The sequence below is a fragment of the Pithys albifrons genome, chromosome 24, assembly GCF_047495875.1.
Source record: "Pithys albifrons albifrons isolate INPA30051 chromosome 24, PitAlb_v1, whole genome shotgun sequence".
NCBI lineage: Eukaryota > Metazoa > Chordata > Aves > Passeriformes > Thamnophilidae > Pithys > Pithys albifrons.
The window spans coordinates 1,946,608-2,015,450 of NC_092481.1; the positions used below are offsets into that span (position 1 = coordinate 1,946,608).

The 68,843-nt window shown below is 57.6% G+C and overlaps 3 protein-coding genes across 3 annotated transcripts in view; 1 reads left to right on the forward strand and 2 right to left on the reverse strand.

Moving 5' to 3' along the window:
- Positions 1 to 33,932: 33,932 nt before the first annotated feature.
- LOC139682277 (putative proline-rich protein 21) lies at positions 33,933 to 37,239 on the reverse strand. Its single transcript, XM_071576458.1, has 3 exons — positions 37,198 to 37,239; positions 36,093 to 36,568; positions 33,933 to 35,076 (listed from the first exon to the last, which is right to left on the reverse strand). Exons 1-3 carry the CDS (start codon positions 37,237 to 37,239, stop codon positions 33,933 to 33,935), a joined length of 1,662 nt encoding a protein of 553 aa, XP_071432559.1.
- A 322-nt stretch (positions 37,240 to 37,561) lies between these two features.
- On the reverse strand, positions 37,562 to 50,256 carry SERINC2 (serine incorporator 2). Its single transcript, XM_071576902.1, has 10 exons — positions 50,123 to 50,256; positions 44,666 to 44,827; positions 43,689 to 43,876; positions 43,509 to 43,588; positions 43,257 to 43,394; positions 41,690 to 41,859; positions 41,518 to 41,608; positions 41,283 to 41,418; positions 39,827 to 40,039; positions 37,562 to 38,337 (listed from the first exon to the last, which is right to left on the reverse strand). Exons 1-10 carry the CDS (start codon positions 50,159 to 50,161, stop codon positions 38,199 to 38,201), a joined length of 1,356 nt encoding a protein of 451 aa, XP_071433003.1. The 5' UTR covers positions 50,162 to 50,256; the 3' UTR covers positions 37,562 to 38,198.
- A 13,994-nt stretch (positions 50,257 to 64,250) lies between these two features.
- LOC139682278 (putative per-hexamer repeat protein 5) overlaps positions 64,251 to 68,843 on the forward strand; it is a 17,066-nt gene continuing 12,473 nt past the window's right edge. Inside the window, exon 1 of the mRNA XM_071576459.1 lies at positions 64,251 to 64,927. Coding sequence (XP_071432560.1) covers positions 64,251 to 64,927 — 677 coding nt within the window. The remainder of the gene's footprint in view (positions 64,928 to 68,843) is intronic.

Sequence of the window (68,843 nt, forward strand, 5' to 3'; positions counted from 1 at the left end):
ACACCCTCAGCTTTCCTGGCCTTCTTCCCAGCTTATTTTCCCCTCCTAAACCGGCAGACACATGACAGTCAAAGTGCCCCAGCACAATTCTGGTCCTTGCCAAGTTCTGTGCAGCCCCCCTGGCCCCTGGCAGGGCTGAAAACACCCCAGAGCTGCTGGGACAGCACCAGGTGCTGCCTGGGCAGTGCCCACATTCCACAGAATCCCAGAGTGTGTTGAGCTGGGAGGGACCCACAAGGACCATCCAGCCCAACCCTCAGCCCTGCACAGGAACATCCCCTGTGCCCCAGAGCATCATCCAAACCCTCCTGCAGCTCTGGCAGCCTTGGGGCTGTGCCCACTGCCCTGGGGAGCCTGGTCAGTGCCCACCACCCTCTGGGGGAAGAGCCTTTTGCTGAGATCCAACCTGTCCCTGCCCTGGCACAGCTCCAGCCCTTCCCTGGGTGCTGTCCCTGCCCTGGCACAGCTCCAGCCATTCCCTGGGTGCTGCCCCTGCCCCCCTAGAGCAGAGCTCAGTGATTTAATGGGGAAACCCCAAAAAACTGCTCCAGGCCACGCATTTCTCAGTGCAACCCCTTTTTCCACTCTCTCCTTTGTCTGATATTCACTATCTCTGTGTGTGGGGGGGGTGTTCAGGATGATCTCTTGGGTTTTAAATATAATTTATAGGAAAACTAAACAGAGGAATCTCCAGCAGCTGTGCCTGATAAAGCCCCTGCTCCTGCTGCTCCCAGCACCTCTGAGATGGGAGGAGGAAACACTTGCCTTGCAGACAAACAGCACCCAAAAATGCTGGTGGCATCCAGGGGGGAGGATTTCCAGACTGAGTTTGCCCCTCACTGTCTCCACGTGGCTTTCAGGTCCTTTCCAAACCAGCGGGATCTGCACAGGAATTGCTCCCCAAATGGCAGCAGGACCATGACCAAGTGGAACTCCTGAGGTTTGTTCCCCCCTTGCAGCACAAGGGAGAGGCACAGCCAGAGGTGGAACACAAGGCACATGTTTTGGCGTGCAAAGGCACAACAGTAATTTTTTTTTTCCCAGGGGCTTTTTTTTATATTTCCCTGGACATTAATTAGGAGGCTCCACAGCAAGTTTTTTGGGACTGTAAATCTCACTTGAGAGGGCAAAGCATCTCACACACGTCTGGAAAAGGGGAGGTTGGAGTTTTCCTTCCCTGTGTGTCCAGAGACACCTCATTTCTGAGCCCCACAGGGTGTTCTGGCCATGCTGGGGCTTGGGCCTCCTTCCTCACCTCTAGGAAGCAGGTGATGATGTGAGAACCTCAGACTTTGATGAAAAAGGCAATTATTTGTTTGGGAGAAAGGGTGGAAAACTTGAGCCTTCCAGACTCAAACCCCAAGGGGCAAACAAAAGGAGAGAAGCAAAGCAGAGGGTTGTTTTTGCCAGATTTTCTTGCACAATCCCTGTTTTCTCCCAGACTGTGCTTTCCAAACTTGGGTGCTGCCCACGGGGGTGTCACTTCCCAACTTCCCAAGGAGCTGAGGCTTGGCTGTGGCTCACAGGGCAGAGGCAGCCTCAGAGCAAAGCCTGGCACTTCATCACCTATTTTTAACAACAAGAAGGATCCTGAGTTTTAAATTGGCTCTGCAACATTTCAGGAGGAGGGGAGGGCACGTCACTCATTACTTCTGATTTTTGGCATTAAAACATAAAGTTTTGCTTCTTTCTCCCCCAAAAAGGCAAGAGGGGGGTAATTTTTGTAACTTCTCTCCTGGTGTGAATTTACTAAAGGGTTGAAATCTGTGCTGGTTTAGAGGTAAACAGGGAGGAGAAACAAACCCAACACAAGAGAGATTATAAATCAGAGTTACAATTTAATAACAATATTACAATCAATGCAATGGCACAAAGAGAAATTGGGTTTAACCCCCAACCCCAGCAGTCTAACCCAGCCCCCTGGGGCACAAACACAGGGGGGTTTGGTGGCCCCTGTGCTGAGCCCCACGTGGTTCTCCCGAGTCCAAAGGAAAAGGAAGGGACAAACCTGTTGGTGCAGATGATGGCACAGTCTGGGCCAGAGTGGTGGCTCCTCCTGGCCAGGGGCTGCTCCTCCTCTGCATCCAATGAGTGGTCCCAGAAGTCCCCAAAGGCCAAGATTGTCTCCCCTGAGGTTTGGGTGGGAGCCCCCAGTGCCTCCCCCAGGGCAGGGAGTTCCACCCTGGGGGATCTGACTCTGGCAGTCAGGGGGGATTTTGGAATGGTTGCTGGCCCATGGGCAGAGCTGAGCCCTCAGGTGGGTGTGGAGGTGCCAAGGACTCCCTGCAGGGCAGTTCTCCCAGCTCCTCTGCCAGGCTTCTTTCCCAGCCAGCTCCCAGCCTGAGGGCTCAGCTGTGCCCTGGGCAGCTGCTGCCAATGGGCCCTTGGGAACAGTTGCTGGGCAATGAATGGAGGGTTTGGAATGCACAGCTTTGGGCACCCACACAGAGGGACAAACTGGGCCCACCTGCTGAACTGGGACAAGGTCTTTCAGGGGGTCAGCAAGAGAGCCAAGCCTGATGTTTCACTGCATTTCAGAGTGTCTTGTGCTTTATGGAAAGGAGGGGACGATTCCTGGTTTGTGATTCCCAGCCATGCCATGGACATGGGCAGAGACTGGCACTGCTGGGCTGCAGCTCTGCAGCAACTTTGCACATGCTAAACACATGCAGTGACCCTGCAGTGGGACACAGCCACACTGCCCTCCTCACACATCCTGTGGCTTCTTCCCAAACCAGGTCACTCCTCATCTCACAAGGTGCCTAAAAGATGAGTTGAGCTCTTCCCATTCCCATTTTAAACTGCCAGAGGGCAGAGGCAGATGGGGAGGCCCCGGCACAGGTTGCTCAGGGACACCTGAGAGCCTCTTCCAAAACCTAAAGGGACTTTAGAAGAGAGGGAGCTGGCACAAGGAATGTGGGGACAGGACACAGGGAATGACTTCCCACTGCCAGAGGGCAGGGATAGATGGGATATTGGGAAGGAATTGTTGGCTGGGAGGGTGGGCAGGCCCTGGCACAGGTTGGGCAGAGAAGCTGTGGCTGCCCCATCCCTGGGAGTGTCCAAGGCCAGGCTGGACAGGGCTTGGAGTACCTGGGCTGGTGGGAGGTGTCCCTGCCCATGGCAGGGGGTGGAATGAGGTGAACTTTGAAGTCTCTTCCAACCCAAACCATTTTGTGATTCCATGATTCATTCCCCCTGGAAAAGGCCAACTCAGCAGGACTGGCAAACCTGCTGTTGAATCTTTTCTCTGGCTGGTTTGAAGCCTGCACTGCTCTGACCTCTTTCTCTCAGCAGCACAGCGAGGTCTGTCCCATCAAACCCCCCACCCCTCCCAGCTCCCAGGCCCCTCAGCCACCCCTGCCCTGGGGGTTGTGTAACAGTGCTGAAAACTCGGCCTCAATTCAGATTTAATCACTTACACAACAAGGAAATAAAACCCCAAGGAGCCTGTAAGAACATTTGGCATTTCCTTCCAACTGTGCATGGAATGAGGACCTGCACAGCCAGGTCCAGGAGGCAGCTGTGGTGCCCTCGTGCTGCTGTGAGTCCCTGTGGCTCCTCCATGGTGGATCCAGCTGGGTCCATGGGCTGCAGAACTCTGCTCCCATCCTTCTCCTCACTGCACTGCCCCCAGGAGCAGCTCCAGAGGGGGGGACAGGCACAGGACATGTGGCTTTGTGGGGTGGCAGTGGCACTGTCCCTGCAGGAGTCAGGGGTGGAAAAGGCTGAGCTCATGGGGATGTGTGTCCCTTGCTGCCATTCCCTCCTCGAGGATGTTGCCCAGGATTTCTTCCCCTCCTCACTGAGTTCTCAAGATATTTTCAGGGGTTAAATCCCTCAGCCCTCCCTGGGGTCCCACCCTGGGGAGTTTTGGGGAGCAGAAGGAACCCAGATGGTGGTCCCTTGTTTTGTTCATTTTCCTCTTGGAGTTGGTGAGATTCTATCTGGCCAGTTTCCCTCCTTTTTAAAGGTTTTGATTGTATTTTGTCTGTTTTGTGTTTGGGGATTTTTTGTCCCTCCTTGTTCCCATCTCCCTTTCCCTTTTCCCTTTTTCCCCTGGGGGCCCTTAATTGTAGCTACAAATTGCAAGTGTAGTGCTGAATGTTAGAAAATATATTTATGTTTAATTCAGTTCAGTTTCTTTTGAGTTCTCACTTTCTTTTCAGCTTTTTTCCTTTGCTGGGAAGAGTTTGGGAAGGACGAGAGAAGCAGCCCAGGCTTGGCAAAAGGGCTGGGCTAAACCAAGATGGTCAGAGGGCAGAGCTCTTGTCCTTTGGTCACAGGTCAAAAGGGGGTTATTCCCAACCCCACCAAAGCAGGGAGGAGGCAAAGAGCAGCTTGGAAGCCTCTTGCTGACTGGCACCAGTGAACATCCCAGCTGTGGTGACAGCACAGCAAAGCTTTCCTGCTGCTCCATGTCCCTGCTTTGCCCAGTTCCAGCCCTGTGAGCACCTCTGGCTCCTGCCTCTGCCCCCTCAGCCAAGCCAGAGCCATCCCACCAGGATGCAGAGCTGCTGGTCCTCAACCTCTCCCTGGCAGGTCATAACCCCCTGAGAGTCTGCAACGAGCACATGAGGTTCAGAGGGTTCCTCTCCCTCACAGAGGGGCCCACCAGGCTTTCCACACTCGTAATTCACTCACTAAATAATCAAAATTAATGACTGTACACGTGGATTATTATCTGACAGTGCTGGAGGGTGCTTGGAGAGGTGTTTCCCCAAGGACAACCCTCTGGAGGTGTTTGCAAGATGGGGAGAGCTCATTGCAACCTCCTTGGGAAGGGCAGAGGAGGGGCAGGCACTGAGCTCTGCTCTGTGGGGATCAGAGACAGCACCCAGGGAATGGCTGGAGCTGTGCCAGGGCAGGGTCAGCACCCAGGGAATGGCTGGAGCTGTGCCAGGGCAGGGACAGCACCCAGGGAATGGCTGGAGCTGTGCCAGGGCAGGGACAGCACCCAGGGAATGGCTGGAGCTGTGCCAGGGCAGGGGCAGCACCCAGGGAATGGCTGGAGCTGTGCCAGGAAGGGGACAGCACCCAGGGAATGGCTGGAGCTGTGCCAGGGCAGGGACAGCACCCAGGGAATGGCTGGAGCTGTGCCAGGAAGGGGACAGCACCCAGGGAATGGCTGGAGCTGTGCCAGGGCAGGGACAGCACCCAGGGAATGGCTGGAGCTGTGCCAGGAAGGGGACAGCACCCAGGGAATGGCTGGAGCTGTGCCAGGGCAGGGACAGCACCCAGGGAATGGCTGGAGCTGTGCCAGGAAGGGGACAGCACCCAGGGAATGGCTGGAGCTGTGCCAGGGCAGGGACAGCACCCAGGGAAGGGCTGGAGCTGTGCCAGGGCAGGCTCAGGTTGGATCTCAGCCAAAGGTTCTTCCCCCAGAGGGTGGTGGGCACTGACCAGGCTCCCCAGGGCAGTGGGCACGGCCCCAAGGCTGCCAGAGCTGCAGGAGGGTTTGGACGATGCTCTGGGGCACAGGGGGTGACTCTTGGGGATGTTCCTGTGCAGGGCTGAGGGTTGGGCTGGATGGTCCTTGGGGGTCCCTCCCAGCTCAGCACATTCTGGGGTTCTGGGATGAGCTTCACTGCAGCGTTTTGGTGGCTCTCCAAGGCAGAGCATGTTTGCAAACCCCACCAGGCACTTCAGCTTCAGTTCCAGCCCCTCTGCCCAGTTCTCTGCTCTCTGAGATGATGCCCCATCCCTGGGAGTGTCCAAGGCCAGGCTGGACAGGGCTTGGAGCACCCTGGGCTGGTGGGAGGTGTCCCTGCCCAGGTCAGGGATGGAATGGGATGAGCCTCAAGGTCCTTTCCAAGCCCAACCATTCCATGATTCTGTGAGGCCACAGCAGTTCCTGCCCCAATTCTCCAGGTGTTGGCCCAGCTGGTGGCTTTCCTTGGGTAAATGGACCCAAGTTCCTCCAAATCCAGATGTCACCACCAGGATCTGCACTTCAGAACCCTCCTCCTCCCCTTCATCTCCCCAGTGCTGTTTGTCACCTTCTCTGGAGGATGGAAAACAGGCTGATGTTTCTGTCTATCCAGTTTTGATGGAAAGGAGTGACTTTCCTGTGGCACTTCAGGGCTTGTTGAGCTGCCCAGTTGCTGAGGCTGCCACAGAACTTTGCTGCTCACTTGACCTGGTTACCCAACACCTGCTCAGAAAGTGGCACAGAGCAGGAAAAACACCTCCAGAAGAAAGTCCCAAACTGTCTTCAGGTAATGGATTGAATTCAGATGTAGATTCTGGACCCAAAGAAAGGAAAGGAGAGGAAAACCAGCCATATCTGCTCCTTTTTTTGCTCTTCTTTCTGCTCATTTATGCCCAGGGAATGGTTTAGAGAGAAATATTTATAACACACAGTGAGAAATTCACTTTTTGATAGGACACTTCCCTTCTCTCTGAAAGAGGAGCTTCCCAGAGGTAAAAGGATTTCAGCCAGGACATTATCCTTGTTCTGTACAAAAATGTCACATTAAAACTACCCCATAATATCTTCTTTTGCTTCATCAAAAGCTACAGGTGAAAGAAAAGGTCCTGGAGGATGCTGATAACTGTAACTCTTAAAATTATTTATAAAAATATAAAATACATCATTAAAAAACCACCATTCCAAACTGGAAGAAATCAGCAATTATCCCAAGGCTGCCTTATTTTTCTTTTTCAGGGGGGAAGAATTCCCTCTGTTTTTAGGATTAAATTGATTTTCCCCTTGGCTTTTCAGGAGGGAAAAGAAGAGAGAAATGCAAGTGGAGGGTGGCAGGAGATCACAAAGCCCTGGGGGCAGCCCTGAATTCTGCTCAGCTCTGGTGGATTCTGTGCTGCCCCAATTGCTGCTGGCTCAGGATCCGGCCCAGAGTTTCTACCCCCCCCTGATTTTTCCCTTAATTGCTGTTTCTGGCTCTAATTGTGCAGAGAGGCCCATTAATATTGCCCAGTAAAAGCAGTGAATCACTGGCCCCATCTGCAGAGTCTTTGCCTATTAAGGATCACTGAGACTCCCCTGGAAGACTCTGCTTGGAGTTGTAATTTTAATTTAAATCATTTGTGCTGAAATTTTCTGTAATGGAGCAGCCACCTCAGGCTGAATTTCTTTTTAAGGAGCAAAGAGTTGAGGGGGGGGGAGAATGAACTTCAGCCAAACCAATTCAGCAGTTTCTAAGAACAAAGTTAGAGGGGGAAAAACCACCTTGTGGTGGGATTAACCTGCTAATTCTGGCCAAGAAGTTGTGGCCTTCCTGGGCCCTGCAGGGTGATTTCTGGGGGAAGTTTGTGGTATTTGGTACCACCTGGAAAATCCAGGGAGTGACTGTGTGGGAAAAAAGTTGCTGTGAGTGTTGGGTGGTGGAGAGTTTTTAATGATGGGACTGGGTGGATGCTGCTGGCAAAGGAAGGACTTTCCTCTCTGCCACGTGTCCCTGGCACCTCCCTGGGCTCCCTGTGCCCCAGATCCCACCACACCTTCCCAGGATCGGGCTGGGCTCAGTTCCCATGGCCAGAGAACATGAGGAGGGGCACAGGGGGCTGCCAGGGTGTGGAGGGGGCACAGGATGCCAACAGGATGTGAGCTCTGGCCAGTGGGACCTCCAGAGCATAGATGGGAAAGTGAGACCTGGAGATAAGGAGCTTCCCACAGTCCATTATCCCAGAAATTTCCAGCATTCCTGAGTAAAACCACCCAGTAGAGGTGAGCACTGCCTTTACTCTTCCATCAGATGCCAAATGTGCCCTTTGTGTGCAGATCAGCACCTCACCAAACCCATTACCTGCTCTCATTCCACTCAAAACTTATGGGAATTCTCACTGATCTCGGAGGAAATTGCTTTTCCTTTTTTGAGGAATAATTAGGAATGCAATTTATCTCCCCTTAATTATGAGTGCAGGAGGCTAAATCTGCCCTGTTGAATATTTATTGCTCCAAACCAGGTGGGAAGAAGCAAAGCTCTGGGAAATAAACACATCCCCTGGTTTCCAGTGGAACAACCTGATCTGCTCTTCTGCTCCTCAGACCACTCTGGTTCAATGTGCAGCTCCAACTCACCAGGGGGGAGAGAAACCTTTCCTGCCACTTTGGGGCTGTGACAAACTGCAGTTTGAGGCTCTTGGTGTGGAGGTCAACACTGGCACTGAAGGGGTGTGCTGGTTTAAAGGGAAACAGGGAGGAGAAAGGAACCCAACACAAGAGAGATTATAAGTCAGAGTTACAATTTAATAACAATATTACAATAAATGCAATGGCACAAAGAGAAATTGGGTTTAACCCCCAACCCCAGCAGTCTAACCCAGCCCCCTGGGGCACAAACACAGGGGGGTTTGGTGGCCCCTGTGCTGAGCCCCCACGTGGTTCCCCCAAGTCCAAAGGAAAAGGAAGGGACAAACCTGTTGGTGCAGATGATGGCACAGTCTGGGCCAGAGTGGTGGGCTCCTCCTGGCCAGGGGCTGCTCCTCCTCTGCATCCAAGGAGTGGTCCCAGAAGTCCCCAAAGGCCAAGATTGTCTCCCCTCAGGTTTGGGTGGGAGCCCCCAGTGCCTCCCCCAGGGCAGGGAGTTCCACCCTGGGGGATCTGACTCTGGCAGTCAGGGGGGATTTTGGAATGGTTGCTGGCCCATGGGCAGAGCTGAGCCCTCAGGTGGGTGTGGAGGTGCCAAGGACTCCCTGCAGGGCAGTTCTCCCAGCTCCTCTGCCAGGCTTCTTTCCCAGCCAGCTCCCAGCCTGAGGGCTCAGCTGTGCCCTGGGCAGCTGCTGCCAATGGGCCATTGGGAACAGTTGCTGGGCAATGAATGGAGGGTTTGGAATGCACAGCTTTGGTCACCCCCACACGGGGACAAACTGGGCCCACCTGCTGAAGTAGAACAAGTGGTGAACATCCCCATACAAGGCTAGAATTTATTTTTTATGCCTCTCTATAAATCAGTGACAGTATCATGTCCATTCTGTCTGTAGTTTCTGCTGAGGAGCCATCCAGAATTTGACTCATATGTGGAACTATTTGTGTCCATCTGGTCCAACAGGCCATGTCAGGGAAGGGTAACTCTTCCAAGAGCTGCCTTTGTTCGTCATAAATCTCCAATTAAAACCAAACAGATGTGGAGGGTGGAGGTTTCACTCAGACCTTCAGTCACGTCCTGCACTGTCAGCCCAGGACTGAGACGTCAGACTGGACTCTGTGGAGGATTCCCAGCATTCTTGGATTGCTCCAGGTCAAAGCCTACTGAGAAAACATCTCCACTTTTGGGCCATTGGGTCATGAAAATAAATATTTGAAGGAAAGGCATATTTGTGTTTAATTCATATTTAACAAGCCCAGGGCTCGTGTGTTGCTCTCACTCATCAGGTGGGAGGTGTCCATGGGATGGTCCATCCTGTGGCAGGGACACCAATCTGGTGAGAGGAACACTGTGGGGTTTGGGAATTGCAAGAGGAGCTCCAGGGGAGAGAGATGGAGCCAGGTCACCCCAGGGGGGTCTTCAGGAGTGAGGAGAAGGAGGGAGTTGCTGAAGTAAAACATTTATTGCTGCTGCTGCAGGACCTCCCAGGGGTGTGACCCTACAAAAACAACAGTTTCTGTGGGGTTGTTTGGGGTTACAGGGATAGATCCTGCTGGCAGGGACTGGAGAGATCCCCATGGCCACCCTGAGGGCATCCAAGGGATCTCTGCTTGGTGGTCAAACACCAAGTGTAAAGAATGAAGATCATTTCCAAATTCCCCTTCTCCTCATTCCTCATCTCTGGCAGTGGCAGGTCATTGCCAATGAAATTAAAGTCTCAGGAAATAATTCTGCACACAGGCTGGAATGTCACTGCCAGAGGAAACCAGGGACAAACATGGCTGATGGAGAAGGTGCTGGCCAAGGCTGTGGCCAGAGCTGCTCTCCCTGGTTGCACTGGAAGGAAAAAGCAGCTTTTCCTCTGGACACACAACATGGGATGGTCATGTCCAAACAGGGCACAAACTGCACAGCTGCTGCCTGGCTCTCCACCCGCTGTGGTGGTCAGGGTTGGATGCTGTGCATGGCACCACCCTGGAGGTGTGAACTTCAGGGCCAGAGACAACCATCTCATCTGGGCTTGGCCAGAAAGGTGATAAAATTCAACCCTGTTACCTCTGATTGACTAAAACTTGTGGAGTAAAAAAATATCCACACTTGGAGACTGTGAGGAGCAAGGACTCAGCTCCATGTGCACTGTTGGTCAGTGTGGGTGTCAGAGGCAGGACCTGTGTGCCCAAGACAGCAAAGTCTGGCCTCAAGGTCTGCTCCTGCCTGGGGAGGGCTGGGGAGCCTTTGCAGGATGGTGATTCTCCACTCCCTTACTGGTCCCACCCCATGAACACACACCACTCTGGGGCTTCCTCAGAGCTGCTTTAACCACTGCTGAAGGCCCCAGTAAGGGTGGGAGATCTGTCTTGATGGACTCTGAGAGCCCAGAGTGAGAAACATTCCATCCTGATGGATTTACAGCTCTGTGGGTGAGGGATCCAAGGGTGGGAGAAGGACAAGAGAAAACCCGTTCTCTGAGGGTGACACACCAGAGCAGAGCACAGGTTGAGGTCACCCTTGGGCTGGGGCAGGCACAGGTGGGAATCTGGGAACTGCCAGAGGATGCTCTGAAACACAGGAGTGTGGGAGTCACTGGGAATCTGCTCTTTCCATGGACAGCACGAGCCAGGACAGCAGGACTTGCTTACAAACCACCTGGAGCTCAGGGCTCAGAGCATCCAGCCCTTGGCACAGGGCAGAGCTGTGCCTTCCCCTGGGCACTGCCCCAGAATCCAGGAGCAGGGAGCCATGCCTTGCACACCTCTGGAAGGAAAAGTCCTCTCCTTGCTCCATTTCCTCTGGCAGCAAGCAGAGAACCTGCCCAAACCTGAAACTCTTTTCCATGTGGGATGTTCTCCTGGGGTTGCCTTTGCTCTTGGCAGGTGTGATGGATAGAAAAAGGGAAAGGAAACCACTTGTCTCTTGACAGTCTTGAGTTTAGTTTTTCCAAGATTTCCTTTCCAAATCTGTGCTCTGCAAACAACACTCACATTTATTCCATCAATCTCCCAACACTTGAGCAAGCTGGGACCAGACACCCCAAGCTGGGGCCATTGTGGGCCTCCACTCCTTCAGTTCTGGCAGAATTTGGAGTTCCAGGTAAGATCAGCATCGTGTGGCCTGGGGGACCCTGTTGTGGGCAGGCTCAGACACTGTTCCCTCATCCACACAAAGCCAGAGCATCCTTCATGGCACTGCAGCACTGATGGGCCACAATGGCAGGTGGCATTTGCTCTCTCCTGTCCTTGCCTTGTTGAGCTGAAGGTTTACAACAGAAACTAAAAACTGCTCTGAGCTCTGCTGGCTCCCAGCAATCTGTGCACGTGGAAGGTTCCCTGCCAGCTCCTCTAACTGCTGCTCTGCAGCTCTTTGGCCAAGGCTGAGGCTGAGAATCACTGGGGAGGGTGGTTGTCTTCAGATTGCTCTGACAGCCTGTTTGGGGCTGCCTGGGAAAGGGAAAGAGCAAGTTTATCTTTCTGAATCCATTTCAGAAAAAAAGGGAAATGACCCTGTCTGGGTCTGTTGTGGCCTTTCCCTTTGGACAGGCAGGAATTCAGCATGGCAGGGCTGAGGGTTTCACAGAATCCCAGAATGGGTTGGGTTGGAAAGGACCTCAAAGCTCATCTCATCCCACCCCTGCCATGGGCAGGGACACCTCCCATCAGCACAGGGTGTTCCAAGCCCTGTCCAACCTGGCCTTGGACACTCCCAGGGATGGGGCAGCCACAGCTTCTCTGCCCAACCTGTGCCAGGGCCTGCCCACCCTCACAGCCAACAATTCCTTCTCAATATCCCATCTATCCCTGCCCTCTGGCAGTGGGAAGCCATTCCCTGTGTCCTGTCCCTCCATCCCTTGTCCCCAGTCCCTCTCCAGCTCTCCTGGAGCCCCTTTAGGCCCTGGAAGGGGCTCTCAGGTGTCCCTGGTCCCTTCTCTTCTCCAGATGATCCCCCAGCTCTCCCAGAGGGGCTCCAGCCCTGCAGCATCTCCGGGGCCTCCTCTGGACTCTCCAGCAGCTCCAGATCCTTGTGCTGTTGTTCCCAGGGCTGGGGCAGCTCTGCAGGTGGGGGCTCACCTGGGGGGGCAGAGGGAGGCAATCCCCTCTCAGCTGCTGCCCACACTGTGGGATGAGCCCAGTGCAGAGCAGAATTTCCTGCTGTTCTCCAGCCACTCCAAAGAAACCATGTGGGTTTATTTTTTTGGCATGTGTGTGCACAGTTTCTTGCTGTGCCCACCTGGTTTGACTGGGATGGGGTCCCAGCAGAGCCTGTCCAAGCACTGAGGCTTCCCCAGAGCCCCTTTCCCTCTCCCTGAGCTGACAGACGTGACCCAAACTCCTGAGCCAGGAGCAAAGGGTTAAAGGGAGGCACAAGTGGGAGTGTAGCTGTGAGCACATGCCTTGGAAACACACATCAAAGGCCTGGCAAGACCTCCTGAAACCTGCCCCTGCCCTCCCATGTCTCCAGGGGCCTCTTCCTTCTCCCTGGCCAGGTGACAATTCACCTCTGGGACCTGTTGCTGGGTGAAACAAGGAGATCTTATCAGCTCCTTCATGGCCTCAGTTCACACTTTGCTCCCCAGGTGTTGCAGCTCCAGCTGGTTTGTTCTGCACCTCCAGAACACTTTCTAAGCAGCTTCATTCCACTTTTCCACGGTTGTTATCTCTCATCAACCAACACCTCCCGTTTGACACATTATATCCTCTGGGTGCTGGTGAGCAGCAGTGAAATCAGCACTGCTAAAGTGAAAGTTTCCTGCTAGACCTGCAAATGAAGCAGCCTCTGGAGCCGGGGCTGCTGTCCTGGGGTGACTCCCAGGGACTGAACCCTTCTGCCAACTTGCAGGAGTGCTCAGAGCACTAAATGGGAAGAGATCTTCCTCCTCCAGGTGGCTGTTTCCAGCTGTGGGATCCGAGCCCCCCCTGCCTGCAGGTTTTGCAGCTTTTGCCTGTGATGGGCAACAGTTCACTGAGTTCTTTCACATCTTCATCTTCAACATCCCTAGAAGTGTCCAAGGCCCGATTGGATGAGGCTTGGAGCAACCTGGGCTAGTGGAAGGTGTCCCTGCCCTGTCTCCTGGGTGGGCTTTAAGGTCCTTCCAACCCAAACCATTTAGTGATTCCATGATTGCTGGGGGTCTCTTTCAGCTCACACTGCTGGAATTTGCTCATTTGCTGTAATTTTCTTAGCAGGGTTTTGCTCTGCTGACCTGGTCCAGCCCTGTTCCACCTCCCTCCTGCTGTCCCCTCCACGTTGCCTTCTGCTGCACAGACATTGCTGTGTGCATTGGTTTGGGCCATGAAGAGGATCCTGACCTGACACCTTCAGCCTGGTTTCACTGAGGCTTTTGTTCCAGGCACTTGTGCCTCTGACTCTCCAGGAGTTTCCTCCAGGCTCTCCCACTGAGCTTCACATTCCCTGTGTCTCTTCCAGGGAAATTTCCTCAAGAAACCACTGTCCCCTCCCTCCCAGCTCTCCTGCATCTCTCCACATCTGGTGGATGCCCTGGCACTGCTTTTCCATAATCATCAAAAGATTCAGGAATCAGCTCATCAGCTCCTCTTTAGAGCCATTTTTTGCTCCCTGACATGGATATTTCTCAGGATACTCTGGCAAGGACATGGGAGGAACTGCCAGCTCTCTACTCCTCCTTCCCATTCCTTTGGGTCACTGAGACAAGGGAGGCTGGAAAATGCAGGATTCTTGTGAAAAATCCTGTAAACTGAGTCCTCTCCCCTGAGTTTGGCTTGAACTGTCACCCTAAACTCTTGTGAGAGCCTTCAGAGCTGTGAGGAGTCACCTGCCCTGCATCAGAAAGCACCCAAGGACATGAATTGCTCTTCAGAGGAGCTCCACTGCCTTCAGAGGAAGCCAAGGGGGCTGGTTTGGATTTGGACATCCAGTTTTTATGTCCTAAATTAGGGCCAATGAATACCATGGGATGTGGGAATCCCTGTCACTCCCTTAAAGAAAGGAGATGGATTCAGTCCAAGGCCATCCCAGGCAGCAATCAGTGGTGGTGGGAGGGTGTGCTGGTTTGAAAGTGAAACCAGCAGGAGAAATGAACCCAACACAAAAGAGATGATAAGTCAGAGTTACAATTTAATAACAATATTACAATCAATGCAATGGCACAAAGAGAAATTGGGTTTAACCCCCAACCCCAGCAGTCTAACCCAGCCCCCTGGGGCACAAACACAGGGGGGTTTGGTGGCCCCTGTGCTGAGCCCCACGTGGTTCCTTCGAGTCCAAAGGAAAAGGAAGGGACAAACCTGTTGGTGCAGATGATGGCACAGTCTGGGCCAGAGTGGTGGCTCCTCCTGGCCAGGGGCTGCTCCTCCTCTGCATCCAAGGAGTGGTCCCAGAAGTCCCCAAAGGCCAAGATTGTCTCCCCTCAGGTTTGGGTGGGAGCCCCCAGTGCCTCCCCCAGGGCAGGGAGTTCCACACTGGGGGATCTGCCTCTGGCAGTCAGGGGGGATTTTGGAATGGTTGCTGGCCCATGGGCAGAGCTGAGCCCTCAGGTGGGTGTGGAGGTGCCAAGGACTCCCTGCAGGGCAGTTCTCCCAGCTCCTCTGCCAGGCTTCTTTCCCAGCCAGCTCCCAGCCTGAGGGCTCAGCTGTGCCCTGGGCAGCTGCTGCCAATGGGCCCTTGGGAACAGTTGCTGGGCAATGAATGGAGGGTTTGGAATGCACAGCTTTGGTCACCCCCACACAGGGAGAAACTGGGCCCACCCGCTCAACTGGGACAGAGGGTTGGGCACAGCTGGAGACAGAATGTGGGGCCTGGTTTGCTGTTGGGCTCTTCCTCAGCAGCACAGAGAGAACATGAGACAAGTCCCCCCTGGCACAGCAGGGAGAGCTGTGAGACAGACTGGGCTTTGCTGCCTTCCCTGGCACAGCCTTTGAGAGGCAGATCCTGCTGGGAATGAGCTTCTCACATCCCCAGATCCATCTGATGGGAGATCCAAGCGAGTTGACACTTCAGCTGGAAATAACAGCAGCAGAGACATCAACAAACCGCAGGCCTTGGAGGCTGTTCCTGCAGCTCCATCACATCCAGCAGATTCATCCCAAACTGTCTGCAGCAGTTATTTTTTCTTATCCTGGAAGATCCCACAAACAGCTCCTGTTTCCAATTATGAAGGAATAAAACAAAACCTCACCATGCTGCTGTTTGTTACTAATTATGTTATACTTGTGTTTTTCTATCAGCAACTCCCAGCTTAAATCAACTTGCAATAATAATCAAAAAGCAATTCAGGTCAGATTTTACAACCCTTTTAAACATCTTTGTGCTTCCAATCACATCATCACTGCTGTGTTCCTGTTAGACATGGTCAGCATGTTCTGCAGATGTTCCTGAGCATGAGCCCAGATGTGTCCTCTGCTAATGAATGGACTGCTGTGACCATCTGATGACTCTCATCCCATGCCCAGGGCTGTAATTTGGGGTTTGGGATGGCAGGATGGCAGCAGAGGATGGACCCAGCAGGTTATTTGGATGAGATTCAAGAAATGGGTCACCTCACACATCAGGAGCTGTGGCAATGGATGGGTTTTAAGGAGGAGCTGCATTAGAGCCCTCAGGCTCCTGAAGTGGCATCAACAGGGGTTCACAGAGCCCAAGGCCCTGCTGGGCACTGAATGTGGGTCCAAAGGGGCAGGATCTGATGTGTTTTATAGAATTACAGAATCACAGAATCATTAAGGTTGGAAAGGTCAATAAGTCCAACTGTTCCCCCCTCACCCCCAAGCCCAGCACTAACCCATGTCCCCACATGCCACATCCACATGGCTTTTCAACCCCTTCAGGGCTGGGGAATCCACCACTTCTGGGGAATCACTTCTTCTGGTGAAGAAATTTTCCCTGCTGTCCCCCCTGCCCCTGCCCCTGCCCTGGCCCACCCTGAGGCCGTGCCCTCTCCTCCTGTCCCTGTGCCCTGGAGCAGAGCCCGACCCTCTCTGGCTCCCCCCTCCTGGCAGGGATTGCAGAGCCAGAAGGTCCCCCCTGAGCCTCCTTTTCTCCAGGTTGAGCCCCCCCAGCTCCCTCAGCCCCCCCTGCTATTCCAGCCCCTTCCCAGTTCTGTTCCATTCTCTGGACACCTCCAGCTCCTCAATGTCCTTCTTGAAGTGAAGGGCCCAAAACTGGGCACATGATTTGGGCTTGCTGGGCTTGGCAGTGCTGGGTTAACACTTGGACTTGATGATCCTGGAGGGATTTAATTATTCTAACCAGAGATGCAAAGGTTTCTGCAGGAGCATTTGGGGTTCAGGGCTTTGAGGAGCTCAGCAGGGAGTGCTGTCCCTGGTGTCACTGACCTCCTGCCAGGAGGATTTGGGTCTGCAGGACAAGGCATCTGACACCCAGCAGCCTCTGCTGGGGTGTACCAGCCAAGCCAAGGGAAGTTGGTGACAAAGAATTGGGCAAAATGTGTTAGAAATGGTCGTTGTGCCACACTGGAAAGTTTTAATAATATGGATCATCCTGAGGTATCCACAGAAAAACCCTGTGAATGCTGCCAGGGCGTGTGCTGTGGAAGCCATGGCCAGGTTTCCCACCTCAGCCATCCCTCTTGGACAGCCCCAGTTGCTACACAAGCCCCACCACAGCTCCTCAGGGCATTTTCCATTGGTACAGGAACAGTCTTCCTGGAAATCCTCCAGTCCTTGTGACTGTGGGCAAAAATGAAGCAATGCAGGCAGGCCCTGGAGGAGCAGATGTCCCTGTGCCAGGGAAACCCCTCCAGCTGCTTCCAGCCCCAGGAAGGCCCCTGCTCCAAGACCAGGGGCACAAGGGGGGGTCTAAAGGTGGGCACAGCAGGGGAAACAACTCTTCAAGTTTCCCTCTCCAGGCTGATCCCAGCAGTGATGGGAGTGATGCAACGAGACACCGTCCCCCCTTCACTTGGCCTGGAAGGCTCATTTTCCTCCAATTTGGGACTGAATCCAGGGAATCAGTCTGGGATTTGCTGCCAAACCTTGTGCAAGGACAGCTGGTCCTGCCCCCCAGGTTGAGTGCTCTGGCAGAGCACAGAGGTGGAGCATCAGTGCCCTCTGCCTCTGCCTGGAAGGGGAAGGGAACGGGATGAGACGCCACCGTGTTTGCTGTTAAACAGCCCCAGCCTCTCCAGGGATGGATCTGCAAAGGCCAGGCCAGCAGAGCTGCCAGCAGGGTCAGCAGGACTGTGTTTGACACTCAACCACCTCTGGCAGTGTACCAGTTGAGCAGGTGGGCCCAGTTTGTCCCTGTGTGGGGGTGACCAAAGCTGTGCATTCCAAACCCTCCATTCATTGCCCAGCAACTGTTCCCAAGGGCCCATTGGCAGCAGCTGCCCAGGGCACAGCTGAGCCCTCAGGCTGGGAGCTGGCTGGGAAAGAAGCCTGGCAGAGGAGCTGGGAGAACTGCCCTGCAGGGACTCCTTGGCACCTCCACACCCACCTGAGGGCTCAGCTCTGCCCATGGGCCAGCAACCATTCCAAAATCCCCCCTGACTGCCAGAGTCAGATCCCCCAGGGTGGAACTCCCTGCCCTGGGGGAGGCACGGGGGGCTCCCACCCAAACCTGAGGGGAGACAATCTTGGCCTTTGGGGACTTCTGGGACCACTCCTTGGATGCAGAGGAGGAGCAGCCCCTGGCCAGGAGGAGCCACCACTCTGGCCCAGACTGTGCCATCATCTGCACCAACAGGTTTGTCCCTTCCTTTTCCTTTGGACTCGAAGGAACCACGTGGGGCTCAGCACAGGGGCCACCAAACCCCCCTGTGTTTGTGCCCCAGGGGGCTGGGTTAGACTGCTGGGCTTGGGGGTTAAACCCAATTTCTCTTTGTGCCATTGCATTGATTGGAATATTGTTATTAAATTGTAACTCTGACTTATCATCTCTTTTGTGTTGGGTTCATTTCTCCTGCTGGTCTCCCTTTAAACCAGCACAGGCAGCCAAGTCCTGCTGGCTGGGCCTGGTGGCTTCCTTGGCTTCCCTGCTCAGTGTTGGTGGTTTGAAGAAGCTGAGCAGCTCTGCAGGGAGCTGACGTGCTGTTGGCTCCCAGCCTTCTTGGAGGGCTTGGAAACTCCGGGGATGGGCCCCTCAGGACAGATGATGGGGAATTTTTTTTGCAAAAATCTGCAGTTTGCAAAGAATTGGTTCTCAGTGAGCAGCATAAACCCCCCTCTTTTCTGGAAGCTGAGAACTGCAGGTTTTTATTTGTTGAGTGAGAAGTCATTTTCTATGGAAATAATTTTTTCTGCTGGAAAGATAAGAAGCGATTTTAGGTCAGAAAAGTGTTTAGGTGGAAAATTCCTCGCTGGCTGGAAAGGTTCCCCCAATCTCCCTGGAGACTGTGGGGAGTTGGGAAGGGAAAAGGAGCAGGGAAGGTTTTAACCAATTCCAAAAGAGGCTCTGAGCACACTCCCAAAGTGGAGCAGCTCCCTCACCATCACCCCAGGGACTCCATGGGAGCCCAGAGAGCTCCAGAGTGGCAGATTGCACGTGGGCAGCTCAGGATGGGGAGAGAAGGATAAATATGGACATGGGCTGTGTAGAGGCATGTCAAGATTTTGGTTCATCTTCTGGCAAAACAGCTTTGTGCTTTCCTCCTTGTCCTTTCCCCAGGGAAAATTTGGGCCAGGGTGACTGAAATGAGGGTCCCTCTGGCACGTGAGGGAGGGAAATCATGTTTATAGGAACCCTGTGCCCCAGAGCATCATCCAAACCCTCCTGCAGCTCTGGCAGCCTTGGGGCCGTGCCCACTGCCCTGGGGAGCCTGGTCAGTGCCCACCACCCTCTGGGGGAAGAGCCTTTTGCTGAGATCCAACCTGACCCTGCCCTGGCACAGCTCCAGCCCTTCCCTGGGTGCTGTCCCTGCCCTGGCACAGCCCCAGCCATTCCCTGGGTGCTGTCCCTGCCCTGGCACAGCCCCAGCCATTCCCTGGGTGCTGTCCCTGCCCTGGCACAGCCCCAGCCATTCCCTGGGTGCTGTCCCTGCCCTGGCACAGCTCCAGCCATTCCCTGGGTGCTGCCCCTGCCCTGGCACAGCCCCAGCCATTCCCTGGGTGCTGTCCCTGGTCCCCACAGAGCAGAGCTCAGTGCCTGCCGCTCCTCTGCCCCTCCCAAGAGAGAACTTGGGATCCAGAAAGATGGTGAAAAAGAGATTTCCTTGAGCAACTCCATATCTTGGAAGGCAGGAGAAGGCCTGGAAAGGACACACATGACCTTGAGAGGAACCTTGGCACTGGCAACACAAACATCTCTGTCTCAATGTATTTGTTCCAAGGTCAAGCACAGCATCACCTCCCTGTGTCCTGACAGCTCCTGAAAACCCACCAAACCAGGACATTGTTTGTGCCCCTTCCCTGTTGTGCTGGTTTAAAGGTGAACTGGCAGGAGAAATGAACCCAACACAAGAGAGATCATAAATCAGAGTCACAATTTAATAACAATATTACAATCAATGCAATGGCACAAAGAGAAATTGGGTTTAACCCCCAAGCCCAGCAGTCTAACCCAGCCCCCTGGGGCACAAACACAGGGGGGTTTGGTGGCCCCTGTGCTGAGCCCCACGTGGTTCCGCCGAGTCCAAAGGAAAAGGAAGGGACAAACCTGTTGGTGCAGATGATGGCACAGTCTGGGCCAGAGTGGTGGCTCCTCCTGGCCAGGGGCTGCTTCTCCTCTGCATCCAAGGAGTGGTCCCAGAAGTCCCCAAAGGCCAAGATTGTCTCCCCTCAGGTTTGGGTGGGAGCCCCCAGTGCCTCCCCCAGGGCAGGGAGTTCCACCCTGGGGGATCTGACTCTGGCACTCAGGGGGGATTTTGGAATGGTTGCTGGCCCATGGGCAGAGCTGAGCCCTCAGGTGGGTGTGGAGGTGCCAAGGACTCCCTGCAGGGCAGTTCTCCCAGCTCCTCTGCCAGGCTTCTTTCCCAGCCAGCTCCCAGCCTGAGGGCTCAGCTGTGCCCTGGGCAGCTGCTGCCAATGGGCCATTGGGAACAGTTGGTGGGCAATGAATGGAGGGTTTGGAATGCACAGCTTTGGTCACCCCCACACAGGGACAAACTGCTCCCACCGGCTGAACTGGGACAGGTGTCTGCAGGCCCTCCCCATCCCTTCCCCCTTAGTGGGGGTGGGCACAAGGGTGGGCCCCCCAGCCCCTGCCATGTGCAGCTCTGAGGCTGCTGGCACAGGTTCCTGGGGAGGTGTGGGCTCACTGGGCTGTTTGCTGTCTGGGCACAGATGACTCTGCCCAGCTCCACATGTGTGCCTGTATTTATGGCTGGGTGTTGACACAGGGACTGCACAGTCCTGGGGCACAGTTCCTCCTTCCCTCTGCCCAGGGAGAAGGTTTTCCAAGCTCCAAGAGGAGGTGCCCACCCAGAGCCAGCCCAGGCTCTTGGTCAGGAGCACCAGAGCAGCAAACATCAGCCCAGCTGTGCTGCCTGCCTGGCCCCTCGGGCCCTGCCCACCTCCCTGGCCATGCCCTCCTCTCCTGGTGCTGTCCAAGGTTGGGGGAGTTCTGCTGCTGGACAGGGTGGTGTCTCCTCAAGTACAGAAAATTTCCACTGGGGAGCATTTGCAGGAATGCTGAGAATTGCCCCTTTTTTCTCCCAGAACAACCTGATTGAGATAAAATTGAACTCCATGACCTCAGCCCAGCTCCAGTGCTGGGTTGGAGGGTGTGCTCCTGCTCCAGGCTGTGGCTTCTGCTGGATTTTGGTGGGTTTGGGTCAAACAGCCACTCTTCAAGTCTTCCATTCATGGCATGTCCATCCCTGCTCTGGAAACACAAGGCTACAGTGGATTTTGGTTCTTCCAGAGGAAAGTCAACATCCTGCAGGAGCTGGAGGAGGACTTGGAGCCACAGGACACACCCCAAGGTGGGAGCCATTCCTTTCCCTCCCCTTCCTATTCCTTCCACAGTGTGTTGTGTTGGTGTAAAGGGGGAGTCTTCACAAGGGCTCTGTCTACATCACTTCCTGTAAAGAGCTCCCCAAAATGACTGAAAGGCTTTTAAATTAGAAATAAAACATGAAAAAAATCTTTTAAAATTTGAAACCAGTGTCTTTGCTTTGACATGCAGAAAGCTCAGAGCAAAGCAGAGTTAAATGTTCATGCATGGTGGTGTCCCCAGAATGTCACTCATCACCCCACCACCCCAGCATGTCCCTCCTCAGCCCCACTGGTGGCACCTTCTGTGCCAGCCCTTGGCCTCCCCCTGCTCTCAGGGTCCAAGTGGCCTTTGCTTTCAGTGGGCACAGCTCAGGCTGGGGCACTCAGGCAACTTCTGCTGTGCTTTATGTCCTCACCCCACAGCAGGGCACACCGAGGAGTTGTCCCTTTGGCACTGCCACTGCTGCAGGTCCCTGGGTTGGGAGAGACTTTGGAGATCTCCAGTCCCTCCTCCCACAGGAGCAGGACTGTCACCCCCCTCAGAGCTGTGGGTCATCCATGGCTGTGTCTGGCCAAGCCTGGAGAACCTGCAGGGATGGAGATGCCTCAGGGATGCAGCACCCTCACCATGGAGGACCTTCTGTACCACCAATCCAGGACTGTGTCCCCTGATCCTTGTGTTACCATCCAAGAGCACCAAGAACAGTTTGGCTCCATCATCCATCACTTCTATCTGCCCTTCCAGGTGTTGCAGGTCCTGTCTTGGCTTCTTCACTCAACTAAACAAGGTGCAGAACCTTCCTCCAGCACTGGCAGGGGGAGCTGCCAAGTCCTTGTGTTTGGTGTCATTCTCTTTCCTTGGGGGGAATTTCTGTTTTCTCCAGAAGGTCCCCATGACCTCTTCTTCCAAGGAACTTCCCAAAGGCTTGCTTTGAATCTTGTCTGCCACCCCCTCCTTTGGGCAACACGGGCATCATTCACTGCTCCAGATGTTTCCAATCCATTGCTGGGTTCCCTCCATCCACATTCCTCTGGGTTTGTTTTGAACTTCTCCCAAGGGCCAGTCATGGAAAAGGGGTCTGGGACACACAGCTGGCCCCTTGTGCCATGAAGCACCTCCCATCTGTCCATCCAAGATGTCAGGGGGCCTCCAGGCTGCTCCTCCCCCAGCAGGTGTCTGTGCTCAGTCCCTGCTCTGCCAGCCCCGTTGGCCACCACAATTACACTTAATTTGTTGTTGTCATTTCAGTTTATGTTCCAGTCAGTCCTCACAGACACTTTGGTGATTTTCTTGGCTCTGCTGAGCAGCCCTGACTGTGTGTCCTCCACACTGGGCCTCAGTGATGCTGAGCCCTGAGTCCCACAGGCAGTACAGAAAGTTTTCTGGCTTCCAAGGCCAGCTCTCCAAACCTCCTTTCACTGCCTCAAAGGGCTTGGGACATTTTGGAGTGGAGAAAAGGCCACCGGAGCACAGGATGTGTGAGACACCCATTGGGCAACTGCACTGACAACCCAACACTTCCCTGGGCTCATCCCAAGCAAACAGCAGGAAAACACCCAGAGGAAGGTGGGATGTGCAGCAAGGAAAGGCAACATCTACTTTTTACCCTGTATTCCAAAAATAAGTTCACAAATTGCCCCACCTGGCAGATGAGAACATGACTTTTCTTGTCCTGCTGTGCCAGCTCTGGCTGCAGATCTGCAGGGCTGAGGCACAACCATCATTAGATTAAATATATATGGAAAAAATTGATATATTTACAACTACCCATGACCAAACTCTCATTTGTGATTAGAAGCCACCAGTCCAGAGAGTGCTGGTGAATGGAGCTGCATCCAGCTGGTCACCAGTGGTGTTCCCCAGGGGTCTGTGTTGGGTCCAGTCCTGTTTAACATCTTTATTGATGATTTAGATGAGGGGATTGAGTCCATCAGCAGCAAATTTGCTGCTGACACCAAGTTGGGAGGGAGTGTCGACCTGCTGGAAGGCAGGAGGGCTCTGCAGAGGGATCTGGAGAGACTGGAGAGATGGGCTGATTCCAGTGGGATGGAGTTCAACAAGGCCAAGTGCAGGTCCTGCCCTTTGGCCACCCCAACCCCTGCAGCGCTCCAGGCTGGGCACAGAGTGGCTGGAGAGCAGCCAGGCAGAGGGACCTGGGGGGACTGAGGGACAGGAAGCTCAACAGGAGCCACCAGTGTGCCCAGGTGGCCAAGAAGGCCAATGGGATCCTGGCCTGGATCCAAACTAGCGTGGCCAGCAGGCCCAGGGCAGTGACCCTTCCCCTGGACTCTGCCTTGGGGAGGCCACACCTTGAGTGTTGTGTTCAGTTCTGGGCCCCTCAGTTGAGGCAAGAGATTGAGGGGCTGGAGCGGGGCCAGAGAAGAGCAACGAGGCTGGAGAAGGGACTGGAGCACAAGTGCTGTGGGGAGAGGCTGAGGGAGCTGGGGGTGTTCAGCCTGGAGAAGAGGAGGCTCAGAGGTGACCTCAGCACTGTCTGGAACTGCCTGAAGGGAAGTTCTGGCCAGGTGGGGGTTGGTCTCTTCTCCCAGGCACTCAGCAATAGGACAAGGGGGCACGATGGGCTCAAGCTCTGCCAGGGGAAATTGAAGTTGGAGAGCAGAAAAAAATTCTTTGCAGAGAGAGTGCTCAGGGATTGGAATGGGCTGCCCAGAGAGGGGGTGGATTCCCCATCCCTGGAGGTTTTTCAGCTGAGCTTGGCCGTGGCACTGAGTGCCATGATCTGGTAAAGGGACTGGAGTTGGACCAAGGGTTGGACTTGATGATCTGGGAGGTCTTTTCCAACCCAATCCATTCTATGATTCTATGATTCTATTCCAGCTATAGAATTTGATTTAATAAAAACCCTTATTTCTTCCCACAAATGTTGCCCCTCTCATTACCTCTGCCTCATTAAAACTCTCCTTGGTGGAATTTTGGGATAATTATGGGCTGCTTTATTCCTTCTAACCACTGCTCGATCACAGGAGACACACAGCAGATGACAAACACATCCTTAAGTATAGAAGGGGTTTTATTTAAAGCAAAATTATGATTCACTCTCGATTTTTTTTCATTCAAAGTGCTTTGCAACATGGAAATATGTGGTGAACAAAGATCTTGTAGTCCTGTTTCCTGTAAAGCAAAAAAGGTGTAATGCTGCAATGATGTGTTGGTGACCTGAGACAGGTCTTTGAGCTGCCCAGGGGGTGTGTTGGCAGCTCCAGGGCTCACAGTGACCCACAGAGGTGGGTGCTCCTGGCAGAGGGAGTGATGTTGGGCTGAGCCACCACCCTGGGCTCACCCCCTGCCCCTCTCCGTGGTCCCTGGACACACAAACCCCCTTCACTGCCCCAGGAAGGGGTGATTTTGCTCTTACTTCAGCTCATTTAACAACATCTGCCCTTCATGAAGCTTTTCTAAGCTGTGTCTTCGTGGTCTTTTCCACCGTGTGCTGTGACAAAGCCCTTCCTTTGAGGATCCCAACCTGGCTGTGCATCCTTTAGGATTCCTTCCCCTGCATCTCATTTTCCACTCAATCTTTGCTCTCCACACCTTGCTTGTCTTCCTGCCCTGAGCTGAGGGATGCAGGGTGTCCCTGGGGAGGGGAACAGCCTTGCTGTGCCCACATCTCTACTCCTTTCAGTGTCCCAGGGCATGGCACAGGTGCCAATCAGCTCCACAATCCCACTGCCAGCTTGCAGCACTTTTCAAAGTCCTATTAAGATCCATCTCTCTCTTAGAAATCATGTCTGTCCATCAGGAGTGTTGCAGCCTGGGAAGTGACGGGCTCTGGATGATGCTCATGGCCCCAGGAGGTTGTTCCTGGAGACAGATCTCTGATGATGCTCTGGGGCACAGGGAGTGACTCCTGGGGATGTTCCTGTGCAGGGCTGAGGGTTGGACTGGATGCTCCTCGGGGGTCCCTTCCAGCTCAGCATATCCTGGGGTTCATTTCACTGACACTCTGGCTCACACCTGCTTAGGACCATGGAAGGAATCATGGAATCACAGACTGCTTTGGATTTAAGGGACCTTAAGACTCATCCCATCCCACCCCTGCCATGGGCAGGGACATCTCCCACCAGCCCAGGTGGCTCCAAGCCCTGTCCAGCCTGGCCTGGGACACTCCAAGGGATGGGGCAGCCACAGCTGCTCTGGGCACCCTCAGCACCCTCCCAGGGAAGAATTTCTCCCTGATATCCAGTCTCTGACAGAACTGCCAGCGGGACAAACCCAGCAGGGTGCAAGGGGTGCTCAGGGAGGAGCAGTGCCAGGGGGCAGAGCTGATGCCACGCTGAGTGTGACTCAGCCATGCCGAGCTGTCACCACTGACAACCAGGGCTGTGGCATGTGGAAACAGCAAAATAGCTGGAAGGCACAGGAAGGTGCCAGGCTGCTCCATGGTGGGTGGAGGGGGCACAGTCATGCAGTGCCATCTGCCCAGAGGTGCACAGAGGGCACAGGAATGGTCGCCACAGGGAGGGACTGGCAGGACACAGCTCGGTGGGATTGCCTGGGGAGGATGTGGCAGCCCCAGGGACAGAGGAATCCAGCTTTTCCCTGCGGGATTTAATGCCCAGAGAGAGAACCATCTGTCAGGAATGATGTATTTAGAGTTATCAGGGGCTCCTGAGGATTTGCAGATACACCCTGAGCCCGTGGGGAGCACCAGGTGATGTCCAGGAGAGCAGAGCATGAGCAGGAGGGACCTGCACACCCTCGGGACTCCTGTGCCTGTTGCAGCACTGGCAGCCCTGGGGAAGGATCCAGAACCATCTCCAGGCACAGAACCACCTGCCCAGGGGTGTGGGCATGCTCAGAGTTCTCCATCAGGAGCATCTGGATGCTCCCAGGTAGCTCCAGAATGGAATGTGACCATGACCACGTCCAGCCATGGAGGCTGCAGCTCCCCAGGGGAGAGCCTGAGCTGCTCATTTATTTTTGACATCCTCATGACAACCATAAGACTGTGAGAAAGGGAGAGGCTGCCTGAGCAGCTGCTGTCCCTGAGGAGATGCAGGGACAGGAACTCAGGCACCCCGTGCAGGAAAGAAGCTCCTCCAGCACATTTCTTTACCTCTCTGCAGCAACCAGTTTAATAAAGCACCTTCCCTGCCTCCTCCTCAGCCACTGGCTCCTGGGAAAGGGCATGTCTGCTCATTTGGCCAGCAGGCCCAGGGCAGTGACCCTTCCCCTGGACTCTGCCTTGGGGAGGCCACACCTTGAGTGTTGTGTTCAGTTCTGGGCCCCTCAGTTGAGGAAAGAGATTGAGGGGCTGGAGCGGGGCCAGAGAAGAGCAACGAGGCTGGAGAAGGGACTGGATGTGGCACTGAGTGTCCTCTGAAACACCTCCAGGGACAGAGAATCCAACATGTCTTGATCCAACCCCACTGTGATCACCAGCCCAGGGCACAGAGTGCCAGAGTGATCCCAGTGGGGTTGGATCAAGGGTTGATGATCTCCGAGGTCTCTTCCAACCCAAGTGAGAAGAGAAGAGCAACGAGGCTGGAGAAGGGAGTGGAGCACAAGTGCTGTGGGGAGAGGCTGAGGGAGCTGGGGGTGTTGAGCCTGGAGAAGAGGAGGCTCAGAGGTGACCTCAGCACTGTCTGGAACTGCCTGAAGGGAAGTTCTGGCCAGCTGGGGGTTGGTCTCTTCTCCCAGGCACTCAGCAATAGGACAAGGGGGCACGATGGGCTCAAGCTCTGCCAGGGGAAATTGAAGTTGGAGAGCAGAAAAAACTTCGAGATCATCAAGTCCAACCCTTGGGCCAACTCCAGTCCCTTTACCAGATCATGGCACTCAGTGCCACGGCCAAGCTCAGCTGAAAAACCTCCAGGGGTGGGGAATCCACCCCCTCTCTGGGCAGCCCATTCCAATCCCTGAGCACTCTCTCTGCAAAGAAGTTTTTTCTGCTCTCCAACTTCAATTTCCCCTGGCAGAGCTTGAGCCCATCGTGCCCCTTTGTCCTATTGCTGAGTGCCTGGGAGAAGAGACCAACCCCCACCTGGCCAGAACTTCCCTTCAGGCAGTTCCAGACAGTGCTGAGGTTACAGACAGTGAAGAGGGGTCAGCAGTTGGATTTGTGGATCATCATTTTAGTGAAGGGGAAGTGGATGAAAGGGGCTGAGGGCAGGATGGGCTTTGTTCCCCACTGTTCCCCACTGCAGCACAGTCAGAGGGCCCTGGGAGCAGAGACAGGAGGGGCAGCCATCAGGAATGGTCACTTCATGGCTTGGCAGGTCACTAACAGGTGTGGCAAAGGATGGCACAGGTGGGTGCTCTGTGGCAGCACTGCCAGTGAGGTCAGGCCATTGTTCTGGGGACAAACATCAGGACTCGGTGCCATCCCTGCAGGTGCCACAGCCAAACCCTCTCCCTGCCCCACAGGGGCTGTGAGACCCGGGCAACCCACCCTGTGCCCTCCCCAGACATACACAGGGGGGCACAGAGTGGAGCTGGAGCAGCTGGCTCGGTGGGCACACTCTGACCAACCTGTCCTCGTGCTACCACATCTCCATCTGCATCCATCAGGGAATCACTTGGGTTGGAAAAACCCTCCAAGGTCATGGACTCCAAGGATTATGCTCCCTGAAACCCTCCTGCCAGGGGGCAGAGCATTTATTTCTGCTTCTGAACCTCTTTGTTTGTTTTTTGCCCTGAAATTCACTGCTAGAACTGGTAGAAAAGGGAAGAAAATGTTCCCTGTGTTGCATTAAATCCCTTGTTGTCCCTTGCCCTGGGATTGCCCCTTCTGTGCTGCTGAGGGACGTGGGGAGCTGCACATCCCGTCTGAAGGGCAGAGGGAATGAGTCAGAGAGGGAAAGGGGGGCAGGGAGGAGGCTCATGAAAAGTCCTGGTTGTTACAGGGAGATGGGGGGAAAAAAGAAGGAAGAAAAAAGGGAAAAACAAGCCAGGACTGTCCCGATGCTCCAGAGAAGACCCTGTGGAGGGGGTGACACAAGGGCAGCCTGTGCTTCCCACACTGCACAGACACCAGGCTGAGGGTCCCCAGACCCTCCCACGTGGTCACCATGGCCATCTGTGTGTGCCCTACGTGCCAGGCAGGAGGATGCCCCGGGGTGGGGGATCTCCAGGGCCTTGCAAAGCTCAGACGTGATGTGTGGCCTCACCAGCACTTTGGGAGGAGGGAAGCCAGAAACAAAGGGGAAGTGGCACCCAGTGGGAAGGGCCAAAGGGGCCAGTGTCTGTCAGAGCAAAGGTTTCACTCCTTGCTCAGCCCCCAGGGATCTTCTGAGCATCCCCTTCCTTGAGGAGATGCCTGGGGGCTGATGGGATTTGGCTGGAAAAGGGGAATTTTGCTGGAGATGGGGAAGGAGACACCCTGTAACCACTGGAAACACAGGTGTATCCAGGGTCCTGCTATCCAGGAGGGAGGAATGATGGGATTTGGGAGACTGAACAGTGTGGGATGATCCTGTGGCTGTTGCCTGGAGGAGCTCTGGGGTGCCCCAAATGTCTCCACTCTCCCAGGCAGCTCCATGGGCCGTGGAGAAGGTGGTGGAACCCACACAACTTCATCTCCTTTGCTGACTCTGTGTGATCTGAACAAGGAGTTTGGAGTGCTCAGAGCTGGCTCTGTGTGCCTGAGCACAGTGTTAATTCTGGAAAACCTCAAGGTGGGATGGTCCTCACCAGTGGAAACCCATCAGGTGCCACAGCACCAGCAAAGACCCCGCAGGGGCCTCTCTGCACGTGAGGTTTGAGCAGCTCCCACACCAGGGAAAGGTCCCAGTCCATCCTCTTCTGTGTTCTTGGGCAGCAGGAGGTCATGTGCACATCTGGGAAGGGCTCAGATCCCTGGGAGATGTGTGGGTGGTAGTGGTGGTAGTGGTGGTGGCCTCCCACAGCCCCCTCCTGTCCCTGCCTGGACACTGAGGGATATTATCCCAGTGGGAACAGCCTGGAATGGTGGAGGCTGCACCTCCAGAGCACAGCCCTGCTGAGAAAGTTCTTTGGCACCAGCATAGGCCAACTGGAGCCCATGGGGTCTGTGTCCCACCCTGCCCATGCTGGGGCTGGTGCTGGGCTCCAGCAGAGAGCCAGGGCAGGATGGAGCCATCCAGGAGCTCGGTGGGTCCATCTGGGGGGGCATCTCCCTGCCTGGGGCCACCCAGGCTGCAGGAGGGTCTGTGTGTGGTGGAGCAGAGATTCTGTACGGGATGTGGGGCTGGGATATGGGATTGGGATATGGGGTTGGAATACGGGAGTGTGATTTGGGATTGGGATTGGGATATGGGGTTGGGATATGGGATTGGGATTGGGATATGGAGTTGGAATATGGGAGTGTGATTTGGGATTGGGACTGGGATATGGGGTTGGGATATGGGATTGGGATTAGGATATGGGGTTGGGATATGGGAGTGTGATTTGGGATTGGGACTGGGATATGGGGTTGGGATATGGGATTGGGATTAGGATATGGGGTTGGGATATGGGATTGGGATTGGGATATGGGGTTGGGATATGGGATTGTGATTGTGATATGGGGTTGGGATAGGGGGTTGAGTTATGGGATTGGGATTTGGGATTGTGACATGGATTGTGATTGGGATATGGGATTGTGGTGTGAGAACATGACTTGGGATTGTGACTGGGGATTGTGGTATGGGATTGCAATCCAGGATTGTGATGTGGGATTGTGGTCTGTGATTAGGATCTGGGATTGTGATATGAGATTGTGATATAGGATTGTGATATAGGATCATGATAGGGGATTGTGATAAGGGATTGTGATCAGGGACTGTGATCTGGCATTGGAATCTGGGACTGTGATCCAGGTTTGTGCTGTGGGATTGTGATCCAGGATTGTGTTCTGGGACTGTGATCCAGGTTTGTGCTGTGGGATTGTGATCCAGGATTATGTCCTGGGACTGTGATCCAGGTTTGTGCTGTGGGATTGTGATCTGGGATTGTGTTCCGGGACTGTGATCCAGGTTTGTGCTGTGGGATTGTGTTCTGGGACTGTGATCCAGGTTTGTGCTGTGGGATTGTGATCCAGGATTGTGTTCTGGGACTGTGATCCAGGTTTGTGCTGTGGGATTGTGTTCTGGGACTGTGATCCAGGTTTGTGCTGTGGGATTGTGATCCAGGATTGTGCTGTGGGACTGTGTGTGACACAGGGTTCTCATAAGGAGTTGTGATATGAGTTTGTGACCTGGGATTATGGTCTCTGAGCACACGTGAGCCGGGCTGGAGGGCTGGAGGAGGTCACTGGTGGGGTGACAGCAGGGTGGGGACCAGCAGCAGGACACGGTGTCCCAGCCAGCAGCAGCAGGACAGCCCTGCCCACCCCAGAGAGCCGCTCACACCCTCAGGGCCACCACCCACCCTCCCTGGGGCCCAGCTGCAAACAAGAAAACAGTTCCTATTTAGCTCCTGGTTTTTTGCAGCCCAGTTTGGGGGGTTATCCCCAAAAAGCTCCTGCAGAGCTGCAGGGACTGGTTTGTGTTCCAGGAGCACGTGTTGGAATGGGAATGGGGTCAGCTGGGGCGAGGCTGCTCCGCTGCCTCAGGGAGCTGCTGGAGACACAGCCTGTTCCCACTGACATCCAGGGTATTTATAGACACAGATGTTTCTCCAGCAGCAGGGTTCAAGCTGGATTTTTGACATTTTTTATCTTTTTTTTTTTTTTTACTCGCTGTCTTCCTTCCCATCCCTCTTTTGCTCTTCAAAGCAGTGCAGAGACAGCAGCTCCAGAACGCAGTGGGGAGGCAGAGGAGTCAATACCGACCCCAGGGGTTTAGAAATGAAGTGTTTAACTGGGTCAAGGTGCCCCCATGTCCCTGTGAAGGGCCAGGGGCACCTTTTTGGAAGCCCAAACCCACCCTCCTGGATCAGGACTGGCACCCAGCCGGGTTGGAGCAGGTGCTGCCTCCGGGTGCTGCAGCTGGAGGACCCAAGGGAGTGAGATCAGCCCAGTGAGAAAACACAGGGAGAGATTCTCTGAGGGCAGGGAGGGGGCTGAGCGTGGGCAAGGCCCCTGCAGCACCCTCGGTGTCTCCCCCACGCTTGGACCAGGGGATGGCTGATCCTTCCCTGTGCCAAACAGAACAGGGATCTTTGGGGCTCACTGGTGCAGGGCTGTTTGCTCCCCACTGCAGAGAGTTTTCTGCCCTTTCAGAGTTCCCTGTGCCCCCTCCCCAGGGCAGGGCTCAGCCCTGGCACTGCCCATCACTGCAGGGCTCTGCTGGGCTCACACCCCACCCGAGGAGCTCTCACAGGGGATGCTCCCAACAAACCCGGTGGGATTTCACAGCCCATCTGGGCTTGTTCTTCCTTCAGCTTCAACCCCATCATCTCCCCAGCATTTCCTACCCCGAGGAAGGTTGGTTGAACATTCTGGGAAGGAGAAAAGCCGAGCTGAAATAAATCCCCGCCGCCGGGGGAGCAGCACTGGGCGTCGCTGCCTCTGCCCCCGAGCGATATCTTTGCAGGCTGGGCAAGGGCTTCGCTCCGCAATTAATTATACATGCTCTGTGGTCCGTCTGGGAGGCATTAATGGCTCCAGATGAGGATCATGGAGCTCTGCGTGGCACTGTAAACATGCTGGAAGTCCAATTTGGATTTCCCCGGGTGCCTCATTTAAATGAATTATGGAAACGCTTTCCCCTCCTCTTCTGAGCGGAAGCCAGTCCGGCTCTGCCCGATGTGTTAATGCCACGAATAAAACATAAAACCAAGGAGATCGTGCATTAAAGGGAATGAAAAGGTGCTGTGGAGCCCCTGCCCGTGCTGGCCAGGGTGGGCAGAGGGTGGTTTGGGGCTGCAGCTGCTCCCATTACCCAGCACGGGGTGGCTCTGAGGGTCCCCCCTTCACATGGTCCCAAACCCCTTGGTGAGCCCATCCCCTGGTAATTAATTGAGTTTAATTTGGTGACACGGTGATCACAGCTGTTTATTGTGAAGAACTGCTGTGTGACTTTTCCTGAGCTCCTCAATGTCCCTCATTTCCCTCCATATCCATCGCTCAGGGGTGGCCCCCAGGGAGGGAAATTAAAGCAATTAAAGTCAGCTCAGTAGATAACGACAGTGCCCGTGTGTGGGGTCCCAGCACGTGCATGGCCTGATCCTGCTCTCCAGGCTGGAGCTGTGTCCTGGTGTGGGATGGGGAGGGACAGGCAGGGAGGGGACCAGCCCAGGGCTGTTTTCTGCTGAGCAAGAGGTGGCAGATGTTTGCTGATGAATTATTCACCCAGAAAATTATCACAGAGACACAGAATGGTTTAGGTTGGAAGGGACCTTAAAGCTCATCCCATTCCAACTCTCTGCCATGGGCAGGGACACCTTCCACCAGCCCAGGGTGTTCCAAGCCCTGTCCAACTTGGCCTTGGACACTCCCAGGGATGGGGCAGCCACAGCTTCTCTGCCCAACCTGTGCCAGGGCCTGCCCACCCTCACAGCCAACAATTCCTTCCCAATATTCCATCTATCCCTGCCCTCTGGTAGTGGGAAGCCATTCCCCTTGTCCTGTCCCTCCATCCCTTGTCCCCAGTCCCTCTCCAGCTCTCCTGGAGCCCCTTTAGGCACTGGAAGGGGCTCTCAGGTGTCCCTGGAGCCTTTTCTTCTTCAGGTAACCCCTCAGCTCTCCCAGAGGGGCTCCAGCTCTGGAGCATCTCCGGGGCCTCCTCTGGACTCTCCAGCAGCTCCACGTCCTGGCATTGGGAACAGGAGGGCTGGAGACAGCACTGCAGGTGGAGTCTCACCTGAACAGGACAGAGGGGGACAATCCCTTCCCTCAGGCCACTGCACCTCCAAACCAAGGGCTGGCCCGTGCCCTTGGATGGACCACGTGCTGAAGCCACCAGGACATGGAGGCTGAAGGTGCTGTCTAAGCCAGAGCACTTTGGAGAGAGCCTGTAGCTCTCCACCTGCAGAGCTGGGAGCATCCAGACCCTGCTGTGTATTAAACACCCCCCCAGGCTCCCAGAACTGCAGCAGCTGCTGCAGGGCACGTGCACAGCTGGGGACATTCCAGTTTGGAAGTGACAGTCACCAAAGAAAGGAAGTTTTTAGTCCCTCCCTGGCTCTGGGCCAGCTGTGCACTCCCCAGGCTGTCTCTGGCACATCCCTTTTCCATCAGACCCGTGAATCCAAGCCCTGGCTGGGGAATCCCAGGGGCAGCGAGTGCCTCTCTGGGGCTGGAGGGTGACACCTCCAGAGGACAATCCCTGTGGCCTCTCCCACGGGTGGGCTGAGCTCGGTGGTGATGCCCAGCTGGCAGGGAGCTGCTTCCCTCCTCCCTGCCTGCACACGAGAGGACATTTGGACTCAGACATGGACTGCACTTGGTAACAGGCAATTGCAGAGCAGCCACAACTCTCTGTTCCCATGACAAGCACCAGGAAGGAACTGAGGGGCTCAGACTGAGCTGGGAATCAGTTCCACTCATGCTGTGCTCAGGCTTGGGGAATTTTTGACATTAACCCATCTGTGTTTTTAAAATTTATTCTCATTAAATTCCACAGCCAGGGTTGCCTGTGGCTCGAGCTTCTCAGGGTGCCTTGGACAGCTTGGGGTGAACGTGGGTGGGCAAACACAGCAGGGTGGGACTGTCACATATGTGGGTAACAACTGCTGGAGGGGCAGATTTTTCTGCTGAAACCCAAAATCCAAGGGTGCCAGAGGCAGCCACAGCAGCACAACTGGAGTCACCCTGATCTCCCTGCCTCAGTTTCCTTAGTCATTTTGGGGGGCACAGTTCATTACACTGGAGTGTATCTGCCAGGGGTTTGAAATGTCTCCTAAAGAAAAAAGGGAAGATTATTGTCATTTAATAAATTATGAACAGGAGGTATTACAGGAAAATAGATCTTGCAGGAGACCCCTGTGTGAGCCAGCCCTTCCCAGAACCAGCTCTGCAGGGGGCAGAGCACAGGGGGCAGGGGGCAAGATGAGGGTGCAGCATGAGGGTGTGAGGTGCAGGGTGCAAGGTGAGGGGTGCAGGATGAAGGATGAAGGGTGCAGGGCACAGGGTGAACAGTGCAGGGTGCAGGATGAAGGTTACAGGGGGCAAAGTGCAGCATGAAGGTTACAGGGTGCAGGGGGAAGAGTGTGGGATGTACGATGCAAGCAGGATGAAGGGTGCAGGGTGTGGGGTGTAGGTGAGGGGTGCAGGTGAGGGGTGCAGGATGAAGGGTGCAGGATGAAGGGTGCAGGGTGTGGGGTGCAGGATGAAGGGTGCAGGATGAAGGGTGCAGGGTGTGGGGTGTAGGTGAGGGGTGCAGGTGAGGGGTGCAGGATGAAGGGTGCAGGATGAAGGGTGCAGGGTGTGGGGTGCAGGATGAAGGGTGCAGGGTGTGGGGTGTAGGTGAGGGGTGCAGGTGAGGGGTGCAGGATGAAGGGTGCAAGGTGTGGGGTGTAGGTGAGGGGTGCAGGTGAGGGGTGCAGGATGAAGGGTGCAGGGTGTGGGGTGTAGGTGAGGGGTGCAGGATGAAGGGTGCAGGGTGTGGGGTGTAGGTGAGGGGTGCGGGTGAGGGGTGCAGGTGAGGGGTGCAGGATGAAGGGTGCAGGGTGTGGGGTGCAGGATGAAGGGTGCAGGATGAAGGGTGCAGGGTGTGGGGTGTAGGTGAGGGGTGCAGGATGAAGGGTGCAGGGTGTGGGGTGTAGGTGAGGGGTGCAGGATGAAGGGTGCAGGATGAAGGGTGCAGGGTGTGGGGTGTAGGTGAGGGGTGCAGGATGAAGGGTGCAGGGTGTGGGGTGTAGGTGAGGGGTGCAGGATGAAGAGTGCAGGATGAAGGGTGCAGGGTGTGGGGTGTAGGTGAGGGGTGCAGGATGAAGGGTGCAGGGTGTGGGGTGTAGGTGAGGGGTGCAGGATGAAGGGTGCAGGATGTGGGGTGTAGGTGAGGGGTGCAGGATGAAGGGTGCAGGATGAAGGGTGCAGGGTGTGGGGTGTAGGTGAGGGGTGCAGGATGAAGGGTGCAGGATGAAGGGTGCAGGGTGTGGGGTGTAGGTGAGGGGTGCAGGTGAGTGGTGCAGGATGAAGGGTGCAGGGTGTGGGGTGTAGGTGAGGGGTGCAGGATGAAGGGTGCAGGATGAAGGGTACAGAGTGCAGGAGAAGCGGTTACAGGTCTCAGGGTGCTGGGTGCAGGATGAGGGAGGCAGGGTGAAGATTACAGGGTGAAGGGTGCAGGATGTGGGGTGCAGGCTGAGAGGGGTAGGATGAAGGTGCAGGATGAAAGGAGTAGGGAGGAACGTGTGGGGTGCAGGGTGTGGGGAAGGTGTCCAGGATGAGGGGGTGCAGGGTGCAGGATGTGGGGTGCAGGATGAGGATTGCAGGGTGCAGGATTCAGTGTGCAGGATGAGAGTTACAGGGTGTGGGGTGCAGAGTGTGGGGTGCAGGGTGAGGATTACAGGGTTCAGTGTGCAGGGTAAGGGTTACAGGGTGCTGGGTGAGGATTACAGGGTGCTGGGTGAGGGTTACAGGGTGCTGGGTAAGGGTTACAGGGTGCAAGTGAAGGGTGAGGGTTGCAGGGTGCTGGGTGAGGGTTACAGGGTGCAGGGTAAGGGTTACAGGGTGCTGGGTGAGGATTACAGGGTGCTGGGTGCAGGGTGATGGTTACAGGGTGCTGGGTGAGGGTTACAGGGTGCTGGGTGCTGGGTGAGGGTTGCAGGGTGCTGGGTGCGGGGTGAGGGTTACAGGGTGCTGGGTGAGGGTTGCAGGGTGCTGGGTGCTGGGTGAGGGTTGCAGGGTGCTGGGTGAGGGTTACAGGGTGCTGGGTGCAGGATGAAGGTTACAGGGTGCAGGTGAAGGGTGAGGGTTACAGGGTGCTGGGTGAGGGTTACAGGGTGCTGGGTGAGGGTTGCAGGGTGCTGGGTGCTGGGTGAGGGTTACAGGGTGCTGGTTGAGGGTTACAGGGTGCTGGGTGCAGGGTGAGGGTTACAGGGTGCTGGGTGCGGGGTGAGGGTTACAGGGTGCTGGGTGAGGGTTACAGGGTGCTGGGTGCTGGGTGAGGGTTGCAGGGTGCTGGGTGCGGGGTGAGGGTTACAGGGTGCTGGGTGAGGGTTACAGGGTGCTGGGTGCTGGGTGAGGGTTGCAGGGTGCTGGGTGCAGGGTGCAGAACGAGGGATTTCAGGAAGCAGGATAAAGGATAAAGGATGTATAGTACTGGGTGCTGGTGTCAGGTGCAGGATGAAGTCACAGGGTGCTGGGTGCAGGATTACGGGTGCAAGATGAGGTTAGAGGGTGCAGGATGAGGCTTCAGGGTGCCAGATGAGGTCACAGGGTGCAGGATGAAGTCACAGAGTGTAGGTTGAGGGGTACCAGATGCGGATTCAGGGTACAGGATGAGGGTTCGGGGTGCAGGATGAGGGTTCGGGGTGCAGGGTGAGGGTTCGGGGTGCAGGGTGAGGTCCCAGGGTGCAGGATGAGGTGCAGGATGCGGGTTCAGGGTGCAGGATGAGGGTTTGGGGTGCAGGGTGAGGGTTCGGGGTGCAAGATGAGGTTCCAGGGTGCAGGATGAGGTGCAGGATGTGGGTTCAGGGTACCGGATGAGAGTTCGGGGTGCAGGGTGAGGGCAGAGGTGCAGGATGCGGTCCCACGGTGCTGGGTACCGGGTGCCGGGCTCCTCGTGTCTCAGCACGGGCTCGCAGCGCCACCTCGTGCCCGGAGCGGCGCGGGCCCGGGACACCGGGATGGGCTACGGGACACCGGGATGGGCTACGGGACACCGGGAGGGGCTACGGGACACCGGGAGGGGCTGCGGGACACCGGGAAGGGCTGCGGAACACGGGGATGGGCTATGGGACACCGGGATGGTCTACGGGACACCGGGAAGGGCTGCGGGACACCGGGAGGGGCTACGGGACACAGGGAGGGGCTACGGGACACCGGGATGGGCTACGGGACACCGGGATGGGCTACGGGACACCGGGATGGGCTGCGGGACACCGGGATGGGCTACGGGACACGGGGATGGGCTCAGCGCGGGCACGGGGATGGGCTACGGGACACCGGGATGGGCTACGGGACACCGGGATGGGCTCAGCGCGGGCACGGGGATGGGCTACGGGACACCGGGATGGGCTGCGGGACACCGGGAGGGGCTGCAGGACACAGGGATGGGCTACGGGACACCGGGATGGGCTGTGGAACACTGAGAAGGTCTGCACAGCACGAGTGAGCAACAGGCTCTGCCTGCCTCTGAGGTGAGCCCAGTGCAGGGACCCCCCGCTAGAGTGAGAACCCACCTGGGGCCACCCCTGCCAGGGTGAACCTGCACTGGGTACACCCCAGCACGTGCTCTGTGCACCCCAGCACGGTGTGTACCCCACTATGGTGCTCACCCCATCCCCACGTGCCCCTGGGCATGGTCTGCACCCCAACAGTGTGTGCCCCCCACCTCATGCACCCCTCCTTGTGACACCCCCCCCTTTGCTGACCACCACCACCTGCCCTGCCAGCAGCGTGCCCTCTGCCAGCAGCTCTGAGGGTGCCACAGGATGGCAATGGAATCCAGGGCTCCAAGTTTCCACACCCCAAAGTGGTGCCACCCCTGCCTGCACCCTTGGGCAGCCAGCTGTGCCCCCAGCTGTGCCCCCACCCTGGAGTTAGGTCTGTTTTATACATCTTCTCTTCCTCCATCTCCCACACACCCAGCACACACACCAAGAAAGATCCAAGGACAAATCCACCAGGTTTATTCCAAACAAGACTTTATTGACAAGGTGAGGTGCTGGGGCCAGGCCAGCACAGCCTGCAGGAAACCCAACCTGAGCTCCAGCAAGGACCAGGAGGGCTTGTTCTCCCTTGGGGACAAGCACTCAGGAGAGCCCCCAGGGAGCTGGGGACACCACCGTGGCTGGGGGATGCAGTGGGATATCTCCTCCAGCCACAAATCCCAGCAATTTGTTTTCCTCCAGGCAGTTTGGGGACACAACACTGGCCAGGTCCTGGGTCCTGGTTCCCAGAGCCCCCCAAAAGGTACCACGGTCCCAGGACACCAAGGCAGCTGGTGAGAACCAAACCCAAACCAGGCAAGGCACTGATCTCTGCTGGGAGAAGGGTTTGGAGGCACCACCAAAGGCACTGGACAAACATGGGGATGATGAGAGCTTCAAAAACACCCTCAGGTCTCTCTCAGCCCTTGATTTCCTCTGCTTGGCACTTCATCCCTTTCAAATTAAAACAAAAGACCTTCAAGAAGGCACAACCCAGCACAGCAGCTCCTGCAGGCAGAACTCAGGCTAAGGCAGAGCTGGGGCTGTCCCCAGCCACCAGGGGCAAGGCCACCATGGCTCTGACCCACCAGCAGGGTGCCCAGGGCCAGCTTAGCTGAAGTCTCGGTCCGACAGCACCAGTGGAGCCACCAGTGTCCAGAGGTAGAGCAGGAGCCCGGCCCAGCTGGAGCAGATCTTCACCCACACAGCTGTCCAGGGGCTCCTCAGCACCTGCAAACTCTCATCTGGCCTGGAACAGCAAACAGGAGGGTGGCACCCACCCTGTGCCATCCTGCCTTGTGCCCCAAGCAGCAGCCACACTGGGTGGGATGGGGAAGGGAGCACCCAGGGGTGCCATGCAAGGAAGACAGGGGTGCCCCATGGCTCCAGCCACCCAAGGGATGTGCCCCCACCATGCAGCCCACAGCCCACAGCCCCCAGGACTGCAGCAGGGGATGCTGCAAGCCCAGGCACAACCCTCTGCTACCTAAAAACAATTAACACTAATTAAGGAGCACATTCATTGGCTTGACATACAAATACACCTTCAACAATGAGTAGAAGAGCAAGAAGGACCCCAGGAGGAGGGGACAGAGAGAACAACAGACATGCCAGGGGTGGGATGGGGAAGGGAGCGCCCAGGGGTGCCATGCAAGGAAGACAGGGGTGCCCCATGGCTGCAGCCACCCAGGGGATGTGCCCCCACCATGCAGCCCACAGTCCCCAGGACTGCAGCAGGGGATGCTGCAAGCCCAGGCACAACCCTCTGCTACCTATCCAGAGAGAGTGCTCAGGGATTGGAATGGGCTGCCCAGAGAGGGGGTGGATTCCCCATCCCTGGAGGTTTTTCAACTGAGCTTGGCCGTGGCACTGAGTGCCATGATCTGGTAAAGGGACTGGAGTTGGACCAAGGGTTGGACTTGATGATCTCGGAGGGCTTTTCCAACCCAGTTGATTCTGTGATCTGTGATTCTATGAATTAACACTAATTAGGGAGCACACTCAGTGGCTTCACATACAAATGCAATGTGTGGCCAAACTTTGTGAATGAAGATTTGGGCAGGGCTCTCCCCACGGGCCCTTCCAGCCTGCGCAGGGGATTGTTCAGGTGAGGCTCAGCATGCACAGAACTGGCCCCACCGTTTAAGTCCCAAGGTCCATCTGCCACGGCTGAGCTTGGACAGTGACAGGGAAGTCCTCAGGACTGTCACAGTACCCGGTACTGACCAGGGCTGACCCTGCTGAGCATCCGAGATGGGATGGGATGGGATGGGATGGGATGGGATGGGATGGGGTGGGGTGGGGTGGGATGGGATGGGGTGGGGTGGGATGGGATGGGATGGGATGGGATGGGATGGGATGGGGTGGGATGGGGTGGGGTGGGATGGGATGGGATGGGGTGGGATGGGGTGGGATGGGGTGGGGTGGGATGGGGTGGGGTGGGGTGGGATGGGATGGGGTGGGGTGGGGTGGGATGGGATGGGGTGGGGTGGGGTGGGATGGGATGGGGTGGGGTGGGGTGGGATGGGATGGGATGGCAGGGAGGGATTGAACTGCCACAGGACGGTCTCACTGAGACTCGAACTCAGGTCCTTGGGATTCAGAGTCCGAGTGCTCTCCTTTACACCACGGGACATACAAACACACCTCAGCAAACAGCTCTGCCCAGCACAGGAGCGAGGAGGACCCCAGGAGGAGGGGACAGAGCGGACAACAGACATGCCGGGAGCTGTGCCCACCTGTACCAGTTGGTGAGGGTCATCATGATGTAGAGGGCGGCGAGGAGGAGGCAGAGGTGGAAGAAGGTGTAGTTGTAGCAGACTCCGTCCTGCTCGTTGTCGTAGGTGCGGTGCTCCCCGCGGTCCGCCTCGCCCGGCCCCGGCCCGGCCCCGGGACCGCCCTCCTCGGTCAGCATCAGCTTGTTCACCTGCGGGTGGTCCGAGGAGCGCAGGCTGCGGGCACAGGGGGGCTCAGCACCGCGGGCACGGGGGGGCTCAGCACCGCGGGCACGGGGGGGGCTCAGCACCGCGGGCACAGGGCTCAGCCCCGCGGGCACGGGGCTCAGCATCGAGGGCACAGGGAGGGCTCAGCCCCGCGGGCACGGGGCTCAGCATCGAGGGCACAGGGAGGGGCTCAGCACGGCACGCACGGGGCTCAGCACTGTGGGCACAGGCGGGCTCAGCACCACGGGCACGGGGGGGGCTCAGCACCGGGGACACAGGGGGGCTCAGCACCGCAGGCACAGGGAGGGCTGAGCACCGCGGACTCAGTGCCCCCCTGGCAGGGTTTGCACAGACACAGAATCCCAGAATCTGCTGAGCTGGAAGGGACCCCCAAGGATCACCCAGTCCAACCCTCAGCCCTGCACAGGAACATCCCCAAGAGTCACCCCCTGTGCCCCAGAGCATCATCCAAACCCTCCTGCAGCTCTGGCAGCCTTGGGGCCGTGCCCACTGCCCTGGGGAGCCTGGTCAGTGCCCACCACCCTCTGGGGGAAGAACCTTTTGCTGAGATCCAACCTGAGCCTGCCCTGGCACAGCTCCAGCCATTCCCTGGGTGCTGTCCCTGCCCTGGCACAGCTCCAGCCATTCCCTGGGTGCTGTCCCTGCCCTGGCACAGCTCCAGCCATTCCCTGGGTGCTGTCCCTGCCCTGGCACAGCTCCAGCCATTCCCTGGGTGCTGCCCCTGGTCCCCACAGAGAAGAGATCAGTGCCTGCCCCTCCTCTGCCCCTCCTCAGGAAGCTGGAACTGCACTGAGGTCTCCCCTCAGTCTCCTCTTCTCCAGCTGAACACCCCAAGTGCCCTCAGTGCCCTCACACGCTGCCCCTCCAGGCCCTTCCCCATCTCTGTGCCCTCCTTTGGACACTAACACATTAACACCCTGTTTATATTGGAGTGCCTAAAACTGCCACAACATTCAAGGTGAGGCCACAGCAGTGCAGAGTAGAACAGGAATGTTTTGTCCTTGGGGCCATCCCTGGGGCAGTTTGGGGGATGCAGTCTGTGGGGATCCCCCCAAAACTGTGACTGGGGCTGCACAGGGGACGGGGATGGCTTTGCAAGTAGCCCTTAGTGACAAAACCCTGGACCAAGGTGTGAGATCCCCTCCAGAGAGCCCCTCCCAAATAAATGGCTCTCTCCTCCAGGCAGGCAGAGGGTCAGTGCCACCCCCAGGGACACCAGCCAAGTCCTCACCTGATGAAGAGGGTGCAGAGGATGAAGATTATCAGCCCCACGATGCTGGGGGCGTCCCACCAGGCTGTCAGTGGTGCCGTGGCCGTGGCTGGGCTGGTGCTGTTCCTCACCAGCAGTGTGGGGTTACAGCTCTGGGCTGGGGGGACACACGGGGTCAGCACCAAGGAGGGGACAAACCCCCACCCCAGTGTGTGGTGCCGCCCCCTCCTCACCCCCTCCTGAGCCCAAGGCTTACTTGGCACGTTGGCCAGGGCGGCCCAGGTGACGTAGATGGTGTAGAGGGTGATGAGCGACGCCTGGAGCAGCCCCGAGTGCGGCTGAGCCTCCTGCAAAGGCACCGGCGCGTGCTCAGGGTGGTCCCGTGACCCACAGGGACACCACCCCCTGGGTGCCCCTCACCGCCTCACCTGGATCTTGGGCAGGATGGACACAACAGAGATGATGAAACAGAGGATGAGGTTGATGCTGATGAGGGCCTTGCCCTCCGTGCAGCCCTGGGGTTTGGTGTAGTAGACGTAGAGCAGCGCGATGGCCGCGATGGAGGCGGCGTAGAAGGTGAAGGTGACGGTGCAGAGGGCTGGTGACAGGAGACATAGAAACCTCACTCACAGTGTCCCAGAATGCCCAAATAAGGACCAACACAATCCTGGAGAAGTCCTTGAGATTTGGATAAGAGATGTAACCCAAACAAACAGGATGTAAACTAAGCTCTGCGTGCCCAAACCAGATAAAGAACAAACATTGCACTTTTTGGTGGTGAATCGTTATGATTGCTCATGAACTGAGGTCATGACCATGAAGAAGACCTGGAAGGAGCAAAGAAGGACTTGCCATAGGGGTGTATGTGGAGCAAACTAATGAATATGTATTAATTGAGACTGTCTAATGAATATGTAAATAGTGTGTGTAATAGAGAGCCCTGTCCCCCTGTCATTAGAGGAGGTGCCCTCTGAACATCAGTGTGCTGAATAAAGAATGCCCTTAAAGATCCTACAAACTGGTGGGAAGACGTTTGTTTCTGCTGCTTTTTGGTATCATGGGGGAGGAAACAAAAAGGAGAGAAGCTGGACCAGAGTCCCCAGCCCTGGCAGGCCCAGTGTCACCCAGCCCTGGCCAGACCAGTGTCAGTGTCACCATCCCTGGCCAGCCCAGTGTCACCCAGCCCTGGCCAGCCCAGTGACAGTGTCCCCCAGCCCTGGCCAGCCCACTGTCAGTATCACCCAGCCCTGGCCAGCCCAATGTCAGTGTCACCCAGCCCTGGCCAGACAAGTGTCAGTGTCCCCGAGCTCTGGCCAGTCCAGTGACAGTGTTCCTGAGCTCTGGCCAGTCCAGTGTCACCCAGCCCTGGCCAGCTCAGTGTCAGTGTCACCCAGCCCTGGCCAGACCAGAGTCACCCAGACCTGGCCAGCCCAGTGTCAGTGTCACCCAGCCCTGGCCAGCTCAGTGACAGTGTCACCCAGCCCTGGCCAACCCAGTGACAATGTCACCCAGCCCTGGCCAACCCACTGTCAGTGTCACCCAGCCCTGGCCAGACCAGTGTCAGTGTCCCCGAGCTCTGGCCAGTCCAGTGACAGTGTTCCTGAGCTCTGGCCAGTCCAGTGTCACCAACCTGGCCAGCCCAGTGTCACCCAGCCCTGGCCAGCCCACTGTCAGTATCACCCAGCCCTGGCCAGCCCAGTGTCCCTCAGCCCTGGCCAGCCCAGTGTCACCCAGTCCTGGCCAGCCCACTGTTCCCGAGCCCTGGCCAGCCCAGTGTCCCCCAGCCCTGTCCAGCCCAGTGTTCCCGAGCTCTGGCAGCTCAGTGTCACTCAGCCCTGACCAGTCTACTGTCAGTATCACCCAGCCCTGGCCAGCCCAGTGTCAGTGTCACCCAGCCCTGGCCAGCCCAGTGTCAGTGTCACCCAGCCCTGGCAGGCCCAGTGTCCCCCAGCCCTGGCATGTCCCCCAAGCCCCCCGTGGTGCCCCCGTACCCACCTGCGTACCAGCCCTTGGCGCTGCTCTCGCTCGCGTTGCGCAGCCACCGCTGGCTCCAGGAGTGGGCGAAGTCGATGAGAAGCACAAGCTGGATGAGGATGAAGAGGAAGGAGCCCACCACACCAAAGTAAAACCAGACTTGAGGAAAAAAAATAACAGTCAGGAAGAGGGAGAGTGACCCTGGGGGCACAGGGCAGCGGGGGTGCCACCCCCAGCCCAGGGTTTAACCCTGTGAGAGATGCTGCTCCTCACCTGAGGTGAAGGCACCATCGGGGATGTAGAAGGCCCCCACTGTGAGCCCCACCAGCACCAGGAACTTGAAGAACCAGAAGCTGCAGGGGCAGAGAGGAGGGAGGGTCTGCACCCAGCAGGGGTGGGCATGGGGGGGGTCCAGCCCTGCCCCCCAGCACCCCCCCTGGGGAGGGCACCCACCCGTTCTGCAGGGCGGCTCGGGGGTCTTTGCTGCTGCGCACACACAGCATGAGCACCGCGAAGAGGAGGAAGAAGGAGGCCATGGCGAAGCCCATGCGGTACACGGCCTTGTGGCCCAGGAAACTGCTGCAGTCAACGTGGGGCTGGACCCCCAGCACGGCCCCACTGCCTTCACAGAAACCAGGGAGCTGCAACAGCAATGGGAGGGGGGACAGCACCTCAACATGGCACATCCTACTGGTGGCTGAAGGTGGTGGGAAGGTCTGGATTGAGGAGCTACTGATTGTACTGAAGATCAGCCCCTGGACTGTGACGCCCACTGGTTGCTCCCCTATCCCAGGAAGTGTCCAAGGCAAGGCTGGACCAGGCTTGGAGCAACCTGGGATAGTGGAAGGTGTCCCTGCCCATGGCAGGGGCTAAGACTGTATGATCTTTGAGATCCCTTCCAACCCAAACCACTCTGTGATTCCACGATTCTGGGATTCTGGGATTGCACACCCACCACAAACCCTGGTGCCACCAAAGATGGGCCACACCATGACTGCTCCAAAGCCACTTGCTTGAGGTCAGTGGTGGGGTGACACAGCTAAGGTCACCCTGCAGGTCAGTGCAAAGCTGGGATGAATCCAACCTTTCCCAAAAGCCCAGCCCAGCAGCAGCAGCTCAGCTGTCAGACCTCCACTCCCTCCACCTCAAGTCACATCTCTGTGATTTGCAAGTCATCAGTTGAACCCCGAAAATGGGATGTAGGAAACTTTCCCAGGGGACATCTGGGAAAACTGGATTCTGCATGGAATTACATCCCACTGCATTTTCTCCTCTGTGGAAAACCAGGGTTAACAACACCTTGTCCCTCAGAGATGCTCAGACAAAAAGGAACAGAAGCACAACATGACCCAAAAATTCACTTTCTGATTCAGCCTCACATACCCACCAGCAGCTGAACTTCTTGCCAGTGACCTCCAGGAGTTATTTACCTTGTGCAGCTCCCTCTCCACGCCGGGGATTATCATAATGATGGACACAAGGGTGCCAAGGAAGAGGAAGAAGGTGAAGAGGAGGCGGGAGATGGTGGAGTTCTTGGCCGAGGGGCAGCAGCCACAGAGCAGACATGGAGCAGAGCCACAGAGACAGGACACCTGCAAGGAGAGCAGTCCCATGTCAGAAGGGGAGAAACTGGCCCCAAAATATGTGCCCAGATCAATCCATAAGGAAATCTCCCAGGAATTCATATTACTGTGCCAGGGGTTTTGCTTAGAGCTTCTCCCAGCCCAGGAGATTCCTGGAAATGGCCCCAAATCCCCCCCAAAAGCTGCTGAAAACCAAAAGAGTCACAGGAACATCTCACTGCAACAACCAGCCAAGGTGGGAAAGGACACCACGAGTTTTGGAGTCCCCGTCATGTCTTCTGCTCCATGCAAAGCTCCAGTCAAACCAAACCCTGCCCTGCAGGACCCTCCTTTCTTACGTTTGCAAAGTAATTTCCATCTAATGCAGGATGGGGAAAACACTGATTTCAGCATCACAGGGAGAGAACTCATTCTGCCACCTTCCCCCTCCCCAAGGGCCACCTTATAGGCAGGGAAACTGAGGGACAGCAATCCCAGGAGCCCTTGGTGTGTCCTGCTTTCCAAATCCAGCACAGGCACCAATGCCAGCTCCACCCAGAGGCTCCCATTGCTGGGCCAGGAAACCCTGGCTTGACAAAACCCAACCTTGCTAGCTGGCCAAAGATCAGCAGGTGGTTCCTGCACAAGGATGGTGCAGAATAAGAGCTGGTAAGAAAGAAAGGAAATTTTTACTAAACTGTATTTTTAAATTTTCCCAGTTCCTGCAATTCATGATGAGAGGAACAACAGTGAGATGTTTTTGGCATTTCTGCAGCCAGGCTGGTCTGAGTTGGGTTCAGTTGGGTTGAACTGAGGTTGGGCTGGGTTGAGTTGGGTTGAGTTGAGAGTAGGGTTGAGTGGGGTTGAATTGAACTGGGTTGAGTTGGGTTGGGTTGAGTTGAGTTGGGTTAAGTTTAGTTGGTTTGAATTGAGTAGGTTGAGTTCACTTGGGTTGGGTTTGGTTGGGTTGAGTTGAATTGAGTTGGGTTGGATTGAGTTGGGTTGGGTTGAGTTGAGTTGGGTTGAGTTGAACTGGGTTGAGTTGAATTGAGTTGGGTTGGATTGAGTTGAGTTGGGTTGAGTTGAATTGAGTTGGGTTGGATTGAGTTGAGTTGGGTTGTGCCATTGCATTTCTTGTAATATTGTTATTAAATTGTAACTCTGATTTATAATCTCTTTTGTGTTGGGTTCATTTCTCCTGCTGCTTTACCTTTAAACCAGCACACCCATAAGTGTTAACATGGCCAAAGACCAGAGCACAGGGTGGAAGTCAGTGAGGGAAGTGGCTGCAGCAGGAGAGCAGAGGGTTAATGGGGAAGGGTTGGGTTTCAGCTGCTGCAGATGAATGATTAAACTCTCCAGTTTCACTGTTCACTTCCTCATGAAATGCAGCTCAGCCCAGTGTGACCCACAGGGAAGGGCTGATCTGCTTCCTGCCCTGCCTGGAGCCTGGCAGAGAATGGTTGGACCCAGGCAAGGCAGGGAAACACACCATGAGCACAACCACAGCAGTACAACAACAGTACCCAAACCAACAGCCACAGCTCAACAGTCACAGTCCAACCAAACCAGCCCAATACACCAAATCGGCTCCACCAGTCCCCCTGTAACAGCCCAACCACACCAACACCAGCCCAACAACATCACCCCAACCAAATCAACCCATGTCACCAAACAAATTACACCCACCCAAGACCACTACAACAACAGTACCCCACCTGCACCAAAACAACACCCACAGCTCAACAGTCACAGTCCAACCAAACCAGCCCAAGACACCAAATCAGCTCCACCAGTCCCCCTGTAACAGCCCAACCACACAACTCACATCACCAACCCAATTACACCCACCCAACACCTCCCCAAACACATCAGTGAGTTTCTGGCAAACCAAAGCATCCCAATACACCAAAACAGCTCCACCAGTCCCCCTGTAACAGCCCAACCACACCAACACCAGTCCAACAACATCACCCCAACCACACCAACCGAATTACACCCACCCAACACCTCCCCAAACACACCAGTGAGTTTCTGGCACCCTGGCAATGCCAGGATCACAGAGACTGAGTCAATGAAAAGCAATGCCAAGCAACTGGTGTTTATCTCCTGCCAAAGTCATGACCAGGCAGGTTAATCAGTACCAAAGCCACAGGGTCAGGCACAGCTTGGGAGCCTCGTGGCTCTCCCGCCTGGCAGGTGGCTTTGGATTGGTACCACAGGGTTTGTTGTGCCCATGAGGTGCCTAAACCATATCAGAGGGTTGTCCAAACTCCCAGGGTTTGTGTTGGCTTGGGCAGCCTCCTGCTGGCAACATCAACCCTGTGCCCCCAGGAAGGCAGCTCAGACCCACCCCAGTGCCCACAGCAGCCATGGGAAGAGTCTGGAAAATCAGTGGAGAAGGGAAAGTCACAGGAACAGGGGAATTTTCCCTGTGTGCTGCAAAGTTTCACTCAGGAATGCCTTGTAGAGCTTGAATGGGAAAGCACTGGAGAAATGGCTTGGCAATCTGGTGCTGCTGTGACTCAAATGATGCAGGCAGAGCAGAGGGAGTTGGTTCAGAGGTTCATGTTAGAATAAAATTTTAACAGAATTAGACAGATTGGGGGGTGGTTGGTTTTGGTTTGTGTTTCTTCTGTCGTGTGGTTCTTCAGCTCAGAACTAAAACAGCTGCACCAGAAGGAACAAGAGAACCAAACCAGTCACCAGTGTAGTGACTCAACTCTGTTACCACAGTCTGGGCCAGAACAGTATTTCTGGGAAAAAATCCAGAATTAGGCCAGAACCCTGCCCTCCCTGCTCCAGAATATGTCCTGGCTTTCCCAATACCTGGCCACAAGGAAAAGACTGGGGGTGTGTTACAGAGAAAGGCCTTGCAAACCACCCTACAACTGATCCCATGTCTCAAAACCCTCCTGTTCATTAAACCTCCAACACTGTGAGGTCAAGTTGCAAAACTGGTCTCATTTCCAGGTTTCCAGGTCGGCAGCTCCCAGGCTGGTTCCACAGCCCTGCCCTGGCCCTGTGCCCGCAGGTGAGGCACCAACAGGTGAGGCACCAACAGGGAAGGCAATGCCAGCTGTGGGCAGGTGTGTCACAGGGCACAGCACCCCCAATCACACACCCTGTGTGTGCCCAGGCATGGCACCCCGAACCACACACCCTGAGCCCTCCCTTGGGCCATGGCACCCTGAACCACACACCCTGAGCCCTCCCTTGGGCCATGGCACCCCGAACCACACACCCTGAGCCCTCCCTTGGGCCATGGCACCCCCAGTCACACACCCTGAGCTCTCCCTTGGGCCATGGCACCCCCAGTCATACACCCTGAGCTCTCCCTTGGGCCATGGCACCCCCAGTCATACACCCTGAGCTCTCCCTTGGACCATGGCACCCCGAACCACACACCCTGTGTCCCCCCCAATCACACACCCGGTGTCCCCACATATGGCACCCCAAACCACACACCCTGAGCCCTCCCTTGGACCATGGCACCCCGAACCACACACCCTGAGCCCTCCCTTGGGCCATGGCACCCCCAATCACACACCCTGAGCCCTCCCTTGGGCCATGGCACCCCAAACCACACACCCTGAGCCCTCCCTTGGGCCATGGCACCCCCAGTCATACACCCTGAGCCCTCCCTTGGGCCATGGCACCCCGAACCACACACCCTGAGCCCTCCCTTGGACCATGGCACCCCGAACCACACACCCTGAGCCCTCCCTTGGACCATGGCACCCCGAACCACACACCCTGAGCCCTCCCTTGGGCCATGGCACCCCCAGTCACACACCCTGAGCTCTCCCTTGGGCCATGGCACCCCCAGTCACACACCCTGTGTCCCAATAGATGGCACTCCCAATCACACACCCTGTTCCCCCACAGCTGGCACCCCAGTCACAGACCCTGAGCTCTCCCTTGGGCCATGGCACCCCCAGTCATACACCCTGAGCTCTCCCTTGGGCCATGGCACCCCCAGTCATACACCCTGAGCTCTCCCTTGGACCATGGCACCCCAAACCACACACCCTGTGTCCCCCCCAATCACACACCCTGTGTGTGCCCAGGCATGGCACCCCGAACCACACACCCTGAGCCCTCCCTTGGGCCATGGCACCCCCAGTCACACACCCTGTGTCCCAATAGATGGCACTCCCAATCACACACTCTGTGCCCCCACAGCTGGCATCCCAGTCACAGACCCTGAGATCTCCCTTGGGCCATGGCACCCCACACAGAGCCCTCTGCCCCCTCCCCATCCTGCTCCTCCTCTTAGTCCATCCCCAGGCCCCCACCTTGGGGCTCAGCAGTGAGAACCAGGCAGGACACCCAGACCCTCATTGCACTCCCCAGTGTACCAGGGCAGGGGTGCCAGGACCCCCCACCCCTCCAGGAGCAGAAGGGCATCACTCCTCTGGTTCCCCACATCCCCCAGGTACCCAGGAGTGCCCCACCCTTCCCATTCCCCTCCACATTCCTCCAACCACGACATTCACGGGCCCCAGAGCTCTCTGGGGTGAACCCCCTGCATCTCCCTGGGTGCAGTGGAGTGCCCTGCTCTGGGTATGCCCCACAACCCCCTGGCACTGAGGGATGAGCCCCCCAGGGGTCCCCTACATATGCACACGCAGGGCATCCCGGGGCTGCCCTGCACCCCCATATACAGGGGTGACCCCCTCGGGGGTGCCCTGGATACACAGGGGGCATCCCACACGGACACGAGGCACACCCTCTCAGGGGTCCCCTGCACCCCGGGCTACACAGGGCACACCCTCTGGGGGGCCTCTGCATCCCCCCATATACAGGGGTGTGCCCTCTCGGGGTGCCCCGTACCCCCGACTACACAGGGCACACCCTCTGGGGGGCCTCTGCATCCCCCCATATCCAGGGGTGTGCCCTCCCGGGGTGCCCCGTACCCCCGGCTACACAGGGCACATCCTCTGGGGGGCCTCTGCATCCCCCCATATCCAGGGGTGTGCCCTCCCGGGGTGCCCCGTACCCCCGGCTACACAGGGCACATCCTCTGGGGGGCCTCTGCATCCCCCCATATCCAGGGGTGTGCCCTCCCGGGGTGCCCCGTACCCCCCTGTGCATCCCGCGGGGGTCCCCCCGCATCCGCGCGGGTAACCTTCCTGACATCCCTTGGACCACTCCGTGTTCCTTTCGTGACCCGCGGCTGTACCGGGGCACATCCCCGGGGTGTCCCTCAGCCCTCCCCCGGACCGTCCCCTGGCCCCGCCGCTCCCCCTGCCCGGGCCGCGCCCGCCGCTGCGGCACCGCCACCCCCGCGCCCCGCATGCCCCGCTGCGGGCGGGCACTCACGCAGCTGAGCAGGGAGCAGACCCCGAGACAGGCCCCCATGGTGGTGCTGCCGCCGCTCCCGGCTCCGGCTCCGGCTCCGGCTCCCGCTCCGGTTCTCCGCTCGCCTCTCGCCGCCGCCGCCGCCTCCGCCTCCGCGCTGGCTCCGCCCGCACCGGCCGCTCCTGCCGCGCCTCCCTCGGGGCGGCCCTTACGGCGGCGGGGAGGGCAAGAGGGGGTGGTTCGGGCCCCTCCCGTTCTCAGGGGAGCCCTTCCATCCCTTCTCTATTTCGCCTTCGTTCTCACGCCATCCTCCCGACATCCTCCGACATCCCGACATCCTCCGACATCCTCCGACATCCCCCGACATCCCGCTCCATTCTCCGACATCCTCCGACATCCCGCTCCATCCTCCTCGATCCTTCATCCCCCTCCATCGTCCTCCATCCTCCTCCATCCTCCATCCCCCTGTCCCGCCTCGGACGCTTCTTCACTGGTTACCCCCGAGGGGACCCCACGGACCCCGTGAGCTCAGGCTGGGATGGGAGCTCAGAGATGCCCCCAGGGCTGGGGATGGTCAGGAGCGCTGCCAGGGCTCAAAGCAGCCCACGGGAAGGGTCATGGAAACCCAGACTGGGTTGGGTTAGAAGGGATCTTAAAGCTCATCCAGTCCCACCCCCTGCCATGGGCAGGGACACCTCCCACCAGCCCAGGGTGCTCCAAGCCCTGTCCAACCTGGCCTTGGACCCTCCCAGGGATGGGGCAGCCACAGCTTCTCTGCCCAACCTGTGCCAGGGCCTGCCCACCCTTACAGGGAAGATTTTCTCCCCAATATCCCACCTAACCCTGCTCTCTGCCATTGCAAACCCTTCCCCCTTGTCCTGTCCCTCCAGGCCCTTGTCCAAAGTCTCTCTCCAGCTTTCTTGGAGTCCCTTTCGGCACGGGAAGGCTGACTGGAACCTCCTAAAGTTCAACAAGAAGGGCAAAGTTTTGCCCCAGGAAAGAGCAATCCCCAGCTCCAGTAAATGATGGAAGCCACTCTGCTGGAAACCAGCTCTGCAGAAGGACCTGGGGATGTCTGGGACACCTGGTGGAACACAAGGCAGCAACGTGCTCTTGCTGCAGAGAAGGCAAATGGTGTCCTGGGCTGCACCAGGCAAAGTACAGGACAGCAGGTCAAGGTGGGGGATCCAGTGATCAGACTGGTAAGGCCACTCCTGGAGTGCTGCATCCACTTCTGGGCTCTCCAGTACCAGAGAGACATGGACATACTGGAGCAAGTCCAACGAAGAGCCACAAAGGTGATTCGGGGTCTGGAGCATCTCATGTATGAGGAAAGGCTGAGGCTGGGACTGACCAGCCTGGAGAAGGCTCAGGGGGATCTTATTAATGTCTAGAAAGACCTGAAAGGAGGAGACAAAGAGGATGGATCCAGGCTCTTCCCAGTGGTGACCAGCAGCCTTGGGCACAAACTGAAACACAGCAGGAGACACTGGGCACCAGGAGTCACTGTTTTCACTGAGCACTGCCCCAGGTTGCCCAGGGAAGTTGTGGAGTCTCCATCCTTGAGGATGTGTCATCTGCACATAGTCCTGGGAAACGGGCTCTGGATGGCCCTGCGTGAGCAGGGGGTTGGACCAGGTGGACTCCAGTGGTGCCTCAAGCTCTGAAGCAAAAAAAAAAAAAGAGAGTAGAAGGCTATAAGCTTCTGTGATCTGGGTGATGGGTGGATGTTTTGGACTTGTAGGGCCTCCTCTGGATGGCAGCACGATCCCCTGCTATATCAGCCACCCTTTCCTGTTTGGTGTCATCTGCAAACTTGCTGATCTTACAGTGCCCCATCACCCAGATCATTAATGAAGGTGTTAAACTGGAGTGGACTGGGCCCAGTACAGAGCCCTGGGGTGCACCACTGGTGACAGGCCTCCCTCTGGGCTTTGTGCCACTGCAGGACTAAAGGATGCCCAGTTTGCTTAAATACCCCCTGACCTGATTCTCTTCCATCAAGGATCTCTCTTCCTTGCTCCAACCTTTTCCCATGGGTTCTCTGACCCTCTGGGATCTGGTATTCCCAAGGATTAGTCTGGCAAGTGAAGAGGCAAAGGCAGCATCCAGTCCCTCAGCCTTTCCTGGGTTCTGTAGCACCAGCTCTCCCATCTTGTGCAGCAATGGATTTATATTTTCCCTGGTCTTGCTTTGTCTCTTACATGAGCCCTTCTTGCTGGATTTGGCAACACACCTTCCAGCTCCAGAAGTTCCACCAGTTCCCAACAGACCCACTGCAGGTACATTAAGATCAAGAATGAGCAATTCTGACTCATATAAACCCTTGTGAGACTGAAGGCAGCTGAGAAAAGCAAAGTCACAGCTGCTTGGAGGAGCAGCAACTCCCCAGAAGTTTCTCATGAGAATGGCTCAGGTTTCTCACAGCACACTGGAAGTGTTCTTGAAAACATCTAGGATAAGTTCTCCAAAACACTGGACTTGTGAGATATGGGTTATAACCAATGGGGATTTGCAGTTATATAGTGTGAGGTGCAATTTAACCAAATGTAAGTAGCTTTAACTCTATATATAAACTGTGTGTGGTGTGGAGTTAATTGGCATTCACTCGATCACAATGATCTGTGTGTGGTGTCCAGTTCCTCCATCCTGTCTTTATTGTTTACTTTCACCCACCAGTTTCAACATTCCCACCAGCTCCAGCAGTCCCTCCAGCCTGGACCCACCCCCAGCAGTGTCACACCCCGAGTGGGGGGTCTGGGGGTGGGGGACAACAGGTTTCCCTGCCCCTCCTGCCCAGCAGGGGCTGGCACACCCCCGGGGCAGTGAGTGCCCCTGTGCTGCTGACAGGCATAATTCAGGGCTGAGACAAACCAGGATGTGCCAGCCCACTTCCAGACCCTAAATTTAGCCAGGGGAGAAGGTACATGAGTGTGTGGCAGGGACAGGCTTAGGGGCACAGGGCTGGGGCAGCGTGTCCCCTGTGTCCTTGAGGAAGAGCAGAGTGGCACATTTCTTGCTCCAGAGGTAAAGCTCCGGGGTTTGGCCCCAATCAGCAGTTGGCACAAATTAATAAAAGCTTTTCTGAGCCTCTGTGGGCTCCCAAACCTGCTGGCTGGGCACAGTCCTGCAACAGGAGAGGTCAGCACCCAAAAACTGCTCTCTGACCTCAGCAGCTCTCAGGTTTCTGCTCCTTTCCGGGGGCGCTGGGGCGTGGGCACGGATCTGGCAGTGCCCAGCAGGCTCGAGGGCATCATGGGCTGGCTCCAGCACACCCCCCCGGGGGCGGGGGTGGGGGGTCTGGCAGCTCCCATCTCCTCCTGGCTGGATATCAGAGCCCTGTGCCATCGGTAGCAGGAATGTCCCTCAGTCTGTCCTCCCGGGAAGGGCAAATTGGCCCGACAGGCCTTTGTCCCCTTGGTCCTGCTGTGCCCTGCGCCTCGCAGGCACGTGAGCCCGCTGGTATGCCAGGAGCAGAAATCCCTCCATGGACCCTGGAGGGACCACTGTCACCCCGACACTGTCCCCTGGTCCCTCTGGTGATGCCACCAGATGGCACTGCCGGAATGACACCGGTGCACACCGGGATGGTGCCCGGGCTCGGTCCCTGCCCGCTCCCTGATGCCAGGAGGGACAGGGCTCCCACCCTCTCCACAGGGTGTCCCACTCCTGGTTTTTGCTGGAGAGCGGAGGTCACCGCAGCGCCACCACCTCCGGCATCAGCCCCTCGACGTCCCCTTCTCGGGAGGAGGTTTGTGGGCACCGAGATCTGCCCCGGGCCGAGCGGGTCCCAGCGATGTGACAGCGATGCCACAGCAGTGCCACAAGTGACAGAGCTGTGAGAGGCCCCTTAAATCACAGGACAGGCTGGTTTGGCATCACCCTGCACAGGGGGAAAGATGGGGCACTGGGAGGTGTGGGATGCTGCCAGAACCCGGGGGAATGTCCTTCAATCCCTGTCCTCTCGGGAAGCATCCTTGTGTCCCTATAAAACACCTTTGTCTTCTCTGCCTCCCCCTCTGCTCCTCCTCCTTCATCCCCGAGGCACGAGGGCACTCCTCTCCTCTCCTCTCCTCTCCTCTCCTCTCCTCTCCTCTCCTCTCCTCTCCTCTCCTCTCCTCTCCTCTCCTCTCCTCTCCTCTCCTCTCCTCTCCTCTCCTCTCCTCTCCTCTCCTCTCCTCTCCTCTCCTCTCCTCTCCTCTCCTCTCCTCTCCTCTCCTCTCCTCTCCTCTCCTCTCCTCTCCTCTCCTCTCCTCTCCTCTCCTCTCCTCTCCTCTCCCCCTCCTCTCCCCCTCCCCTCCCCTCCCCTCCCCTCTCCTCCCCTCCCCTCTCCTCTCCCACGATGTGTGGTGTGTTAGGGGTGAAGGGCACCCTTTCTGCCCACCCGGGGGGGTTGTAGGGCTGGGGGTAGCAGTGCCAGGAGCAGCTTGCCAGGGGTGCCCTCCCACCCTGGAGAACAAATGCTCTCATGTGACTGTATCTGGGACAATACCAGCTTAGCCGTGGGCACAGCCAGCAGGGCTCCTGCTGCTCCCGAGCCGTGCTCTTCAGGGATAAACCTACATTACAGCAATTAGTAATAATTAATAATCAATTCTGCATTTGGAAAACCAGCTAAAGCTATTGGGCATCTTGTCTGCAGAGCATCACCTAGAGCAGACAAACACAGCCATGGCACAAGGTGTGGGTTTGGGGTCTGACAAACCCCTGGTCCTTGGGCTTGTCCTGCCCTGGGGGGGGTCTTGGATGGAATTTGAGGCACACAGAGCCATTCCCCTCAGCCACCAGCTGCCATCCAGCACATCCCAGCCTTGTGTTTGGGGAGTTTGGGAGATCTCAGGGTGCTGTTTGTCCCTGTTGGGAGGTGTGGGGGCCTCCCTGCCCATCCTGTGCTGCCAGGGGGGGGACAGGGGTGGAGCCCCCAGTCAGTGCCAGCAGTGCCTTTTCTCATCTGGGTTCTGCCCCTCCTGGGGTTTGCAGCCCCCAGATGAGAAGGAGAACAGGCACAAAGCCAGTCTGGGCTGGGAAGGATGAAGGTAAAAGTCCTGGGATTGAGGCACATCCCTTCCCCCTTGTCCAAGGATGCCTTTGAGTCGGGGAATTAGTTTTCCACTAAGCTCCTCTGTAATAAACAGACACGGGAGCGACAGGCAATTGCTTGGCCTTTAATTACAGACAGAGGGAGGCTGTTCAGGGTCATGGGAGCCAGGAATCAGAGCCAGTGGGAATGAGGGGATGATTTTCAGGAGGAACATCACAGGAACCTGCAGAACCTTCTGTGCTTGAGCTCCTACATTGTCCCTTTCCTTGACCAGGACTCTCTTTTCCTCCCACCTCAAACCATAGAACCATGGAATCACAGAATATGCTGAGTTGGAAGGAACCCCCAAGGATCATCCAGTCCAACTCCTGGCCCTGCACAGACACCCCAACAATCCCACCCTGTCCCTCAGAGCGTTGTCCAAACCCTCCTGGAGCTCTGGCAGGTTTGGGGCTGTGCCCACTGCCCTGGGGAGCCTGTGAATCAGCCCTTGAGAGCAGCCCAACAAAAGAGCCTGTTGGAGATCAGAAAACACTCTGAATTTACTGTTGGGTTTCCCACCCACTGGCATTTCTTCTGGGAAACCCATTGAGCAAATGGGACCCTCTTCAAGGACCTTTTGTCAGTGTGAGGTGTCTTAAAGGCCAGTGGGGTGATGCAGAGCTGACGGATTCCATACTGGGCCATCACCAAACCTACACTTGTCATCATGCTGGGGTCTTCTCCCCAAAGCCTCTCCCAGCCAGAAGGGAGAGGAGCCACCCTCTGTCCTTGCAGCCTGATTTATCCCGGGCTCACAGACAGTGACTGGCTGGAAAAGCTGCAGCATTTCCCTGCTGAGCTCGGACAGATGCTGTTTGTCTCTCTCAGGAGAGACAACCAGGCACCTGGCTGGTGATGGATGGGAGTGTCACACCGGAGATTCTGCACTGTCACAACTGCTGAGTCTCTCATGGGGTGGAAAATTCGGGGGGTTACTCCACTGTGAGTTACATTCCTCCCCCAAGGTACCAGGATCTGAGTCAACAGAGGTGGTGAGGTAGGGAGGTTGGAGGAGCAAGAAGGTGAGACCTTGACCTGAAGGTGTCCTTGGCCCACCTGGCAGGAGGAGCTGGTTCTTTTCTTCCCAGCCTGCAGCCTCTGCACTCCTGGGGGCTCCTGCTTTGATGCTCTGGATCTGAGCCCCTCAATTTTCTTTCCTGGTGCCCAAAGGCACACAAAGGCTCCAGTCTTCCCCTAAACTCCCTCAGGAGACCCCCTGAGCTCCTCCATGCATTTTCCATGCCCCCTGGTTGACAGGACATCCCAGCAAGCACAGCCCAGGTGGGGCAGTGGCAGTGGGAGGGTAAATTCGGGATGTCCATGGAAAGCCAGTAAAGCTTGGGCGGTTTTTGAACCTGTTCGCTTTCAGCCTTAATGATTCTCCCTCTCAGAGAAACGGCTAATGAGCCGTGGGGATCCAATTAGACTTCTCTAGCTGGCCTTTCACCTCGTTCTTGCCTTTCAAAACCAAAAAGAAAACAGCCCCATAAGTGCCGGCGTGAAGACAATTAGATCAGTGTCTGCTTAATGAGTTCAGGGCTCTGGCGGAAATTGCCGTCTTTGACAGGAGGGGCACAAACTGAGCTGCAGCCAAGAGCAAGTCCCGTCCACCCTTTGCAGAGCTTTTATGGGGTGTGGATGAGCCCACGTGGTGCCTCCCAGGGTTTGGGGATTGCTCCCTGTGCTTCCCACAACTCCCATTTGTACTCCCTGAGTTGCTCTTTGTCAGGCTCAGCACCGAGCTGGGCTTTTACACATTGAGGACTGTAATGAAGTCCAGATGCTCCAGAAGGGGCGGGAGGACCCCAGGAAACCTCAGGGCAGGAGAGCAAAGGGGCCACCAAGGTGGGGAGAAGCACTGAGATCATAGAATCATAGAATGGATTGGGTTGGAAAAGACCTCCGAGATCATCAAGTCCAACCCTTGGTCCAACTCCAGTCCCTTTACCAGATCATGGCACTCAGTGCCACAGCCAAACTCAGCTGAAAAACCTCCAGGGATGGGGAATCCACCCCCTCTCTGGGCAGCCCATTCCAATCCCTGAGCACTCTCTCTGCAAAGAATTTCTTTCTGCTCTCCAACTTCAATTTCCCCTGGCAGAGCTTGAGCCCATCGTGCCCCCTTGTCCTATTGCTGAGTGCCTGGGAGAAGAGACCAACCCCCAGCTGGCCAGAACTTCCCTTCAGGCAGTTCCAGACAGTGCTGAGGTCACCTCTGAGCCTCCTCTTCTCCAGGCTGAACACCCCCAGCTCCCTCAGCCTCTCCCCACAGCACTTGTGCTCCAGTCCCTTCTCCAGCCTCGTTGCTCTTCTCTTCTCACTTGGGTTGGAAGAGACCTCTGAGATCATCAACCCTTGATCCAACCCCACTGTGATCACTCTGGCACTCTGTGCCCTGGGCTGGTGATCACAGTGGGGTTGGATCAAGACATGTTGGATTCTCTGTCCCTGGAGGTGTTTCAGAGGACACTCAGAGTCACATCCAGTCCCTTCTCCAGCCTCGTTGCTCTTCTCTGGCCCCGCTCCAGCCCCTCAATCTCTTGCCTCAACTGAGGGGCCCAGAACTGAACACAACACTCAAGGTGTGGCCTCCCCAAGGCAGAGTCCAGGGGAAGGGTCACTGCCCTGGGCCTGCTGGCCACGCTAGTTTGGATCCAGGCCAGGATCCCATTGGCCTCCTTGGCCTCACATCGGGGACTCAAACCAAGTCCAGATGCTCCAGATGGGGTGGGAGAACCCCAGAAAACCTTGGGGCAGGAGAGGAACGGGGCCACCAAGGTGGGGAGTAGCGCTGAGATGCCACTGGGAGCATCAAAGCGGCGGCACCGGTGGCCCGGCTGGGGACACAGCACGGCGGGTGACAGATGCCACCAGCAGGGCTCTGGTTGTGCCCCCGCGGTGCTGGCACCCCGCACGGCCCGGCGTGGCTGCGGCAGCGCTGCCGAGCCCCACGTGGCCCTGCCGAGCAGCTTTTGCTTAGCTGCCTGCGCTATATTTAGCCGCCTGTAAAAGGGGTTAGTGAGCAGCGCTGGAGCCAGTGGCACAGCTAAGAATGTCAGCGTAAGAGCAGCCAGGGATAAAAAAAGCCCAACCCGGGCGCTGGGAGCTTTGAACAAATCCCTGTGGCTGCGGGAGGTGGAGGCAGGAGGGAGGCAGGCAGGGAGGCAGGAGGGAGGTGGGCAGGGAGGCAGGGAGGAAGGCAGGGAGGCAGGAAGGGAGACAGGAAGGGCTGCAGGCAGGGAGGCAGGAAGGGCTGCAGGCAGGGATGCAGGCAGAGAGGCAGGAGAGAGGCAGGCAGGGAGGCAGGCAGGGAGGGAGGAAGGGAGGCAGGAGGGAGGCAGGAGAGAGGCAGGCAGGGAGGCAGGCAGGGAGGCAGGAAGGGCTGCAGGCAGGGACGCAGGCAGAGAGGCAGGGAGGCAGGAGGGAGGCAGGAGGGAGGCAGGGGGGAGGCAGGGGGGAGGCAGGCAGGGAGGCAGGAGAGAGGCAGGCAGGGAGGCAGGCAGGGAGGCAGGAAGGGCTGCAGGCAGGGAGGCAGGCAGGGAGGCAGGCAGGGAGGGAGGAAGGGAGGCAGGAGGGAGGCAGGCAGGGAGGCAGGAGAGAGGCAGGCAGGGAGGCAGGAGGGAGGCAGGAAGGGAGACAGGAAGGGAGACAGGAAGGGCTGCAGGCAGGGAGGCAGGCAGGGATAGCAGGCAGGGAGGCAGGAGGGAGGCAGGCAGGGAGGCAGGCAGGGAGGGCTGCAGGCAGGGAGGCAGGAGGGAGGCAGGCAGGGAGGCAGGCAGGGAGGGCTGCAGGCAGGGAGGCAGGAGGGAGGCAGGCAGGGAGGCAGGCAGGGCTGCAGGCAGGGAGGCAGGAAGAGAGGCAGGCAGGGAGGCAGGAGGGAGGCAGGCAGGGAGGCAGGCAGGGAGGCAGGCAGGGAGGCAGGAGGGAGGCAGGCAGGGAGGCAGGCAGAGAGACAGGCAGGGCTGCAGGCAGGGAGGCAGGCAGAGAGGCAGGCAGAGAGGCAGGCAGGGAGGCAGGCAGGGCTGCAGGCAGGGAGGCAGGCAGGGAGGCAGGCAGGGAGGCAGGAAGGGAGTCAGGGAGGGAGGCAGGCAGGGCTGCAGGCAGCACCCGCATCCCCCATCGCAGTGATGCTCCCTGTCCACCCAGCTGGTGATTTGCTGCAGTGATTTGGGGCTGGTTTAGGGCTTGTTTGGGGCTGATTTGGGCCTGATTTGGGGCTGATTTGGGGCTGATTTGAGGCCGATTTGGGCCTGATTTGGGCCTGATTTGGGGCTGATTTTGGGTTGATTTTGGCTGATTGGGGCTGATTTGGGCTGATTTGGGGCTGATTTGAAGCCGATTTGGGCCTGATTTGGGCCTGATTTTGGCTGATTTGGGGCTGATTTGGGCTGATTGGGGCTAATTTGGGGCTGGTTTAGGGCTGGTTTGGGCTGATTTGGGGCTGATTGAGGCTGATTTGGGGCTGATTTGGGCTGATTTGGGGCTGATTTGGGCTGATTGGGGCTGATTGGGGCTGATTTGGGGCTGATTTGGGGCTGATTTGGCCTGATTGGGGCTGATTTGGGGCTGATTTGGGCCTGATTTTTGCCTGATTTGGGCTGTTTGCAGCATCCCAGCACTCAGCTGGGCACTGAGGGGCTTTGTGGTGCAGGGAGCAAACCCACAACCCAGAGAGGCACCACATGGGCTCACCCCTGTCCCACAAAGGGGCTGCAAAGGGGTGGCAGGACTCGCCCATGGGTGCAGCTCAGTTTGTGCCTTTCCTGTCGAAAATGGGTATTTCCACCAGAGCCATGAGCTGGTTAAACAGGGCCTGAAATCTGGAGGGTTTGGTTAAATGGCTGAGTTTTGGGTCAGGTGTCCCCCTGTGTGGCAGGGGACAGGGACAGGCAGGAGGGATAACCTGCTCCCCCAGTCTGGGAGGTGTTTGTGAGGCTCCCACACCCCCATCCAGGCATCTGGAAGTTTCTGGAGCATGAAGAATGGATTTGAGTGCTTTACTTTTTGCCCATGAGCACATCTTTTTGGGCTGCTTGCTTCATGCTCAGTTAACTCAAACACACCTTTCCTCCAAAACTCACCTCACCACCCCAATCTGGTCTCTTAAAGCAAGAACTGGGCAAATCCCACCACATTCCAGCTCTTCCCAAGCCTCCTGTGTTGCCCTGAGCTGTCCTGACCTTGCCTGTGCTCACCTCCTGCCTGTGCAAACCAGGCTGCTGCCCAAAAAACATCAGCTTTAAGCCAATATTAGAGTCAATGCACAGGCAAGGAGGTTTCCAGAACTGTAGCTGGTTTGTCCCAGAAATAATTTACACTTTCTGCTGCTCCACTGGGGCAGGTGATGAATATTTTGGTGGCTGGGCCCCGAGAGCAGCTGAGTCATTCAAAGGGGACCTCATTTCCACAGCTCCTGTGATGAACTGGCAGCAGGACGAGCCCCAGGCTGGGACTGCATCTGGCTGTGGGATCTACCTCACCTTTGGGTCAGGAAGGAGCTTCTGCTGCAACAACAATCATTATTTCAGCTGAAATTTTCCATCTTGCTGGAGAAGGGTGAGGTTGCAGATGAGTTGCAAAGACCTGTGCAACTCATTGCAGGTATTTCAGCTGCCCTGAGAACCTGAAATAGGAAATAAAACCAGGAAAAGCAGCTTGTGTGCTGCCCCCCATGGAAGGATGTGCTGGGGGGAAGATCTCCCAAAGCTCCATCACGTCCTGCCTGGGGCAGATGGTGCTGCAGAGTCGATGTGCCCTGGGAAGGGCAGTGCAGCACACTCAGGTCCAGGTGGCTGACTCCAAACAGGATGTCTGGGAAGGGCATTGCTGTGACCTCAGTGTCCCCTGTTGAGGTGGCACAGAGATGTCCAGACTCTCAGAGATGTCCAGACTCTCATCTCAGTGTGACACTCCACTCTGCCTGGTGACAAATCCCCTCCCTGGGAGGTGTTTATTGCCATTTTCCTCTCATTTTAAATCCTCCAGGCAATGAGGTGCTCTCGGTGCCTTTGGCCCCTGAGATCTCATGGGCAGGAGGGTTTCTCCCAAGGGTTGAGCACGTTTTCTGCAGATCCATCCCTCTCCTCTCCAGGGCTGGTCCCTCCAGGGGTGGCCTCGAGGCTGTGTCGTGCTCCTGCTCATGGAAAGTCTCAGTCCCCAGCCAGGGATCAACCTGCAGGTGCCCAAACCCTGTGACCCGTGGCCCAAAATAGCACCTTAACAGAGGCACTGACGCAGCCCCTCAGCTCAGGAATAATCTTTCCTCCACGTCACCTGCGTACCCAGCAGGGAACCAGGAAATGGGAAAGTCACATCTAAAAGAGGAACAGCAAAGGGCTGCCCTCCCTCAGCAGTGACTTTTAGCCCAGATCAGAGCCTGCAGTGCTGGGCAGGAGGGTGGAAAACAGCCCCTCTCCTTCCCTGCTGCCCCCCGAGCAGGGGGTGCTGCCTCCACCCCTGGGGCTGCCCCAGCCCTCTCCATCTGTGGGTGCCAATGATCTCCTGCTCCAGTGGGATAAAGCAGCTGGGCAACAGCAGGAGAACAGACTCTCCCAACTCCATTTCCTCCCTCTTCTGGATCCTGGTTTTTGGAAGAAAATAGGATTCAGAGCAGGTGGCAGAGCAGGGGGCAGTCTGAGCCCATCCCCACTGGCTTCACCTCCCTAATGGAGGGAGCAGGAGCCCTCATGATGCTTGGGTTTAGTTTGGGTATCCCATCAACAGGGCTGCTCATCCTGCTGGGAGCACTCTGGGAAGAGAATCCCAACATCTGCAGAGCCACCGAGCAGGAGCTGAAAGAGCAGAGGAGGAGCAGAGCACCCTTTACTCCCACGTTGGTGCAGCACTGGGCACAGTGGCACTGCCCTGCACCAACTCCCACTGGGAGCTGCCTGATAAGGGAGTAATTTTTCCCTTCCCAGGTGCCATGCTGGCAGGTTTTTGCATCCCTGGGGCTTGTATCCAGGAGACCTGTGAGCTTTGCCTGGGAGTCTGGGCTCCTTGTGCTCACCATCAGGGTGCAGGTGGGTTCAGGCAGGTTATTTCATGTCATCAATGCACTGCTGGGATATGGAAGGACTCACTCCTGAGCTCCTGCACTGCTGGGATATGGAGGGACTCACTCCTGAGCTCCTGCACTGCTGGGATATGGAGGGACTCACTCCTGAGCTCCTGCACTGCTGGGATATGGAGGGACTCACTCCTGAGCTCCTGCACTGCTGGGATATGGAGGGACTCACTCCTGAGCTCCTGCACTGCTGGGATATGGAGGGACTTTACACCCCTCCTGAGCTCCTGCACTGGTGGGATATGGAGGGACTTTACACCCCTCCTGAGCTCCTCAGCTTCCCCAGCACTCCTTGCCCAGCCATTCCCAAAGGATCCCACTGCCAGAGCGAAGCGTTCAGCCTTGGAGGAAATGGGGACACGCCTGCAGCTCCCCCTCAGTTCTCCCAGAGCATCCCTTGGAGCCACCCAGAGCTGGAGAAAGGCAGAACCACCCCAGGGCGCTCCCAGGGCCCTCCCCAAACGCCCATGTGCCTCCCTCCTCTCCCTCCCTATGCCAACATCTCCTCCCTGGCTCCCGGGCGCAGAGGGATGGCAGCGCCCGCGCCAGCCGGTGTCACATCCGATCAGGTGCCAGGCAGGATAAACATCGCCGCTGCTCTGCCCGAGACTGCTCTGGAGAGGGGAGACAGTCAAGGAGAAAGCGGAGCGTGAGGAGCTAAAAATAGTGGCTGGCGAAGGCTGCGCTCCCCGCCGGCCGCGCGGGAGCTGCCACCGCCCGTCACACGCGTGAGCGGGCACGGTGTCCCTCCCTCCCTCCCTCCCTCCCTGCCTCCCTCCCGCTGCCTGCCGGGCACGGGGCGTGCAGCCCCCCAGGTGGGGCACGGGGGTACCAGAGGGGTGAGCCCAGGTGGTTTGGGTGGCTCCTGTCCCTGCCCGTGCAGAGGCACGGGCAGATCTGCCCTGCTGGCGGTGCAGGGGTCAGGGTGGCATCGCCCTTCCAGGGGCAGCAGCGCCCTCGGGCCCCACATGAGCTGCCACCTCTCCCCATGGCCCACGAGGGGAAGGGACAGCATGGGCACCTTGCTCAGGGCATCAGCCCTCCCCTTCAGCAAGGACAGGAGGGTGGCCATAGCCAGGAATTTGGGCACATGCCCCCAGCCTGTTCCCAAACTGGGGGATCCCAAATGAGGATGTGCTGCTGCTGGGAAAGCATCCCAGGGCAGGGCTGGGGCAGGGACCCCATCATCCTGGCAGGGCATCTCTCCCAAAGGCTCACCCCACTCTGGGGACATCCACCTTCAGGGCCAGGAGGGTTGTTTTGAAGCCTCTCAGCAAACCCACCCTTTTTTCCTGGTTGTGGGAATGCTGGTGGAACCCTCGAGGGGAAGGGGGGTGATTGTTGCTCCTGTGTGGACATTCCAGTTGATTCTGATTCCCACTCTGGTCACGGCTGTCTCCCCCACCTCTCTGCCCTGAGCCACCTCAGGGGTGGGGGTGAAGACCCCCATCTCACATCCTCAGCATTGGCCATGTCCCCCTGCAAGGGTGACACCAGAGCCAGGCCAGGAGCAGCTGGTGGCACCTTCTCTGTGCCCATGTCCTTCCAGCAGGGACAGTCCTTGTGCTGGGCACAGCGTGGGGCTGGGACATGATCCACTGGATTTACCAGCTGGATTCAGGGTCTCCCAGCCCCCCACTCCCCTCCCCTCATCCACCACACACCACAGGGGTGTAGCCACAGATTTTTAATGTTGTGTTTGTTTTTTTTCCCGAAGATTTGGAGCCTGGCAATAGATTTTGGCTGCTCAGGGAGCTGTGTGCGCTGGGGCCAAGCGGTCCCGGTGGGCGAGCGGAGCCCCCTCACCCACTCCCCGTAGGGTGGGAGGGGGGGGGTCTTTCCCCGGAGCTGCAGCCGGGGACCCGAATTCGGGAGAAATTGCGGGGGTTGCCTTTCTCCCCGAGCGGGGCTGGTGGCCACGCCAGGCTGTGAACCCCCGCCCGGGCTGGGGGTCCCCCCGGGGCAGCGCAAGGCAGAGTGACACGGAGTCTGGCGGGGACATGGGTGCCACATCCCCCTCCCCACGTCCCTGCGCGGGGGGACGCGGGGACACAGCAGCCCGAAGTGGGGGGGGAGGCGATGGGGGCGGCCCCGGCGGCGGGGGGAGCGCGGGGGGCGGCGGGCGGGGCCGGCGGAGGGTCCCCCCCGCGCCGAGCGGGGCCGGGCCGGGCGGGAGCGGCGGCGCTGGGCGGGAGGAGGCGGCGGCGGCTCGGCCCGGGTGCCCCAGGGCCGCCTGGAGCCGGAGGCTTCCCCGCTGCTCCTGCCGAGCGCGGAGCATCCTTCCTTCCTTCCTTCCTTCCCCGGGCAGCCCGGCTGGACCCGGCACCGGCATCGCTACCGGCACCGGGAGCGGAACCGCCACCGTTATCAGAATCACCACCGGCATCGCTACCGGCACCGAGAGCGGAACCGCCACCGGCATCGGCACCAGCACCGGCACTGACATCAGAATCGGCATCAACACCGGCACCGGCAGCAGGATCGACATCGATACCACCACCGGCATCAGCGTCGACACGGGCATCCCCACCAACCCCGGCACTGGCATCAGCACCAGCACCAACCCCGGCACCAACATCAGCACCGACACCAACACAGGCACCGGCAGCGGCAGCGGCACCGGCACCATCCTCGGTACCAACATCAACATCCGCGCCGGCATCGCCCTTGGCACCAGGTGAGCAGCTGGCGGCCGGTGGGTGCAGGTGCCGTGGAGGCACCGAGGCCTTGGGCTACGGCGCCAGGGTGCCCTGCGCTCGGGAGGGGAGGGGAACAGGTGCCCACCGTGGGGATTGGGTGCCCGCGCCGGGAATGGGGTGCCCACCCTGGCAAAGGGGTGCCTGCCCCGGGAAAGGGGTGCCCACCCTGGGAAAGGGGTGCCCATCCTGGGAAAGAGGTGCCCACCCTGGCAAAGGGGTGCCCGCCCTGGGAAAGGGGTGCCTGCCCTGGCAAAGGGGTGCCCACCCTGGCAAAGGGGTGCCTGCCCCGGGAAAGGGGTGCCCACCCTGGGAAAGGGGTGCCCATCCTGGGAAAGAGGTGCCCACCCTGGCAAAGGGGTGCCTGCCCCGGGAAAGGGGTGCCCACCCTGGCAAAGGGGTGCCTGCCCCGGGAAAGGGGTGCCTGCCCCGGGAAAGGGGTGCCCACCCTGGGAAAGGGGTGCCCACCCTGGCAAAGGGGTGCCCACCCTGGGAAAGGAGTGCCCACCCTGGCAAAGGGGTGCCCACCCTGGCAAAGGGGTGCCTGCCCTGGCAAAGGGGTGCCCACCCTGGCAAAGGGGTGCTCGCCCTGGGAAAGGAGTGCCCACCCTGGCAAAGGGGTGCCTGCCCTGGCAAAGGGGTGCCCACCCTGGCAAAGGGGTGCCTGCCCTAGCAAAGGGGTGCCCGCCCTGGGAAAGGGGTGCCCACCCTGGCAAAGGGGTGCCCACCCTGGCAAAGGGGTGCCCACCCTGGACACCTCCCCTGCAGTGCAAAGGGAAGGTGGAGAGGCAGGAGGGGCAGGGGGTGGTGGTGGCCTCGGGGAGCTGGTGGGCTTTGGGGGGATGAAACTTTGTGGCAGCTGCGGGGCTGAGCAGGGCAGGGGGGGGGTCTCTCCAGGGTTTGGGGGATCTGTGCCCACCCCCCCGGGGGCAGGGCCCTGGGGGAGGATTTGGGGGAGCAGTGATCAGACACAACGCAGGGCTCATCTATCTCAGGGTGGGCACTCCGTGCCACCCTGGCACCCACCTGCTGCCCCCTCCTCCCTGGCAGGTCCTGAGGTCACCATTGCCCCTCCACCTTTCACCCTGCCCTGTCCTCACCTCAGCTACCACGACACTTTCCCCCTTCGGCCCCAGCTCCAGCCTTCGGGTCCCGAATTGGAGCTTCCCGGGTGATTTCGGGCCCGGGGAGCCGGGGGGGTGCCCGGGCAGTAGGAGCCGGCGCGGGGCTGGGCACGGCTCCGTGCAGGGCACACACTTGTGCCTCCTCCCGGCGCGGCATCCTGGCGGCAGGAAAGGGCTTCCCCCGGGGACAACTCCTCCTCCCTGCCTTCAGGGCATCGGTTTGGCAGGTTGCCCCTGCAGATGCTTGGATCGGGTCCCTTTGGTCCCCGGAGCTGGCTCCTGTCCCCTGGCTGCGTGGCAGTGTCACCGAGGAGGTGGCAGAGGGAGGATGTCCTGTGCTCACCCCGAAGGCTCCAGCCCGTGCCCTTGGGGTGTCCATCAAGGGGCACCTCAACCCTCACTGTCACGGGGGCTGCCTGGACTCCTCCCGGGATGTCCCCAAGGGCACAGCCAGGGCAGGAGACATAACAAGGGTGGGGTTGGCATGGACACAGCCCTGCCACTGTCTTCCTGTCTCCACCCTTTATCTGCTCAGTACCATCTCCCCCCAGAAAACAGGAGGTTTTGGAGGTGAAACAGTGACAGCTGTTTGGGGGGTCCCAGCATTTCTCCCCAGACTGGGATGTGGGAGGCAGAGTGGGAGGCAGCTGGGAGTGCTCATGGAGGTTTTGGGGGTTTGGTCCTATCCACTTTTGGGGGGAACCTTGTGGTTCATCTCCCAGGGCAGCTGGAGAAGCTCTGGCCCTGTGTTCCCTCACAGGATTGGGTGCTCCATGGGTGGGCACAGCACCAGGGACAGACTGGGGTGCTCCATGGGTGGGCACAGCACGAGGGACAGGCTGGGGTGCTCCAGGGGCGGGCATGGCACCATGGACAGACTGGGGTGCTCCAGGGGTGGGCACAGCACCAGGGACAGGCTGGGGTGCTCCAGCACCAGGGACAGGCTGGGGTGCTCCAGGGGTGGGCATGGCACTAAGGACAGGCTGGGGTGCTCCAGGGGTGGGCACAGCACCAGGGACAGACTGGGGTGCTCCAGGGGTGGGCACAGCACCAGGGACAGGCTGGGGTGCTCCAGGTGTGGGCACAGCACCAGAGACAGGCTGGGGTGCTCCAGGTGTGGGCACAGCACCAGAGACAGACTGGGGTGCTCCAGGGGTGGGCACAGCACCAGGGACAGACTGGGGTGCTCCAGGGGTGGGCACAGCACCAGGGACAGGCTGGGGTGCTCCAGGTGTGGGCACAGCACCAGAGACAGGCTGGGGTGCTCCAGGTGTGGGCACAGCACCAGAGACAGACTGGGGTGCTCCAGGGGTGGGCACAGCACCAGAGACAGACTGGGGTGCTCCAGGTGTGGGCACAGCACCAGAGACAGACTGGGGTGCTCCAGGTGTGGGCACAGCCCCAGGGACAGACTGGGGTGCTCCAGGGGTGGGCACAGCACCAGGGACAGGCTGGGGTGCTCCAGGGGCGGGCACAGCACCAGGGACAGACTGGGGTGCTCCAGGGGCGGGCACAGCACCAGAGACAGACTGGGGTGCTCCAGGGGTGGGCATGGCACCATGGACAGGCTGGGGTGCTCCATGGGTGGGCACAGCACGAGGGACAGGCTGGGGTGCTCCAGGTGTGGGCACAGCACCAGGGACAGGCTGGGGTGCTCCAGGGGTGGGCATGGCACCAGAGACAGGCTGGGGTGCTCCAGGGGTGGGCATGGCACCAGGGACAGACTGGGATGCTCCAGGGGCGGGCACAGCACCAGAGACAGACTGGGATGCTCCAGAGGTGGGCACAGCACCAGAGACAGACTGGGGTGCTCCAGAGGTGGGCACAGCACCAGGGACAGACTGGGGTGCTCCAGGGGTGGGCATGGCACCAAGGACAGGCTGGGGTGCTCCAGGGGTGGGCACAGCCCCAGAGATAGGCTGGGGTGCTCCAGGTGTGGGCATGGCACCAGGGCCAGGCTGGAGAGCACAGCCCTGCTCTGACCTTGGCTCCTCGGGCAGGCAGTTCTGGCACCTGGCTCAGATGTTGGATCCATCTCTGCTCCATCAGGGCTGGCCATTTCAAGCTGTTCCTCTGCTCCCAGGGTGCCTGCATGGATTCCTTCCTTCCCTGGCTTTGGTGCCTTCCCTGCCAGCTCCCTGAGGGCTGGGTGGGTGTCACTGGGTGATGGGGACAGTGCTGTGACAGCCACCACTGATGGTGCTCCCAGCATCTGTGCAGGGATGGAGGAAAACATCTGGGCTGCCTCCATGCAAGGCCAGCATCTCCAGGGGATGCTGCCTGCAGAGCAAGGTATCCTGGAAGTTTTCCACCTCCCTCCTTGGATGAGTTGCAGTGGGAAGGAGACAATCTGCTGGCATCCAGGGGCCCGGGGGAGGCACATGCCCGGGGCTCCCCAGGGAGCCAGAGGTACCAGCTGCACCATGTGGCCTGGCAAGCCATCAGCTGGCTCTGCTCCCCCAAATTAATTCATTATCTGGGAGCCTGCACACATCCTGCTGCTTTGGCAGAGCTGGGAGGCTCCTCCAGTGCTCAGTGCTGCTTCCTCAGGGCACCCTGCTGCCCTCACAGCTATTCCTGGCTGGATCATGGTCCTTTCCAGAATCACAGTCCTCTCCAGGTGTCCCCAGTGGCAGATGGAGAAGAGGGACCTTGTGCTGGGAGATGAGGCTCCTGTGGTGCACAGGCTGAGCCTGGGGCCATCCAGCCAGGCCTGATGCCTCCATCACCCAGCCCACAGGAGTGCCAGCCCAGGGGTTGCTTGGTGGCACCC

What these genes read in the sequence shown, in the direction of transcription:
- LOC139682277 (XM_071576458.1), bottom strand. Translation starts at nt 37,239, where the DNA reads ATGCCCAGGGGCACGTGGGGATGGGGTGAGCACCATAGTGGG. An exon ending in GGGGTGAGCACCATAGTGGG is followed by an intron (nt 36,569 to 37,197) that starts GTACACACCGTG and finishes GGTGTCCCGTAG; the next exon opens with CCCATCCCGGTGTCCCGGGC. An exon ending in TCTAACCTCATCTTGCACCC is followed by an intron (nt 35,077 to 36,092) that starts GTAATCCTGCAC and finishes TACCCCTCTCAG; the next exon opens with CCTGCACCCCACATCCTGCA.
- SERINC2 (XM_071576902.1), bottom strand. Translation starts at nt 50,161, where the DNA reads ATGGGGGCCTGTCTCGGGGTCTGCTCCCTGCTCAGCTGC. An exon ending in TGGAGAGGGAGCTGCACAAG is followed by an intron (nt 43,877 to 44,665) that starts GTAAATAACTCC and finishes TTGCTGTTGCAG; the next exon opens with CTCCCTGGTTTCTGTGAAGG. An exon ending in CGATGGTGCCTTCACCTCAG is followed by an intron (nt 43,395 to 43,508) that starts GTGAGGAGCAGC and finishes TTTTTCCTCAAG; the next exon opens with TCTGGTTTTACTTTGGTGTG.